Here is a 72089-nt window from a genome sequence, read left to right as displayed (position 1 = left end):
GAAGCCATGGGGTGGTGGTGGTGGGATGAGTTGGGAGATTGGGATTGACCTGTATACATGTATATGCATAAAATACATAACTAATAATAACCTGCTGTATAAAATAATAAATAAAATTAAATTTCAAAATTTTAAAAATAAAATTTTAAAATAAAACAGAAAAACGTTCTTCCCTTCACACAGATGTATTTATAGGAATGAATTATTTCCATGCTTATATCTATAAATACATAAAAGAGGAATCAAATCTAACTTGAACCATAAAAGAAAAAAAAACCTGAACCCACCAGTTATCCAGAGGGAAACCCTATCAGGGCACTTGCTCCAGCGGTAAACAATTCTGAAATTGCTCAGAGGTGGGGAATCACCTCCCATACAGCCAACAACCCACCCCCCATGCAAGGAGCGTCCTCATTGCAAAGCTGGGGGACCGTGCTGAGGCATCTGTGAGTAAACGTGAGCTGAGCCCCAGGCCAGCTGCTGCTGAACTGTTGCCACCCTTCCCAGGTAAAACACCTGAATATGTACAAGGGCTTGAAAGCCTAGAGGAAGGGCCGTGGAGCCACACCAGCGACAGCACGCAGGCCAACTTGGTGCCTGCAGGCCAGCCAGGATGGTCCTGGCCCCGGGCGCTCTTCTGGAAGCTTTCTATCGCCCTGCCTGAGATACCCCTCCTGTCCCGGCCCCCACTGCTTTTTTCCTTCCTCACCTCTGTCCGGAGAGAAATTCCATCGGAAGGTATGGGTGACACATCCTCTTCTTTACAGGTGGCAGCCTGGCAACTCCTGCAGAAAGGCCAGCAGAGCCCCACTCACACCGGGCAACCAACAAAGCCTTGGCCCCTCACTCCCTCCCACCAGCACAGCCCCGAGACTGCTGACGGGGCAGAGAATATGGAGTCAGGCACAACTTCAGGGGCTATTGCTGCCTGGAGCGCTGTTTATATTGACCTCAACCAGGCACACCTGGGGAGGGCCGGCCGGCAGGGTAAGGCTGCCCAGGTCAGCTAACCCACAACCCTCAGGGAATCACATTGTTGAAAATGGACCTCGCTAAGGCAGAATAGAAGCCAAGGAAAAAGAGGACACAATGCCATTTGCAGCCCCGTAGATGAGTCTAGAGGTAATCACGTGACTTGGAGTAAGTCAGAAAGTGAAAGACACATATCGTATCATATCACTTATAGGTGTTACCTAAAAAATGGATACCAGGGCAGATATTTCCACGGAGAAGGGCAATCACAGATTCATTAAACAAACTTATGGTTCACCAATGGAAAGGTGTGAGGATTGGTTTCATTACGATATCGGGGTTAACAGACATAATCAAACACAGGTGACATATATAATCACCAAAGACCTACGGAATACCAAGAGAAGACTACTCAACATTCTGTCCTAACGTACATGGGAAAAGGATCCCAGGAAGAACAGACATCTGTATATGTGTAAAAGAACCACATCTTCCACACCTACAACAAGCCAAACATTGTAATCAAACTTGCTGTAATAGAAAATAAAAAAAAAATTAAAAACACGAACAAGAAGTAGTGAGACAAACTTGAGGGGCTTTCTCCTGGCACATTCCATTCTAAATTCCAATCTAGAACACGACTTCCATTGAGGCTCTGTTGCTCTACTAACCAGATTTGGTAAGGGAGAACTGCTGCCACCTTGTGGCCGTTTCACGCAACAGCAGCTTTAATCCCAGCGCTAATGGTCAGTTGATATTCAAAATCATTGCAGGCCTGTAAATGACACCTGCCCTGAAAACAAATCCTGGGGTCACATATCGACCAAAAAATTCAAAGGACATCCATATTTCAAAAGGACCATTTCAAAAGGCATATTTTACACACATTAGTGTTCTGCTTCTTTTTCTTTCTTTCCTTTTTTGTTAAAAAAACGGGAATGGAAAAAGGCATCCCTCAGAATGGGCGAAAATCGTTGCAAATGAATCAATGGACAAAGGTTTAATCTCCAATATATATATAAACAGCTCATGCAGCTTAATATTAAAAAAACAAACAACCCAATACAAAAATGGGCAGAAGATCTAAAGAGACGTTTCTTCAAAGAAGACACAGAGATGGCCAAGACGCACATGAAAAGCTGCTCAACAGCACTAATTATTAGAGAAATGCAAATCAAAACTACAATGAGGTATCACCTCACACCTGTTAGAATCGGGATCATCAGAAACTCTACAAACAACAAGTTCTGGGGAGGGTGTGGACAAAAGGAGCCCTCTTCCACTATTGGTGGGGATGTAAATTGATACAGTCACTATGGAGAACAGTATGGAGTTTCCTTAAAAAAACTAGAAATAGAATTACCATCTGATCCAGCAATCCCACTTCTGGGCATATACTCAGAGAAAACCATAAATCAAAAAGGCACATTCACCACAATGTTCATTGCAGCACTATTTACAATAGCCAGGTAATGCAAGCAACCTAAATGCCCACAGACAGATGAATGGATAAAGATGTGGTACATATATAAAATGGAATATTACTCAGCCATAAAAAGGAATGAAACTGGGTCATTTGTAGAGACATCGATGGATCTAGAGACTGTCATACAGAATGAAGTAAGTCAGAAAGAGGAAAACAAATATTGTATATTAATGCATATATGTGGAACCTAAAAAATGGTACAGATGAACTGGTTTGCAGGGAAGAAATAGAGACACAGAGGTAGAGAACAAACGTATGGACACCAAGTGTGGGAAGCCATGGGGTGGTGGTGGTGGGATGAGTTGGGAGATTGGGATTGACCTGTATACATGTATATGCATAAAATACATAACTAATAATAACCTGCTGTATAAAATAATAAATAAAATTAAATTTCAAAATTTTAAAAAATAAAATTTTAAAATAAAACAGAAAAACGTTCTTCCCTTCACACAGATGTATTTATAGGAATGAATTATTTCCATGCTTATATCTATAAATACATAAAAGAGGAATCAAATCTAACTTGAACCATAAAAGAAAAAAAAACCTGAACCCACCAGTTATCCAGAGGGAAACCCTATCAGGGCACTTGCTCCAGCGGTAAACAATTCTGAAATTGCTCAGAGGTGGGGAATCACCTCCCATACAGCCAACAACCCACCCCCCATGCAAGGAGCGTCCTCATTGCAAAGCTGGGGGACCGTGCTGAGGCATCTGTGAGTAAACGTGAGCTGAGCCCCAGGCCAGCTGCTGCTGAACTGTTCCCACCCTTCCCAGGTAAAACACCTGAATATGTACAAGGGCTTGAAAGCCTAGAGGAAGGGCCGTGGAGCCACACCAGCGACAGCACGCAGGCCAACTTGGTGCCTGCAGGCCAGCCAGGATGGTCCTGGCCCCGGGCGCTCTTCTGGAAGCTTTCTATCGCCCTGCCTGAGATACCCCTCCTGTCCCGGCCCCCACTGCTTTTTTCCTTCCTCACCTCTGTCCGGAGAGAAATTCCATCGGAAGGTATGGGTGACACATCCTCTTCTTTACAGGTGGCAGCCTGGCAACTCCTGCAGAAAGGCCAGCAGAGCCCCACTCACACCGGGCAACCAACAAAGCCTTGGCCCCTCACTCCCTCCCACCAGCACAGCCCCGAGACTGCTGACGGGGCAGAGAATATGGAGTCAGGCACAACTTCAGGGGCTATTGCTGCCTGGAGCGCTGTTTATATTGACCTCAACCAGGCACACCTGGGGAGGGCCGGCCGGCAGGGTAAGGCTGCCCAGGTCAGCTAACCCACAACCCTCAGGGAATCACATTGTTGAAAATGGACCTCGCTAAGGCAGAATAGAAGCCAAGGAAAAAGAGGACACAATGCCATTTGCAGCCCCGTAGATGAGTCTAGAGGTAATCACGTGACTTGGAGTAAGTCAGAAAGTGAAAGACACATATCGTATCATATCACTTATAGGTGTTACCTAAAAAATGGATACAAGGGCAGATATTTCCACGGAGAAGGGCAATCACAGATTCATTAAACAAACTTATGGTTCACCAATGGAAAGGTGTGAGGATTGGTTTCATTACGATATCGGGGTTAACAGACATAATCAAACACAGGTGACATATATAATCACCAAAGACCTACGGAATACCAAGAGAAGACTACTCAACATTCTGTCCTAACGTACATGGGAAAAGGATCCCAGGAAGAACAGACATCTGTATATGTGTAAAAGAACCACATCTTCCACACCTACAACAAGCCAAACATTGTAATCAAACTTGCTGTAATAGAAAATTAAAAAAAATTAAAAACACGAACAAGAAGTAGTGAGACAAACTTGAGGGGCTTTCTCCTGGCACATTCCATTCTAAATTCCAATCTAGAACACGACTTCCATTGAGGCTCTGTTGCTTTAACCAGATTTGGTAAGGGAGAACTGCTGCCACCTTGTGGCCGTTTCACGCAACAGCAGCTTTAATCCCAGCGCTAATGGTCAGTTGATATTCAAAATCATTGCAGGCCTGTAAATGACACCTGCCCTGAAAACAAATCCTGGGGTCACATATCGACCAAAAAATTCAAAGGACGTCCATATTTCAAAAGGACCATTTCAAAAGGCATATTTTACGCACATTAGTGTTCTGCTTCTTTTTCTTTCTTTCCTTTTTTGTTAAAAAAAACGGGAATGGAAAAAGGCATCCCTCAGAATGGGCGAAAATCGTTGCAAATGAATCAATGGACAAAGGTTTAATCTCCAATATATATATAAACAGCTCATGCAGCTTAATATTAAAAAAACAAACAACCCAATACAAAAATGGGCAGAAGATCTAAAGAGACGTTTCTTCAAAGAAGACACAGAGATGGCCAAGACGCACATGAAAAGCTGCTCAACAGCACTAATTATTAGAGAAATGCAAATCAAAACTACAATGAGGTATCACCTCACACCTGTTAGAATCGGCATCATCAGAAACTCTACAAACAACAAATTCTGGGGAGGGTGTGGACAAAAGGAGCCCTCTTCCACTATTGGTGGGGATGTAAATTGATACAGTCACTATGGAGAACAGTATGGAGTTTCCTTAAAAAAGACTAGAAATAGAATTACCATCTGATCCAGCAATCCCACTTCTGGGCATATACCCAGAGCAAACCATAAATCAAAAAGGCACATTCACCACAATGTTCATTGCAGCACTATTAACAATAGCCAGGTAATGCAAGGAACCTAAATGCCCACAGACAGATGAATGGATAAAGATGTGGTACATATATAAAATGGAATTTTACTCAGCCATAAAAAGGAATGAAACTGGGTCATTTGTAGAGACATCGATGGATCTAGAGACTGTCATACAGAATGAAGTAAGTCAGAAAGAGGAAAACAAATATTGTATATTAATGCATATATGTGGAACCTAAAAAATGGTACAGATGAACTGGTTTGCAGGGAAGAAATAGAGACACAGATTTAGAGAACAAACGTATGGACACCAAGTGAGGGAAGCCATGGGGAGCTGGTGGTGGGATGAGTTGGGAGATTGGGATTGACCTGTATACATGGATATGCATAAAATACATAACTAATAATAACCTGCTGTATAAAAAAAATAAATACAATTAAATTTCAAAATTTTAAAAAATAAAATTTTAAAATAAAACAGAAAAACGTTCTTCCCTTCACACAGATGTATTTATAGGAATGAATTATTTCCATGCTTATATCTATAAATACATAAAAGAGGAATCAAATCTAACTTGAACCATAAAAGAAAAAAAAAACCTGAACCCACCAGTTATACAGAGGGAAACCCTATCAGGGCACTTGCTCCAGCGGTAAACAATTCTGAAATTGGTCAGAGGTGGGGAATCACCTCCCATACAGCCAGCAACCCACCCCCCATACAAGGAGCGTCCTCATTGCAAAGCTGGGGGACCGTGCTGAGGCATATGTGAGTAAACGTGAGCTGAGCCCCAGGCCAGCTGCTGCTGAACTGTTCCCACCCTTCCCAGGTAAAACACCTGAATATGTACAAGGGCTTGAAAGCCTAGAGGAAGGGCCGTGGAGCCACACCAGCGACAGCACGCAGGCCAACTTGGTGCCTGCAGGCCAGCCAGGATGGTCCTGGCCCCGGGCGCTCTTCTGGAAGCTTTCTATCGCCCTGCCTGAGATACCCATCCTGTCCCGGCCCCCACTGCTTTTTTCCTTCCTCACCTCTGTCCGGAGAGAAATTCCATCGGAAGGTATGGGTGACACATCCTCTTCTTTACAGGTGGCAGCTTGGCAACTCCTGCAGAAAGGCCAGCAGAGCCCCACTCACACCGGGCAACCAACAAAGCCTTGGCCCCTCACTCCCTCCCACCAGGACAGCCCCGAGACTGCTGACGGGGCAGAGAATATGGAGTCAGGCACAACTTCAGGGGCTATTGCTGCCTGGAGCGCTGTTTATATTGACCTCAACCAGGCACACCTGGGGAGGGCCGGCCGGCAGGGTAAGGCTGCCCAGGTCAGCTAATCCACAACCCTCAGGGAATCACATTGTTGAAAATGGACCTCGCTAAGGCAGAATGGAAGCCAAGGAAAAAAAGAACACAATGCCATTTGCAGCCCCGTAGATGAGTCTAGAGGTAATCACGTGACTTGGAGTAATTCAGAAAGTGAAAGACACATATCGTATCATATCACTTATAGGTGTTACCTAAAAATGGATACCAGGGCAGATATTTCCACGGAGAAGGGCAATCACAGATTCATTAAACAAACTTATGGTTCACCAATGGAAAGGTGTGAGGATTGGTTTCATTACGATATCGGGGTTAACAGACATAATCAAACACAGGTGACATATATAATCACCAAAGACCTACGGAATACCAAGAGAAGACTACTCAACCTTCTGTCCTAACGTACATGGGAAAAGGATCCCAGGAAGAACAGACATCTGTATATGTGTAAAAGAACCAAATCTACCACACCTACAACAAGCCAAACATTGTAATCAAACTTGCTGTAATAGAAAATTTAAAAAAAATTAAAAACACGAACAAGAAGTAGTGAGACAAACTTGAGGGGCTTTCTCCTGGCACATTCCATTCTAAATTCCAATCTAGAACACGACTTCCATTGAGGCTCTGTTGCTTTAACCAGATTTGGTAAGGGAGAACTGCTGCCACCTTGTGGCCGTTTCACGCAACAGCAGCTTTAATCCCAGCGCTAATGGTCAGTTGATATTCAAAATCATTGCAGGCCTGTAAATGACACCTGCCCTGAAAACAAATCCTGGGGTCACATATCGACCAAAAAATTCAAAGGACGTCCATATTTCAAAAGGATCATTTCAAAAGGCATATTTTACGCACATTAGTGTTCTGCTTCTTTTTCTTTCTTTCCTTTTTTGTTAAAAAAAAACGGGAATGGAAAAAGGCATCCCTCAGAATGGGCGAAAATCGTTGCAAATGAATCAATGGACAAAGGTTTAATCTCCAATATATATATAAACAGCTCATGCAGCTTAATATTAAAAAAACAAACAACCCAATACAAAAATGGGCAGAAGATCTAAAGAGACGTTTCTTCAAAGAAGACACAGAGATGGCCAAGACGCACATGAAAAGCTGCTCAACAGCACTAATTATTAGAGAAATGCAAATCAAAACTACAATGAGGTATCACCTCACACCTGTTAGAATCGGCATCATCAGAAACTCTACAAACAACAAATTCTGGGGAGGGTGTGGACAAAAGGAGCCCTCTTCCACTATTGGTGGGGATGTAAATTGATACAGTCACTATGGAGAACAGTATGGAGTTTCCTTAAAAAAAACTAGAAATAGAATTACCATCTGATCCAGCAATCCCACTTCTGGGCATATACCCAGAGAAAACCATAAATCAAAAAGGCACATTCACCACAATGTTCATTGCAGCACTATTTACAATAGCCAGGTAATGCAAGCAACCTAAATGCCCACAGACAGATGAATGGATAAAGATGTGGTACATATATAAAATGGAATATTACTCAGCCATAAAAAGGAATGAAACTGGGTCATTTGTAGAGACATCGATGGATCTAGAGACTGTCATACAGAATGAAGTAAGTCAGAAAGAGGAAAACAAATATTGTATATTAATGCATATATGTGGAACCTAAAAAATGGTACAGATGAACTGGTTTGCAGGGAAGAAATAGAGACACAGAGGTAGAGAACAAACGTATGGACACCAAGTGTGGGAAGCCATGGGGTGGTGGTGGTGGGATGAGTTGGGAGATTGGGATTGACCTGTATACATGGATATGCATAAAATACATAACTAATAATAACCTGCTGTATAAAATAATAAATAAAATTAAATGTCAAAATTTTAAAAACTAAAATTTTAAAATAAAACAGAAAAACGTTCTTCCCTTCACACAGATGTATTTATAGGAATGAATTATTTCCATGCTTATATCTATAAATACATAAAAGAGGAATCAAATCTAACTTGAACCATAAAAGAAAAAAAAAACCTGAACCCACCAGTTATACAGAGGGAAACCCTATCAGGGCACTTGCTCCAGCGGTAAACAATTCTGAAATTGGTCAGAGGTGGGGAATCACCTCCCATACAGCCAGCAAACCACCCCCCATGCAAGGAGCGTCCTCATTGCAAAGCTGGGGGACCGTGCTGAGGCATCTGTGAGTAAACGTGAGCTGAGCCCCAGGCCAGCTGCTGCTGAACTGTTGCCACCCTTCCCAGGTAAAACACCTGAATATGTACAAGGGCTTGAAAGCCTAGAGGAAGGGCCGTGGAGCCACACCAGCGACAGCACGCAGGCCAACTTGGTGCCTGCAGGCCAGCCAGGATGGTCCTGGCCCCGGGCGCTCTTCTGGAAGCTTTCTATCGCCCTGCCTGAGATACCCCTCCTGTCCCGGCCCCCACTGCTTTTTTCCTTCCTCACCTCTGTCCGGAGAGAAATTCCATCGGAAGGTATGGGTGACACATCCTCTTCTTTACAGGTGGCAGCTTGGCAACTCCTGCAGAAAGGCCAGCAGAGCCCCACTCACACCGGGCCACCAACAAAGCCTTGGCCCCTCCCTCCCTCCCACCAGCACAGCCCCGAGACTGCTGACGGGGCAGAGAATATGGAGTCAGGCACAACTTCAGGGGCTATTGCTGCCTGGAGCGCTGTTTATATTGACCTCAACCAGGCACACCTGGGGAGGGCCGGCCGGCAGGGTAAGGCTGCCCAGGTCAGCTAATCCACAACCCTCAGGGAATCACATTGTTGAAAATGGACCTCGCTAAGGCAGAATGGAAGCCAAGGAAAAAAAGAACACAATGCCATTTGCAGCCCCGTAGATGAGTCTAGAGGTAATCACGTGACTTGGAGTAAGTCAGAAAGTGAAAGACACATATCGTAACATATCACTTATAGGTGTTACCTAAAAAATGGATACCAGGGCAGATATTTCCACGGAGAAGGGCAATCACAGATTCATTAAACAAACTTATGGTTCACCAATGGAAATGTGTGAGGATTGGTTTCATTACGATATCGGGGTTAACAGACATAATCAAACACAGGTGACATATATAATCACCAAAGACCTACGGAATACCAAGAGAAGACTACTCAACATTCTGTCCTAACGTACATGGGAAAAGGATCCCAGGAAGAACAGACATCTGTATATGTGTAAAAGAACCACATCTTCCACACCTACAACAAGCCAAACATTGTAATCAAACTTGCTGTAATAGAAAATAAAAAAAAAATTAAAAACACGAACAAGAAGTAGTGAGACAAACTTGAGGGGCTTTCTCCTGGCACATTCCATTCTAAATTCCAATCTAGAACACGACTTCCATTGAGGCTCTGTTGCTCTACTAACCAGATTTGGTAAGGGAGAACTGCTGCCACCTTGTGGCCGTTTCACGCAACAGCAGCTTTAATCCCAGCGCTAATGGTCAGTTGATATTCAAAATCATTGCAGGCCTGTAAATGACACCTGCCCTGAAAACAAATCCTGGGCTCACATATCGACCAAAAAATTCAAAGGACGTCCATATTTCAAAACGACCATTTCAAAAGGCATATTTTACGCACATTAGTGTTCTGCTTCTTTTTCTTTCTTGCCTTTTTTGTTAAAAAAACGGGAATGGAAAAAGGCATCCCTCAGAATGGGCGAAAATCGTTGCAAATGAATCAATGGACAAAGGTTTAATCTCCAATATATATATAAACAGCTCATGCAGCTTAATATTAAAAAAACAAACAACCCAATACAAAAATGGGCAGAAGACCTAAAGAGACGTTTCTTCAAAGAAGACAGAGATGGCCAAGACGCACATGAAAAGCTGCTCAACAGCACTAATTATTAGAGAAATGCAAATCAAAACTACAATGAGGTATCACCTCACACCTGTTAGAAGCGGCATCATCAGAAACTCTACAAACAACAAATTCTGGGGAGGGTGTGGACAAAAGGAGCCCTCTTCCACTATTGGTGGGGATGTAAATTGATACAGTCACTATGGAGAACAGTATGGAGTTTCCTTAAAAAAACTAGAAATAGAATTACCATCTGATCCAGCAATCCCACTTCTGGGCATATACCCAGAGCAAACCATAAATCAAAAAGGCACATTCACCACAATGTTCATTGCAGCACTATTAACAATAGCCAGGTAATGCAAGGAACCTAAATGCCCACAGACAGATGAATGGATAAAGATGTGGTACATATATAAAATGGAATTTTACTCAGCCATAAAAAGGAATGAAACTGGGTCATTTGTAGAGACATCGATGGATCTAGAGACTGTCATACAGAATGAAGTAAGTCAGAAAGAGGAAAACAAATATTGTATATTAATGCATATATGTGGAACCTAAAAAATGGTACAGATGAACTGGTTTGCAGGGAAGAAATAGAGACACAGATGTAGAGAACAAACGTATGGACACCAAGTGAGGGAAGCCATGGGGAGTTGGTGGTGGGATGAGTTGGGAGATTGGGATTGACCTGTATACATGTATATGCATAAAATACATAACTAATAATAACCTGCTGTATAAAAAAATAAATACAATTAAATTTCAAAATTTTAAAAAATAAAATTTTAAAATAAAACAGAAAAACGTTCTTCCCTTCACACAGATGTATTTATAGGAATGAATTATTTCCATGCTTATATCTATAAATACATAAAAGAGGAATCAAATCTAACTTGAACCATAAAAGAAAAAAAAAACCTGAACCCACCAGTTATACAGAGGGAAACCCTATCAGGGCACTTGCTCCAGCGGTAAACAATTCTGAAATTGGTCAGAGGTGGGGAATCACCTCCCATACAGCCAGCAACCCACCCCCCATACAAGGAGCGTCCTCATTGCAAAGCTGGGGGACCGTGCTGAGGCATATGTGAGTAAACGTGAGCTGAGCCCCAGGCCAGCTGCTGCTGAACTGTTCCCACCCTTCCCAGGTAAAACACCTGAATATGTACAAGGGCTTGAAAGCCTAGAGGAAGGCCCGTGGAGCCACACCAGCGACAGCACGCAGGCCAACTTGGTGCCTGCAGGCCAGCCAGGATGGTCCTGGCCCCGGGCGCTCTTCTGGAAGCTTTCTATCGCCCTGCCTGAGATACCCATCCTGTCCCGGCCCCCACTGCTTTTTTCCTTCCTCACCTCTGTCCGGAGAGAAATTCCATCGGAAGGTATGGGTGACACATCCTCTTCTTTACAGGTGGCAGCTTGGCAACTCCTGCAGAAAGGCCAGCAGAGCCCCACTCACACCGGGCAACCAACAAAGCCTTGGCCCCTCACTCCCTCCCACCAGCACAGCCCCGAGACTGCTGACGGGGCAGAGAATATGGAGTCAGGCACAACTTCAGGGGCTATTGCTGCCTGCAGCGCTGTTTCTATGGACCTCAACCAGGCACACCTGGGGAGGGCCGGCCGGCAGGGTAAGGCTGCCCAGGTCAGCTAATCCACAACCCTCAGGGAATCACATTGTTGAAAATGGACCTCGCTAAGGCAGAATAGAAGCCAAGGAAAAAAAGGACACAATGCCATTTGCAGCCCCATAAATGAGTCTAGAGGTAATCACGTGACTTGGAGTAATTCAGAAAGTGAAAGACACATATCGTATCATATCACTTATAGGTGTTACCTAAAAATGGATACCAGGGCAGATATTTCCACGGAGAAGGGCAATCACAGATTCATTAAACAAACTTATGGTTCACCAATGGAAAGGTGTGAGGATTGGTTTCATTACGATATCGGGGTTAACAGACATAATCAAACACAGGTGACATATATAATCACCAAAGACCTACGGAATACCAAGAGAAGACTACTCAACCTTCTGTCCTAACGTACATGGGAAAAGGATCCCAGGAAGAACAGACATCTGTATATGTGTAAAAGAACCACATCTTCCACACCTACAACAAGCCAAACATTGTAATCAAACTTGCTGTAATAGAAAATTTAAAAAAAATTAAAAACACGAACAAGAAGTAGTGAGACAAACTTGAGGGGCTTTCTCCTGGCACATTCCATTCTAAATTCCAATCTAGAACACGACTTCCATTGAGGCTCTGTTGCTTTAACCAGATTTGGTAAGGGAGAACTGCTGCCACCTTGTGGCCGTTTCACGCAACAGCAGCTTTAATCCCAGCGCTAATGGTCAGTTGATATTCAAAATCATTGCAGGCCTGTAAATGACACCTGCCCTGAAAACAAATCCTGGGGTCACATATCGACCAAAAAATTCAAAGGACGTCCATATTTCAAAAGGACCATTTCAAAAGGCATATTTTACGCACATTAGTGTTCTGCTTCTTTTTCTTTCTTTCCTTTTTTGTTAAAAAAAACGGGAATGGAAAAAGGCATCCCTCAGAATGGGCGAAAATCGTTGCAAATGAATCAATGGACAAAGGTTTAATCTCCAATATATATATAAACAGCTCATGCAGCTTAATATTAAAAAAACAAACAACCCAATACAAAAATGGGCAGAAGATCTAAAGAGACGTTTCTTCAAAGAAGACACAGAGATGGCCAAGACGCACATGAAAAGCTGCTCAACAGCACTAATTATTAGAGAAATGCAAATCAAAACTACAATGAGGTATCACCTCACACCTGTTAGAATCGGCATCATCAGAAACTCTACAAACAACAAATTCTGGGGAGGGTGTGGACAAAAGGAGCCCTCTTCTACTATTGGTGGGGATGTAAATTGATACAGTCACTATGGAGAACAGTATGGAGTTTCCTTAAAAAAAACTAGAAATAGAATTACCATCTGATCCAGCAATCCCACTTCTGGGCATATACCCAGAGAAAACCATAAATCAAAAAGGCACATTCACCACAATGTTCATTGCAGCACTATTTACAATAGCCAGGTAATGCAAGCAACCTAAATGCCCACAGACAGATGAATGGATAAAGATGTGGTACATATATAAAATGGAATATTACTCAGCCATAAAAAGGAATGAAACTGGGTCATTTGTAGAGACATCGATGGATCTAGAGACTGTCATACAGAATGAAGTAAGTCAGAAAGAGGAAAACAAATATTGTATATTAATGCATATATGTGGAACCTAAAAAATGGTACAGATGAACTGGTTTGCAGGGAAGAAATAGAGACACAGAGGTAGAGAACAAACGTATGGACACCAAGTGTGGGAAGCCATGGGGTGGTGGTGGTGGGATGAGTTGGGAGATTGGGATTGACCTGTATACATGGATATGCATAAAATACATAACTAATAATAACCTGCTGTATAAAATAATAAATAAAATTAAATGTCAAAATTTTAAAAACTAAAATTTTAAAATAAAACAGAAAAACGTTCTTCCCTTCACACAGATGTATTTATAGGAATGAATTATTTCCATGCTTATATCTATAAATACATAAAAGAGGAATCAAATCTAACTTGAACCATAAAAGAAAAAAAAAAACCTGAACCCACCAGTTATACAGAGGGAAACCCTATCAGGGCACTTGCTCCAGCGGTAAACAATTCTGAAATTAGTCAGAGGTGGGGAATCACCTCCCATACAGCCAGCAAACCACCCCCCATGCAAGGAGCGTCCTCATTGCAAAGCTGGGGGACCGTGCTGAGGCATCTGTGAGTAAACGTGAGCTGAGCCCCAGGCCAGCTGCTGCTGAACTGTTGCCACCCTTCCCAGGTAAAACACCTGAATATGTACAAGGGCTTGAAAGCCTAGAGGAAGGGCCGTGGAGCCACACCAGCGACAGCACGCAGGCCAACTTGGTGCCTGCAGGCCAGCCAGGATGGTCCTGGCCCCGGGCGCTCTTCTGGAAGCTTTCTATCGCCCTGCCTGAGATACCCCTCCTGTCCCGGCCCCCACTGCTTTTTTCCTTCCTCACCTCTGTCCGGAGAGAAATTCCATCGGAAGGTATGGGTGACACATCCTCTTCTTTACAGGTGGCAGCCTGGCAACTCCTGCAGAAAGGCCAGCAGAGCCCCACTCACACCGGGCCACCAACAAAGCCTTGGCCCCTCCCTCCCTCCCACCAGCACAGCCCCGAGACTGCTGACGGGGCAGAGAATATGGAGTCAGGCACAACTTCAGGGGCTATTGCTGCCTGGAGCGCTGTTTATATTGACCTCAACCAGGCACACCTGGGGAGGGCCGGCCGGCAGGGTAAGGCTGCCCAGGTCAGCTAATCCACAACCCTCAGGGAATCACATTGTTGAAAATGGACCTCGCTAAGGCAGAATGGAAGCCAAGGAAAAAAAGAACACAATGCCATTTGCAGCCCCGTAGATGAGTCTAGAGGTAATCACGTGACTTGGAGTAAGTCAGAAAGTGAAAGACACATATCGTAACATATCACTTATAGGTGTTACCTAAAAAATGGATACCAGGGCAGATATTTCCACGGAGAAGGGCAATCACAGATTCATTAAACAAACTTATGGTTCACCAATGGAAATGTGTGAGGATTGGTTTCATTACGATATCGGGGTTAACAGACATAATCAAACACAGGTGACATATATAATCACCAAAGACCTACGGAATACCAAGAGAAGACTACTCAACCTTCTGTCCTAACGTACATGGGAAAAGGATCCCAGGAAGAACAGACATCTGTATATGTGTAAAAGAACCACATCTTCCACACCTACAACAAGCCAAACATTGTAATCAAACTTGCTGTAATAGAAAATTTAAAAAAAATTAAAAACACGAACAAGAAGTAGTGAGACAAACTTGAGGGGCTTTCTCCTGGCACATTCCATTCTAAATTCCAATCTAGAACACGACTTCCATTGAGGCTCTGTTGCTTTAACCAGATTTGGTAAGGGAGAACTGCTGCCACCTTGTGGCCGTTTCACGCAACAGCAGCTTTAATCCCAGCGCTAATGGTCAGTTGATATTCAAAATCATTGCAGGCCTGTAAATGACACCTGCCCTGAAAACAAATCCTGGGGTCACATATCGACCAAAAAATTCAAAGGACGTCCATATTTCAAAAGGACCATTTCAAAAGGCATATTTTACGCACATTAGTGTTCTGCTTCTTTTTCTTTCTTTCCTTTTTTGTTAAAAAAAACGGGAATGGAAAAAGGCATCCCTCAGAATGGGCGAAAATCGTTGCAAATGAATCAATGGACAAAGGTTTAATCTCCAATATATATATAAACAGCTCATGCAGCTTAATATTAAAAAAACAAACAACCCAATACAAAAATGGGCAGAAGATCTAAAGAGACGTTTCTTCAAAGAAGACACAGAGATGGCCAAGACGCACATGAAAAGCTGCTCAACAGCACTAATTATTAGAGAAATGCAAATCAAAACTACAATGAGGTATCACCTCACACCTGTTAGAATCGGCATCATCAGAAACTCTACAAACAACAAATTCTGGGGAGGGTGTGGACAAAAGGAGCCCTCTTCTACTATTGGTGGGGATGTAAATTGATACAGTCACTATGGAGAACAGTATGGAGTTTCCTTAAAAAAAACTAGAAATAGAATTACCATCTGATCCAGCAATCCCACTTCTGGGCATATACCCAGAGAAAACCATAAATCAAAAAGGCACATTCACCACAATGTTCATTGCAGCACTATTTACAATAGCCAGGTAATGCAAGCAACCTAAATGCCCACAGACAGATGAATGGATAAAGATGTGGTACATATATAAAATGGAATATTACTCAGCCATAAAAAGGAATGAAACTGGGTCATTTGTAGAGACATCGATGGATCTAGAGACTGTCATACAGAATGAAGTAAGTCAGAAAGAGGAAAACAAATATTGTATATTAATGCATATATGTGGAACCTAAAAAATGGTACAGATGAACTGGTTTGCAGGGAAGAAATAGAGACACAGAGGTAGAGAACAAACGTATGGACACCAAGTGTGGGAAGCCATGGGGTGGTGGTGGTGGGATGAGTTGGGAGATTGGGATTGACTTGTATACATGGATATGCATAAAATACATAACTAATAATAACCTGCTGTATAAAATAATAAATAAAATTAAATGTCAAAATTTTAAAAACTAAAATTTTAAAATAAAACAGAAAAACGTTCTTCCCTTCACACAGATGTATTTATAGGAATGAATTATTTCCATGCTTATATCTATAAATACATAAAAGAGGAATCAAATCTAACTTGAACCATAAAAGAAAAAAAAAAACCTGAACCCACCAGTTATACAGAGGGAAACCCTATCAGGGCACTTGCTCCAGCGGTAAACAATTCTGAAATTAGTCAGAGGTGGGGAATCACCTCCCATACAGCCAGCAAACCACCCCCCATGCAAGGAGCGTCCTCATTGCAAAGCTGGGGGACCGTGCTGAGGCATCTGTGAGTAAACGTGAGCTGAGCCCCAGGCCAGCTGCTGCTGAACTGTTGCCACCCTTCCCAGGTAAAACACCTGAATATGTACAAGGGCTTGAAAGCCTAGAGGAAGGGCCGTGGAGCCACACCAGCGACAGCACGCAGGCCAACTTGGTGCCTGCAGGCCAGCCAGGATGGTCCTGGCCCCGGGCGCTCTTCTGGAAGCTTTCTATCGCCCTGCCTGAGATACCCCTCCTGTCCCGGCCCCCACTGCTTTTTTCCTTCCTCACCTCTGTCCGGAGAGAAATTCCATCGGAAGGTATGGGTGACACATCCTCTTCTTTACAGGTGGCAGCCTGGCAACTCCTGCAGAAAGGCCAGCAGAGCCCCACTCACACCGGGCCACCAACAAAGCCTTGGCCCCTCCCTCCCTCCCACCAGCACAGCCCCGAGACTGCTGACGGGGCAGAGAATATGGAGTCAGGCACAACTTCAGGGGCTATTGCTGCCTGGAGCGCTGTTTATATTGACCTCAACCAGGCACACCTGGGGAGGGCCGGCCGGCAGGTTAAGGCTGCCCAGGTCAGCTAATCCACAACCCTCAGGGAATCACATTGTTGAAAATGGACCTCGCTAAGGCAGAATGGAAGCCAAGGAAAAAAAGAACACAATGCCATTTGCAGCCCCGTAGATGAGTCTAGAGGTAATCACGTGACTTGGAGTAAGTCAGAAAGTGAAAGACACATATCGTAACATATCACTTATAGGTGTTACCTAAAAAATGGATACCAGGGCAGATATTTCCACGGAGAAGGGCAATCACAGATTCATTAAACAAACTTATGGTTCACCAATGGAAATGTGTGAGGATTGGTTTCATTACGATATCGGGGTTAACAGACATAATCAAACACAGGTGACATATATAATCACCAAAGACCTACGGAATACCAAGAGAAGACTACTCAACATTCTGTCCTAACGTACATGGGAAAAGGATCCCAGGAAGAACAGACATCTGTATATGTGTAAAAGAACCACATCTTCCACACCTACAACAAGCCAAACATTGTAATCAAACTTGCTGTAATAGAAAATAAAAAAAAAATTAAAAACACGAACAAGAAGTAGTGAGACAAACTTGAGGGGCTTTCTCCTGGCACATTCCATTCTAAATTCCAATCTAGAACACGACTTCCATTGAGGCTCTGTTGCTCTACTAACCAGATTTGGTAAGGGAGAACTGCTGCCACCTTGTGGCCGTTTCACGCAACAGCAGCTTTAATCCCAGCGCTAATGGTCAGTTGATATTCAAAATCATTGCAGGCCTGTAAATGACACCTGCCCTGAAAACAAATCCTGGGGTCACATATCGACCAAAAAATTCAAAGGACGTCCATATTTCAAAACGACCATTTCAAAAGGCATATTTTACGCACATTAGTGTTCTGCTTCTTTTTCTTTCTTTCCTTTTTTGTTAAAAAAACGGGAATGGAAAAAGGCATCCCTCAGAATGGGCGAAAATCGTTGCAAATGAATCAATGGACAAAGGTTTAATCTCCAATATATATATAAACAGCTCATGCAGCTTAATATTAAAAAAACAAACAACCCAATACAAAAATGGGCCGAAGATCTAAAGAGACGTTTCTTCAAAGAAGACACAGAGATGGCCAAGACGCACATGCAAAGCTGCTCTACAGCACTAATTATTAGAGAAATGCAAATCAAAACTACAATGAGGTATCACCTCACACCTGTTAGAAGCGGCATCATCAGAAACTCTACAAACAACAAATTCTGGGGAGGGTGTGGACAAAAGGAGCCCTCTTCCACTATTGGTGGGGATGTAAATTGATACAGTCACTATGGAGAACAGTATGGAGTTTCCTTAAAAATACTAGAAATAGAATTACCATCTGATCCAGCAATCCCACTTCTGGGCATATACCCAGAGCAAACCATAAATCAAAAAGGCACATTCACCACAATGTTCATTGCAGCACTATTAACAATAGCCAGGTAATGCAAGGAACCTAAATGCCCACAGACAGATGAATGGATAAAGATGTGGTACATATATAAAATGGAATTTTACTCAGCCATAAAAAGGAATGAAACTGGGTCATTTGTAGAGACATCGATGGATCTAGAGACTGTCATACAGAATGAAGTAAGTCAGAAAGAGGAAAACAAATATTGTATATTAATGCATATATGTGGAACCTAAAAAATGGTACAGATGAACTGGTTTGCAGGGAAGAAATAGAGACACAGATGTAGAGAACAAACGTATGGACACCAAGTGAGGGAAGCCATGGGGAGCTGGTGGTGGGATGAGTTGGGAGATTGGGATTGACCTGTATACATGTATATGCATAAAATACATAACTAATAATAACCTGCTGTATAAAAAAAATAAATACAATTAAATTTCAAAATTTTAAAAAATAAAATTTTAAAATAAAACAGAAAAACGTTCTTCCCTTCACACAGATGTATTTATAGGAATGAATTATTTCCATGCTTATATCTATAAATACATAAAAGAGGAATCAAATCTAACTTGAACCATAAAAGAAAAAAAAAACCTGAACCCACCAGTTATACAGAGGGAAACCCTATCAGGGCACTTGCTCCAGCGGTAAACAATTCTGAAATTGGTCAGAGGTGGGGAATCACCTCCCATACAGCCAGCAACCCACCCCCCATACAAGGAGCGTCCTCATTGCAAAGCTGGGGGACCGTGCTGAGGCATATGTGAGTAAACGTGAGCTGAGCCCCAGGCCAGCTGCTGCTGAACTGTTCCCACCCTTCCCAGGTAAAACACCTGAATATGTACAAGGGCTTGAAAGCCTAGAGGAAGGCCCGTGGAGCCACACCAGCGACAGCACGCAGGCCAACTTGGTGCCTGCAGGCCAGCCAGGATGGTCCTGGCCCCGGGCGCTCTTCTGGAAGCTTTCTATCGCCCTGCCTGAGATACCCATCCTGTCCCGGCCCCCACTGCTTTTTTCCTTCCTCACCTCTGTCCGGAGAGAAATTCCATCGGAAGGTATGGGTGACACATCCTCTTCTTTACAGGTGGCAGCTTGGCAACTCCTGCAGAAAGGCCAGCAGAGCCCCACTCACACCGGGCCACCAACAAAGCCTTGGCCCCTCCCTCCCTCCCACCAGCACAGCCCCGAGACTGCTGACGGGGCAGAGAATATGGAGTCAGGCACAACTTCAGGGGCTATTGCTGCCTGCAGCGCTGTTTCTATTGACCTCAACCAGGCACACCTGGGGAGGGCCGGCCGGCAGGGTAAGGCTGCCCAGGTCAGCTAATCCACAACCCTCAGGGAATCACATTGTTGAAAATGGACCTCGCTAAGGCAGAATAGAAGCCAAGGAAAAAAAGGACACAATGCCATTTGCAGCCCCGTAGATGAGTCTAGAGGTAATCACGTGACTTGGAGTAATTCAGAAAGTGAAAGACACATATCGTATCATATCACTTATAGGTGTTACCTAAAAATGGATACCAGGGCAGATATTTCCACGGAGAAGGGCAATCACAGATTCATTAAACAAACTTATGGTTCACCAATGGAAAGGTGTGAGGATTGGTTTCATTACGATATCGGGGTTAACAGACATAATCAAACACAGGTGACATATATAATCACCAAAGACCTACGGAATACCAAGAGAAGACTACTCAACCTTCTGTCCTAACGTACATGGGAAAAGGATCCCAGGAAGAACAGACATCTGTATATGTGTAAAAGAACCAAATCTTCCACACCTACAACAAGCCAAACATTGTAATCAAACTTGCTGTAATAGAAAATTTAAAAAAAATTAAAAACACGAACAAGAAGTAGTGAGACAAACTTGAGGGGCTTTCTCCTGGCACATTCCATTCTAAATTCCAATCTAGAACACGACTTCCATTGAGGCTCTGTTGCTTTAACCAGATTTGGTAAGGGAGAACTGCTGCCACCTTGTGGCCGTTTCACGCAACAGCAGCTTTAATCCCAGCGCTAATGGTCAGTTGATATTCAAAATCATTGCAGGCCTGTAAATGACACCTGCCCTGAAAACAAATCCTGGGGTCACATATCGACCAAAAAATTCAAAGGACGTCCATATTTCAAAAGGACCATTTCAAAAGGCATATTTTACGCACATTAGTGTTCTGCTTCTTTTTCTTTCTTTCCTTTTTTGTTAAAAAAACGGGAATGGAAAAAGGCATCCCTCAGAATGGGCGAAAATCGTTGCAAATGAATCAATGGACAAAGGTTTAATCTCCAATATATATATAAACAGCTCATGCAGCTTAATATTAAAAAAACAAACAACCCAATACAAAAATGGGCAGAAGATCTAAAGAGACGTTTCTTCAAAGAAGACACAGAGATGGCCAAGACGCACATGAAAAGCTGCTCAACAGCACTAATTATTAGAGAAATGCAAATCAAAACTACAATGAGGTATCACCTCACACCTGTTAGAATCGGCATCATCAGAAACTCTACAAACAACAAATTCTGGGGAGGGTGTGGACAAAAGGAGCCCTCTTCTACTATTGGTGGGGATGTAAATTGATACAGTCACTATGGAGAACAGTATGGAGTTTCCTTAAAAAAAACTAGAAATAGAATTACCATCTGATCCAGCAATCCCACTTCTGGGCATATACCCAGAGAAAACCATAAATCAAAAAGGCACATTCACCACAATGTTCATTGCAGCACTATTTACAATAGCCAGGTAATGCAAGCAACCTAAATGCCCACAGACAGATGAATGGATAAAGATGTGGTACATATATAAAATGGAATATTACTCAGCCATAAAAAGGAATGAAACTGGGTCATTTGTAGAGACATCGATGGATCTAGAGACTGTCATACAGAATGAAGTAAGTCAGAAAGAGGAAAACAAATATTGTATATTAATGCATATATGTGGAACCTAAAAAATGGTACAGATGAACTGGTTTGCAGGGAAGAAATAGAGACACAGAGGTAGAGAACAAACGTATGGACACCAAGTGTGGGAAGCCATGGGGTGGTGGTGGTGGGATGAGTTGGGAGATTGGGATTGACCTGTATACATGGATATGCATAAAATACATAACTAATAATAACCTGCTGTATAAAATAATAAATAAAATTAAATGTCAAAATTTTAAAAACTAAAATTTTAAAATAAAACAGAAAAACGTTCTTCCCTTCACACAGATGTATTTATAGGAATGAATTATTTCCATGCTTATATCTATAAATACATAAAAGAGGAATCAAATCTAACTTGAACCATAAAAGAAAAAAAAAAACCTGAACCCACCAGTTATACAGAGGGAAACCCTATCAGGGCACTTGCTCCAGCGGTAAACAATTCTGAAATTGGTCAGAGGTGGGGAATCACCTCCCATACAGCCAGCAAACCACCCCCCATGCAAGGAGCGTCCTCATTGCAAAGCTGGGGGACCGTGCTGAGGCATCTGTGAGTAAACGTGAGCTGAGCCCCAGGCCAGCTGCTGCTGAACTGTTGCCACCCTTCCCAGGTAAAACACCTGAATATGTACAAGGGCTTGAAAGCCTAGAGGAAGGGCCGTGGAGCCACACCAGCGACAGCACGCAGGCCAACTTGGTGCCTGCAGGCCAGCCAGGATGGTCCTGGCCCCGGGCGCTCTTCTGGAAGCTTTCTATCGCCCTGCCTGAGATACCCCTCCTGTCCCGGCCCCCACTGCTTTTTTCCTTCCTCACCTCTGTCCGGAGAGAAATTCCATCGGAAGGTATGGGTGACACATCCTCTTCTTTACAGGTGGCAGCCTGGCAACTCCTGCAGAAAGGCCAGCAGAGCCCCACTCACACCGGGCCACCAACAAAGCCTTGGCCCCTCCCTCCCTCCCACCAGCACAGCCCCGAGACTGCTGACGGGGCAGAGAATATGGAGTCAGGCACAACTTCAGGGGCTATTGCTGCCTGGAGCGCTGTTTATATTGACCTCAACCAGGCACACCTGGGGAGGGCCGGCCGGCAGGGTAAGGCTGCCCAGGTCAGCTAATCCACAACCCTCAGGGAATCACATTGTTGAAAATGGACCTCGCTAAGGCAGAATGGAAGCCAAGGAAAAAAAGAACACAATGCCATTTGCAGCCCCGTAGATGAGTCTAGAGGTAATCACGTGACTTGGAGTAAGTCAGAAAGTGAAAGACACATATCGTAACATATCACTTATAGGTGTTACCTAAAAAATGGATACCAGGGCAGATATTTCCACGGAGAAGGGCAATCACAGATTCATTAAACAAACTTATGGTTCACCAATGGAAATGTGTGAGGATTGGTTTCATTACGATATCGGGGTTAACAGACATAATCAAACACAGGTGACATATATAATCACCAAAGACCTACGGAATACCAAGAGAAGACTACTCAACATTCTGTCCTAACGTACATGGGAAAAGGATCCCAGGAAGAACAGACATCTGTATATGTGTAAAAGAACCACATCTTCCACACCTACAACAAGCCAAACATTGTAATCAAACTTGCTGTAATAGAAAATAAAAAAAAAATTAAAAACACGAACAAGAAGTAGTGAGACAAACTTGAGGGGCTTTCTCCTGGCACATTCCATTCTAAATTCCAATCTAGAACACGACTTCCATTGAGGCTCTGTTGCTCTACTAACCAGATTTGGTAAGGGAGAACTGCTGCCACCTTGTGGCCGTTTCACGCAACAGCAGCTTTAATCCCAGCGCTAATGGTCAGTTGATATTCAAAATCATTGCAGGCCTGTAAATGACACCTGCCCTGAAAACAAATCCTGGGGTCACATATCGACCAAAAAATTCAAAGGACGTCCATATTTCAAAAGGACCATTTCAAAAGGCATATTTTACGCACATTAGTGTTCTGCTTCTTTTTCTTTCTTTCCTTTTTTGTTAAAAAAACGGGAATGGAAAAAGGCATCCCTCAGAATGGGCGAAAATCGTTGCAAATGAATCAATGGACAAAGGTTTAATCTCCAATATATATATAAACAGCTCATGCAGCTTAATATTAAAAAAACAAACAACCCAATACAAAAATGGGCCGAAGATCTAAAGAGACGTTTCTTCAAAGAAGACACAGAGATGGCCAAGACGCACATGCAAAGCTGCTCTACAGCACTAATTATTAGAGAAATGCAAATCAAAACTACAATGAGGTATCACCTCACACCTGTTAGAATCGGCATCATCAGAAACTCTACAAACAACAAATTCTGGGGAGGGTGTGGACAAAAGGAGCCCTCTTCCACTATTGGTGGGGATGTAAATTGATACAGTCACTATGGAGAACAGTATGGAGTTTCCTTAAAAAAAACTAGAAATAGAATTACCATCTGATCCAGCAATCCCACTTCTGGGCATATACCCAGAGCAAACCATAAATCAAAAAGGCACATTCACCACAATGTTCATTGCAGCACTATTTACAATAGCCAGGTAATGCAAGCAACCTAAATGCCCACAGACAGATGAATGGATAAAGATGTGGTACATATATAAAATGGAATTTTACTCAGCCATAAAAAGGAATGAAACTGGGTCATTTGTAGAGACATCGATGGATCTAGAGACTGTCATACAGAATGAAGTAAGTCAGAAAGAGGAAAACAAATATTGTATATTAATGCATATATGTGGAACCTAAAAAATGGTACAGATGAACTGGTTTGCAGGGAAGAAATAGAGACACAGAGGTAGAGAACAAACGTATGGACACCAAGTGTGGGAAGCCATGGGGTGGTGGTGGTGGGATGAGTTGGGAGATTGGGATTGACCTGTATACATGGATATGCATAAAATACATAACTAATAATAACCTGCTGTATAAAATAATAAATAAAATTAAATTTCAAAATTTAAAAAACTAAAATTTTAAAATAAAACAGAAAAACGTTCTTCCCTTCACACAGATGTATTTATAGGAATGAATTATTTCCATGCTTATATCTATAAATACATAAAAGAGGAATCAAATCTAACTTGAACCATAAAAGAAAAAAAAACCTGAACCCACCAGTTATCCAGAGGGAAACCCTATCAGGGCACTTGCTCCAGCGGTAAACAATTCTGAAATTGCTCAGAGGTGGGGAATCACCTCCCATACAGCCAGCAACCCACCCCCATGCAAGGAGCGTCCTCATTGCAAAGCTGGGGGACCGTGCTGAGGCATCTGTGAGTAAACGTGAGCTGAGCCCCAGGCCAGCTGCTGCTGAACTGTTCCCACCCTTCCCCGGTAAAACACCTGAATATGTACAAGGGCTTGAAAGCCTAGAGGAAGGCCCGTGGAGCCACACCAGCGACAGCACGCAGGCCAACTTGGTGCCTGCATGCCAGCCAGGATGCTCCTGGCCCCGGGCGCTCTTCTGGAAGCTTTCTATCGCCCTGCCTGAGATACCCCTCCTGTCCCAGCCCCCACTGCTTTTTTCCTTCCTCACCTCTGTCCGGAGAGAAATTCCATCGGAAGGTATGGGTGACACATCCTCTTCTTTACAGGTGGCAGCCTGGCAACTCCTGCAGAAAGGCCAGCAGAGCCCCACTCACACCGGGCAACCAACAAAGCCTTGGCCCCTCACTCCCTCCCACCAGCACAGCCCCGAGACTGCTGACGGGGCAGAGAATATGGAGTCAGGCACAACTTCAGGGGCTATTGCTGCCTGGAGCGCTGTTTATATTGACCTCAACCAGGCACACCTGGGGAGGGCCGGCCGGCAGGGTAAGGCTGCCCAGGTCAGCTAACCCACAACCCTCAGGGAATCACATTGTTGAAAATGGACCTCGCTAAGGCAGAATAGAAGCCAAGGAAAAAGAGGACACAATGCCATTTGCAGCCCCGTAGATGAGTCTAGAGGTAATCACGTGACTTGGAGTAAGTCAGAAAGTGAAAGACACATATCGTATCATATCACTTATAGGTGTTACCTAAAAAATGGATACCAGGGCAGATATTTCCACGGAGAAGGGCAATCACAGATTCATTAAACAAACTTATGGTTCACCAATGGAAAGGTGTGAGGATTGGTTTCATTACGATATCGGGGTTAACAGACATAATCAAACACAGGTGACATATATAATCACCAAAGACCTACGGAATACCAAGAGAAGACTACTCAACATTCTGTCCTAACGTACATGGGAAAAGGATCCCAGGAAGAACAGACATCTGTATATGTGTAAAAGAACCACATCTTCCACACCTACAACAAGCCAAACATTGTAATCAAACTTGCTGTAATAGAAAATAAAAAAAAAATTAAAAACACGAACAAGAAGTAGTGAGACAAACTTGAGGGGCTTTCTCCTGGCACATTCCATTCTAAATTCCAATCTAGAACACGACTTCCATTGAGGCTCTGTTGCTCTACTAACCAGATTTGGTAAGGGAGAACTGCTGCCACCTTGTGGCCGTTTCACGCAACAGCAGCTTTAATCCCAGCGCTAATGGTCAGTTGATATTCAAAATCATTGCAGGCCTGTAAATGACACCTGCCCTGAAAACAAATCCTGGGGTCACATATCGACCAAAAAATTCAAAGGACGTCCATATTTCAAAAGGACCATTTCAAAAGGCATATTTTACACACATTAGTGTTCTGCTTCTTTTTCTTTCTTTCCTTTTTTGTTAAAAAAACGGGAATGGAAAAAGGCATCCCTCAGAATGGGCGAAAATCGTTGCAAATGAATCAATGGACAAAGGTTTAATTTCCAATATATATATAAACAGCTCATGCAGCTTAATATTAAAAAAACAAACAACCCAATACAAAAATGGGCAGAAGATCTAAAGAGACGTTTCTTCAAAGAAGACACAGAGATGGCCAAGACGCACATGAAAAGCTGCTCAACAGCACTAATTATTAGAGAAATGCAAATCAAAACTACAATGAGGTATCACCTCACACCTGTTAGAATCGGGATCATCAGAAACTCTACAAACAACAAGTTCTGGGGAGGGTGTGGACAAAAGGAGCCCTCTTCCACTATTGGTGGGGATGTAAATTGATACAGTCACTATGGAGAACAGTATGGAGTTTCCTTAAAAAAACTAGAAATAGAATTACCATCTGATCCAGCAATCCCACTTCTGGGCATATACTCAGAGAAAACCATAAATCAAAAAGGCACATTCACCACAATGTTCATTGCAGCACTATTTACAATAGCCAGGTAATGCAAGCAACCTAAATGCCCACAGACAGATGAATGGATAAAGATGTGGTACATATATAAAATGGAATATTACTCAGCCATAAAAAGGAATGAAACTGGGTCATTTGTAGAGACATCGATGGATCTAGAGACTGTCATACAGAATGAAGTAAGTCAGAAAGAGGAAAACAAATATTGTATATTAATGCATATATGTGGAACCTAAAAAATGGTACAGATGAACTGGTTTGCAGGGAAGAAATAGAGACACAGAGGTAGAGAACAAACGTATGGACACCAAGTGTGGGAAGCCATGGGGTGGTGGTGGTGGGATGAGTTGGGAGATTGGGATTGACCTGTATACATGTATATGCATAAAATACATAACTAATAATAACCTGCTGTATAAAATAATAAATAAAATTAAATTTCAAAATTTTAAAAAATAAAATTTTAAAATAAAACAGAAAAACGTTCTTCCCTTCACACAGATGTATTTATAGGAATGAATTATTTCCATGCTTATATCTATAAATACATAAAAGAGGAATCAAATCTAACTTGAACCATAAAAGAAAAAAAAACCTGAACCCACCAGTTATCCAGAGGGAAACCCTATCAGGGCACTTGCTCCAGCGGTAAACAATTCTGAAATTGCTCAGAGGTGGGGAATCACCTCCCATACAGCCAACAACCCACCCCCCATGCAAGGAGCGTCCTCATTGCAAAGCTGGGGGACCGTGCTGAGGCATCTGTGAGTAAACGTGAGCTGAGCCCCAGGCCAGCTGCTGCTGAACTGTTGCCACCCTTCCCAGGTAAAACACCTGAATATGTACAAGGGCTTGAAAGCCTAGAGGAAGGGCCGTGGAGCCACACCAGCGACAGCACGCAGGCCAACTTGGTGCCTGCAGGCCAGCCAGGATGGTCCTGGCCCCGGGCGCTCTTCTGGAAGCTTTCTATCGCCCTGCCTGAGATACCCCTCCTGTCCCGGCCCCCACTGCTTTTTTCCTTCCTCACCTCTGTCCGGAGAGAAATTCCATCGGAAGGTATGGGTGACACATCCTCTTCTTTACAGGTGGCAGCCTGGCAACTCCTGCAGAAAGGCCAGCAGAGCCCCACTCACACCGGGCAACCAACAAAGCCTTGGCCCCTCACTCCCTCCCACCAGCACAGCCCCGAGACTGCTGACGGGGCAGAGAATATGGAGTCAGGCACAACTTCAGGGGCTATTGCTGCCTGGAGCGCTGTTTATATTGACCTCAACCAGGCACACCTGGGGAGGGCCGGCCGGCAGGGTAAGGCTGCCCAGGTCAGCTAACCCACAACCCTCAGGGAATCACATTGTTGAAAATGGACCTCGCTAAGGCAGAATAGAAGCCAAGGAAAAAGAGGACACAATGCCATTTGCAGCCCCGTAGATGAGTCTAGAGGTAATCACGTGACTTGGAGTAAGTCAGAAAGTGAAAGACACATATCGTATCATATCACTTATAGGTGTTACCTAAAAAATGGATACCAGGGCAGATATTTCCACGGAGAAGGGCAATCACAGATTCATTAAACAAACTTATGGTTCACCAATGGAAAGGTGTGAGGATTGGTTTCATTACGATATCGGGGTTAACAGACATAATCAAACACAGGTGACATATATAATCACCAAAGACCTACGGAATACCAAGAGAAGACTACTCAACATTCTGTCCTAACGTACATGGGAAAAGGATCCCAGGAAGAACAGACATCTGTATATGTGTAAAAGAACCACATCTTCCACACCTACAACAAGCCAAACATTGTAATCAAACTTGCTGTAATAGAAAATAAAAAAAAAATTAAAAACACGAACAAGAAGTAGTGAGACAAACTTGAGGGGCTTTCTCCTGGCACATTCCATTCTAAATTCCAATCTAGAACACGACTTCCATTGAGGCTCTGTTGCTCTACTAACCAGATTTGGTAAGGGAGAACTGCTGCCACCTTGTGGCCGTTTCACGCAACAGCAGCTTTAATCCCAGCGCTAATGGTCAGTTGATATTCAAAATCATTGCAGGCCTGTAAATGACACCTGCCCTGAAAACAAATCCTGGGGTCACATATCGACCAAAAAATTCAAAGGACGTCCATATTTCAAAAGGACCATTTCAAAAGGCATATTTTACACACATTAGTGTTCTGCTTCTTTTTCTTTCTTTCCTTTTTTGTTAAAAAAACGGGAATGGAAAAAGGCATCCCTCAGAATGGGCGAAAATCGTTGCAAATGAATCAATGGACAAAGGTTTAATCTCCAATATATATATAAACAGCTCATGCAGCTTAATATTAAAAAAACAAACAACCCAATACAAAAATGGGCAGAAGATCTAAAGAGACGTTTCTTCAAAGAAGACACAGAGATGGCCAAGACGCACATGAAAAGCTGCTCAACAGCACTAATTATTAGAGAAATGCAAATCAAAACTACAATGAGGTATCACCTCACACCTGTTAGAATCGGGATCATCAGAAACTCTACAAACAACAAGTTCTGGGGAGGGTGTGGACAAAAGGAGCCCTCTTCCACTATTGGTGGGGATGTAAATTGATACAGTCACTATGGAGAACAGTATGGAGTTTCCTTAAAAAAACTAGAAATAGAATTACCATCTGATCCAGCAATCCCACTTCTGGGCATATACTCAGAGAAAACCATAAATCAAAAAGGCACATTCACCACAATGTTCATTGCAGCACTATTTACAATAGCCAGGTAATGCAAGCAACCTAAATGCCCACAGACAGATGAATGGATAAAGATGTGGTACATATATAAAATGGAATATTACTCAGCCATAAAAAGGAATGAAACTGGGTCATTTGTAGAGACATCGATGGATCTAGAGACTGTCATACAGAATGAAGTAAGTCAGAAAGAGGAAAACAAATATTGTATATTAATGCATATATGTGGAACCTAAAAAATGGTACAGATGAACTGGTTTGCAGGGAAGAAATAGAGACACAGAGGTAGAGAACAAACGTATGGACACCAAGTGTGGGAAGCCATGGGGTGGTGGTGGTGGGATGAGTTGGGAGATTGGGATTGACCTGTATACATGTATATGCATAAAATACATAACTAATAATAACCTGCTGTATAAAATAATAAATAAAATTAAATTTCAAAATTTTAAAAAATAAAATTTTAAAATAAAACAGAAAAACGTTCTTCCCTTCACACAGATGTATTTATAGGAATGAATTATTTCCATGCTTATATCTATAAATACATAAAAGAGGAATCAAATCTAACTTGAACCATAAAAGAAAAAAAAACCTGAACCCACCAGTTATCCAGAGGGAAACCCTATCAGGGCACTTGCTCCAGCGGTAAACAATTCTGAAATTGCTCAGAGGTGGGGAATCACCTCCCATACAGCCAACAACCCACCCCCATGCAAGGAGCGTCCTCATTGCAAAGCTGGGGGACCGTGCTGAGGCATCTGTGAGTAAACGTGAGCTGAGCCCCAGGCCAGCTGCTGCTGAACTGTTGCCACCCTTCCCAGGTAAAACACCTGAATATGTACAAGGGCTTGAAAGCCTAGAGGAAGGGCCGTGGAGCCACACCAGCGACAGCACGCAGGCCAACTTGGTGCCTGCAGGCCAGCCAGGATGGTCCTGGCCCCGGGCGCTCTTCTGGAAGCTTTCTATCGCCCTGCCTGAGATACCCCTCCTGTCCCGGCCCCCACTGCTTTTTTCCTTCCTCACCTCTGTCCGGAGAGAAATTCCATCGGAAGGTATGGGTGACACATCCTCTTCTTTACAGGTGGCAGCCTGGCAACTCCTGCAGAAAGGCCAGCAGAGCCCCACTCACACCGGGCCACCAACAAAGCCTTGGCCCCTCCCTCCCTCCCACCAGCACAGCCCCGAGACTGCTGACGGGGCAGAGAATATGGAGTCAGGCACAACTTCAGGGGCTATTGCTGCCTGGAGCGCTGTTTATATTGACCTCAACCAGGCACACCTGGGGAGGGCCGGCCGGCAGGGTAAGGCTGCCCAGGTCAGCTAACCCACAACCCTCAGGGAATCACATTGTTGAAAATGGACCTCGCTAAGGCAGAATAGAAGCCAAGGAAAAAGAGGACACAATGCCATTTGCAGCCCCGTAGATGAGTCTAGAGGTAATCACGTGACTTGGAGTAAGTCAGAAAGTGAAAGACACATATCGTATCATATCACTTATAGGTGTTACCTAAAAAATGGATACCAGGGCAGATATTTCCACGGAGAAGGGCAATCACAGATTCATTAAACAAACTTATGGTTCACCAATGGAAAGGTGTGAGGATTGGTTTCATTACGATATCGGGGTTAACAGACATAATCAAACACAGGTGACATATATAATCACCAAAGACCTACGGAATACCAAGAGAAGACTACTCAACATTCTGTCCTAACGTACATGGGAAAAGGATCCCAGGAAGAACAGACATCTGTATATGTGTAAAAGAACCACATCTTCCACACCTACAACAAGCCAAACATTGTAATCAAACTTGCTGTAATAGAAAATAAAAAAAAATTAAAAACACGAACAAGAAGTAGTGAGACAAACTTGAGGGGCTTTCTCCTGGCACATTCCATTCTAAATTCCAATCTAGAACACGACTTCCATTGAGGCTCTGTTGCTTTAACCAGATTTGGTAAGGGAGAACTGCTGCCACCTTGTGGCCGTTTCACGCAACAGCAGCTTTAATCCCAGCGCTAATGGTCAGTTGATATTCAAAATCATTGCAGGCCTGTAAATGACACCTGCCCTGAAAACAAATCCTGGGGTCACATATCGACCAAAAAATTCAAAGGACGTCCATATTTCAAAAGGATCATTTCAAAAGGCATATTTTACGCACATTAGTGTTCTGCTTCTTTTTCTTTCTTTCCTTTTTTGTTAAAAAAAACGGGAATGGAAAAAGGCATCCCTCAGAATGGGCGAAAATCGTTGCAAATGAATCAATGGACAAAGGTTTAATCTCCAATATATATATAAACAGCTCATGCAGCTTAATATTAAAAAAACAAACAACCCAATACAAAAATGGGCAGAAGATCTAAAGAGACGTTTCTTCAAAGAAGACACAGAGATGGCCAAGACGCACATGAAAAGCTGCTCAACAGCACTAATTATTAGAGAAATGCAAATCAAAACTACAATGAGGTATCACCTCACACCTGTTAGAATCGGCATCATCAGAAACTCTACAAACAACAAATTCTGGGGAGGGTGTGGACAAAAGGAGCCCTCTTCCACTATTGGTGGGGATGTAAATTGATACAGTCACTATGGAGAACAGTATGGAGTTTCCTTAAAAAAGACTAGAAATAGAATTACCATCTGATCCAGCAATCCCACTTCTGGGCATATACCCAGAGCAAACCATAAATCAAAAAGGCACATTCACCACAATGTTCATTGCAGCACTATTAACAATAGCCAGGTAATGCAAGGAACCTAAATGCCCACAGACAGATGAATGGATAAAGATGTGGTACATATATAAAATGGAATTTTACTCAGCCATAAAAAGGAATGAAACTGGGTCATTTGTAGAGACATCGATGGATCTAGAGACTGTCATACAGAATGAAGTAAGTCAGAAAGAGGAAAACAAATATTGTATATTAATGCATATATGTGGAACCTAAAAAATGGTACAGATGAACTGGTTTGCAGGGAAGAAATAGAGACACAGATTTAGAGAACAAACGTATGGACACCAAGTGAGGGAAGCCATGGGGAGCTGGTGGTGGGATGAGTTGGGAGATTGGGATTGGCCTGTATACATGGATATGCATAAAATACATAACTAATAATAACCTGCTGTATAAAAAAAATAAATACAATTAAATTTCAAAATTTTAAAAAATAAAATTTTAAAATAAAACAGAAAAACGTTCTTCCCTTCACACAGATGTATTTATAGGAATGAATTATTTCCATGCTTATATCTATAAATACATAAAAGAGGAATCAAATCTAACTTGAACCATAAAAGAAAAAAAAAACCTGAACCCACCAGTTATACAGAGGGAAACCCTATCAGGGCACTTGCTCCAGCGGTAAACAATTCTGAAATTGGTCAGAGGTGGGGAATCACCTCCCATACAGCCAGCAACCCACCCCCCATACAAGGAGCGTCCTCATTGCAAAGCTGGGGGACCGTGCTGAGGCATATGTGAGTAAACGTGAGCTGAGCCCCAGGCCAGCTGCTGCTGAACTGTTCCCACCCTTCCCAGGTAAAACACCTGAATATGTACAAGGGCTTGAAAGCCTAGAGGAAGGGCCGTGGAGCCACACCAGCGACAGCACGCAGGCCAACTTGGTGCCTGCAGGCCAGCCAGGATGGTCCTGGCCCCGGGCGCTCTTCTGGAAGCTTTCTATCGCCCTGCCTGAGATACCCATCCTGTCCCGGCCCCCACTGCTTTTTTCCTTCCTCACCTCTGTCCGGAGAGAAATTCCATCGGAAGGTATGGGTGACACATCCTCTTCTTTACAGGTGGCAGCTTGGCAACTCCTGCAGAAAGGCCAGCAGAGCCCCACTCACACCGGGCAACCAACAAAGCCTTGGCCCCTCACTCCCTCCCACCAGCACAGCCCCGAGACTGCTGACGGGGCAGAGAATATGGAGTCAGGCACAACTTCAGGGGCTATTGCTGCCTGCAGCGCTGTTTCTATTGACCTCAACCAGGCACACCTGGGGAGGGCCGGCCGGCAGGGTAAGGCTGCCCAGGTCAGCTAATCCACAACCCTCAGGGAATCACATTGTTGAAAATGGACCTCGCTAAGGCAGAATAAAAGCCAAGGAAAAAAAGGACACAATGCCATTTGCAGCCCCATAAATGAGTCTAGAGGTAATCACGTGACTTGGAGTAATTCAGAAAGTGAAAGACACATATCGTATCATATCACTTATAGGTGTTACCTAAAAATGGATACCAGGGCAGATATTTCCACGGAGAAGGGCAATCACAGATTCATTAAACAAACTTATGGTTCACCAATGGAAAGGTGTGAGGATTGGTTTCATTACGATATCGGGGTTAACAGACATAATCAAACACAGGTGACATATATAATCACCAAAGACCTACGGAATACCAAGAGAAGACTACTCAACCTTCTGTCCTAACGTACATGGGAAAAGGATCCCAGGAAGAACAGACATCTGTATATGTGTAAAAGAACCAAATCTACCACACCTACAACAAGCCAAACATTGTAATCAAACTTGCTGTAATAGAAAATTTAAAAAAAATTAAAAACACGAACAAGAAGTAGTGAGACAAACTTGAGGGGCTTTCTCCTGGCACATTCCATTCTAAATTCCAATCTAGAACACGACTTCCATTGAGGCTCTGTTGCTTTAACCAGATTTGGTAAGGGAGAACTGCTGCCACCTTGTGGCCGTTTCACGCAACAGCAGCTTTAATCCCAGCGCTAATGGTCAGTTGATATTCAAAATCATTGCAGGCCTGTAAATGACACCTGCCCTGAAAACAAATCCTGGGGTCACATATCGACCAAAAAATTCAAAGGACGTCCATATTTCAAAAGGATCATTTCAAAAGGCATATTTTACGCACATTAGTGTTCTGCTTCTTTTTCTTTCTTTCCTTTTTTGTTAAAAAAAAACGGGAATGGAAAAAGGCATCCCTCAGAATGGGCGAAAATCGTTGCAAATGAATCAATGGACAAAGGTTTAATCTCCAATATATATATAAACAGCTCATGCAGCTTAATATTAAAAAAACAAACAACCCAATACAAAAATGGGCAGAAGATCTAAAGAGACGTTTCTTCAAAGAAGACACAGAGATGGCCAAGACGCACATGAAAAGCTGCTCAACAGCACTAATTATTAGAGAAATGCAAATCAAAACTACAATGAGGTATCACCTCACACCTGTTAGAATCGGCATCATCAGAAACTCTACAAACAACAAATTCTGGGGAGGGTGTGGACAAAAGGAGCCCTCTTCCACTATTGGTGGGGATGTAAATTGATACAGTCACTATGGAGAACAGTATGGAGTTTCCTTAAAAAAAACTAGAAATAGAATTACCATCTGATCCAGCAATCCCACTTCTGGGCATATACCCAGAGAAAACCATAAATCAAAAAGGCACATTCACCACAATGTTCATTGCAGCACTATTTACAATAGCCAGGTAATGCAAGCAACCTAAATGCCCACAGACAGATGAATGGATAAAGATGTGGTACATATATAAAATGGAATATTACTCAGCCATAAAAAGGAATGAAACTGGGTCATTTGTAGAGACATCGATGGATCTAGAGACTGTCATACAGAATGAAGTAAGTCAGAAAGAGGAAAACAAATATTGTATATTAATGCATATATGTGGAACCTAAAAAATGGTACAGATGAACTGGTTTGCAGGGAAGAAATAGAGACACAGAGGTAGAGAACAAACGTATGGACACCAAGTGTGGGAAGCCATGGGGTGGTGGTGGTGGGATGAGTTGGGAGATTGGGATTGACCTGTATACATGTATATGCATAAAATACATAACTAATAATAACCTGCTGTATAAAATAATAAATAAAATTAAATGTCAAAATTTTAAAAACTAAAATTTTAAAATAAAACAGAAAAACGTTCTTCCCTTCACACAGATGTATTTATAGGAATGAATTATTTCCATGCTTATATCTATAAATACATAAAAGAGGAATCAAATCTAACTTGAACCATAAAAGAAAAAAAAAACCTGAACCCACCAGTTATACAGAGGGAAACCCTATCAGGGCACTTGCTCCAGCGGTAAACAATTCTGAAATTGGTCAGAGGTGGGGAATCACCTCCCATACAGCCAGCAAACCACCCCCCATGCAAGGAGCGTCCTCATTGCAAAGCTGGGGGACCGTGCTGAGGCATCTGTGAGTAAACGTGAGCTGAGCCCCAGGCCAGCTGCTGCTGAACTGTTGCCACCCTTCCCAGGTAAAACACCTGAATATGTACAAGGGCTTGAAAGCCTAGAGGAAGGGCCGTGGAGCCACACCAGCGACAGCACACAGGCCAACTTGGTGCCTGCAGGCCAGCCAGGATGGTCCTGGCCCCGGGCGCTCTTCTGGAAGCTTTCTATCGCCCTGCCTGAGATACCCCTCCTGTCCCGGCCCCCACTGCTTTTTTCCTTCCTCACCTCTGTCCGGAGAGAAATTCCATCGGAAGGTATGGGTGACACATCCTCTTCTTTACAGGTGGCAGCCTGGCAACTCCTGCAGAAAGGCCAGCAGAGCCCCACTCACACCGGGCCACCAACAAAGCCTTGGCCCCTCCCTCCCTCCCACCAGCACAGCCCCGAGACTGCTGACGGGGCAGAGAATATGGAGTCAGGCACAACTTCAGGGGCTATTGCTGCCTGGAGCGCTGTTTATATTGACCTCAACCAGGCACACCTGGGGAGGGCCGGCCGGCAGGGTAAGGCTGCCCAGGTCAGCTAATCCACAACCCTCAGGGAATCACATTGTTGAAAATGGACCTCGCTAAGGCAGAATGGAAGCCAAGGAAAAAAAGAACACAATGCCATTTGCAGCCCCGTAGATGAGTCTAGAGGTAATCACGTGACTTGGAGTAAGTCAGAAAGTGAAAGACACATATCGTAACATATCACTTATAGGTGTTACCTAAAAAATGGATACCAGGGCAGATATTTCCACGGAGAAGGGCAATCACAGATTCATTAAACAAACTTATGGTTCACCAATGGAAAGGTGTGAGGATTGGTTTCATTACGATATCGGGGTTAACAGACATAATCAAACACAGGTGACATATATAATCACCAAAGACCTACGGAATACCAAGAGAAGACTACTCAACATTCTGTCCTAACGTACATGGGAAAAGGATCCCAGGAAGAACAGACATCTGTATATGTGTAAAAGAACCACATCTTCCACACCTACAACAAGCCAAACATTGTAATCAAACTTGCTGTAATAGAAAATAAAAAAAAAATTAAAAACACGAACAAGAAGTAGTGAGACAAACTTGAGGGGCTTTCTCCTGGCACATTCCATTCTAAATTCCAATCTAGAACACGACTTCCATTGAGGCTCTGTTGCTCTACTAACCAGATTTGGTAAGGGAGAACTGCTGCCACCTTGTGGCCGTTTCACGCAACAGCAGCTTTAATCCCAGCGCTAATGGTCAGTTGATATTCAAAATCATTGCAGGCCTGTAAATGACACCTGCCCTGAAAACAAATCCTGGGCTCACATATCGACCAAAAAATTCAAAGGACGTCCATATTTCAAAACGACCATTTCAAAAGGCATATTTTACGCACATTAGTGTTCTGCTTCTTTTTCTTTCTTGCCTTTTTTGTTAAAAAAACGGGAATGGAAAAAGGCATCCCTCAGAATGGGCGAAAATCGTTGCAAATGAATCAATGGACAAAGGTTTAATCTCCAATATATATATAAACAGCTCATGCAGCTTAATATTAAAAAAACAAACAACCCAATACAAAAATGGGCAGAAGACCTAAAGAGACGTTTCTTCAAAGAAGACAGAGATGGCCAAGACGCACATGAAAAGCTGCTCAACAGCACTAATTATTAGAGAAATGCAAATCAAAACTACAATGAGGTATCACCTCACACCTGTTAGAAGCGGCATCATCAGAAACTCTACAAACAACAAATTCTGGGGAGGGTGTGGACAAAAGGAGCCCTCTTCCACTATTGGTGGGGATGTAAATTGATACAGTCACTATGGAGAACAGTATGGAGTTTCCTTAAAAAAACTAGAAATAGAATTACCATCTGATCCAGCAATCCCACTTCTGGGCATATACCCAGAGCAAACCATAAATCAAAAAGGCACATTCACCACAATGTTCATTGCAGCACTATTAACAATAGCCAGGTAATGCAAGGAACCTAAATGCCCACAGACAGATGAATGGATAAAGATGTGGTACATATATAAAATGGAATTTTACTCAGCCATAAAAAGGAATGAAACTGGGTCATTTGTAGAGACATCGATGGATCTAGAGACTGTCATACAGAATGAAGTAAGTCAGAAAGAGGAAAACAAATATTGTATATTAATGCATATATGTGGAACCTAAAAAATGGTACAGATGAACTGGTTTGCAGGGAAGAAATAGAGACACAGATGTAGAGAACAAACGTATGGACACCAAGTGAGGGAAGCCATGGGGAGTTGGTGGTGGGATGAGTTGGGAGATTGGGATTGACCTGTATACATGTATATGCATAAAATACATAACTAATAATAACCTGCTGTATAAAAAAATAAATACAATTAAATTTCAAAATTTTAAAAAATAAAATTTTAAAATAAAACAGAAAAACGTTCTTCCCTTCACACAGATGTATTTATAGGAATGAATTATTTCCATGCTTATATCTATAAATACATAAAAGAGGAATCAAATCTAACTTGAACCATAAAAGAAAAAAAAAACCTGAACCCACCAGTTATACAGAGGGAAACCCTATCAGGGCACTTGCTCCAGCGGTAAACAATTCTGAAATTGGTCAGAGGTGGGGAATCACCTCCCATACAGCCAGCAACCCACCCCCCATACAAGGAGCGTCCTCATTGCAAAGCTGGGGGACCGTGCTGAGGCATATGTGAGTAAACGTGAGCTGAGCCCCAGGCCAGCTGCTGCTGAACTGTTCCCACCCTTCCCAGGTAAAACACCTGAATATGTACAAGGGCTTGAAAGCCTAGAGGAAGGGCCGTGGAGCCACACCAGCGACAGCACGCAGGCCAACTTGGTGCCTGCAGGCCAGCCAGGATGGTCCTGGCCCCGGGCGCTCTTCTGGAAGCTTTCTATCGCCCTGCCTGAGATACCCATCCTGTCCCGGCCCCCACTGCTTTTTTCCTTCCTCACCTCTGTCCGGAGAGAAATTCCATCGGAAGGTATGGGTGACACATCCTCTTCTTTACAGGTGGCAGCTTGGCAACTCCTGCAGAAAGGCCAGCAGAGCCCCACTCACACCGGGCAACCAACAAAGCCTTGGCCCCTCACTCCCTCCCACCAGCACAGCCCCGAGACTGCTGACGGGGCAGAGAATATGGAGTCAGGCACAACTTCAGGGGCTATTGCTGCCTGCAGCGCTGTTTCTATTGACCTCAACCAGGCACACCTGGGGAGGGCCGGCCGGCAGGGTAAGGCTGCCCAGGTCAGCTAACCCACAACCCTCAGGGAATCACATTGTTGAAAATGGACCTCGCTAAGGCAGAATAGAAGCCAAGGAAAAAAAGGACACAATGCCATTTGCAGCCCCATAAATGAGTCTAGAGGTAATCACGCGACTTGGAGTAATTCAGAAAGTGAAAGACACATATCGTATCATATCACTTATAGGTGTTACCTAAAAATGGATACCAGGGCAGATATTTCCACGGAGAAGGGCAATCACAGATTCATTAAACAAACTTATGGTTCACCAATGGAAAGGTGTGAGGATTGGTTTCATTACGATATCGGGGTTAACAGACATAATCAAACACAGGTGACATATATAATCACCAAAGACCTACGGAATACCAAGAGAAGACTACTCAACCTTCTGTCCTAACGTACATGGGAAAAGGATCCCAGGAAGAACAGACATCTGTATATGTGTAAAAGAACCAAATCTTCCACACCTACAACAAGCCAAACATTGTAATCAAACTTGCTGTAATAGAAAATTTAAAAAAAATTAAAAACACGAACAAGAAGTAGTGAGACAAACTTGAGGGGCTTTCTCCTGGCACATTCCATTCTAAATTCCAATCTAGAACACGACTTCCATTGAGGCTCTGTTGCTCTACTAACCAGATTTGGTAAGGGAGAACTGCTGCCACCTTGTGGCCGTTTCACGCAACAGCAGCTTTAATCCCAGCGCTAATGGTCAGTTGATATTCAAAATCATTGCAGGCCTGTAAATGACACCTGCCCTGAAAACAAATCCTGGGGTCACATATCGACCAAAAAATTCAAACGACGTCCATATTTCAAAACGACCATTTCAAAAGGCATATTTTACGCACATTAGTGTTCTGCTTCTTTTTCTTTCGTTCCTTTTTTGTTAAAAAAACGGGAATGGAAAAAGGGATCCCTCAGAATGGGCGAAAATCGTTGCAAATGAATCAATGGACAAAGGTTTAATCTCCAATATATATATAAACAGCTCATGCAGCTTAATATTAAAAAAACAAACAACCCAATACAAAAATGGGCAGAAGATCTAAAGAGACGTTTCTTCAAAGAAGACACAGAGATGGCCAAGACGCACATGAAAAGCTGCTCTACAGCACTAATTATTAGAGAAATGCAAATCAAAACTACAATGAGGTATTACCTCAAACCTGTTAGAATCGGCATCATCAGAATCTCTACAAACAACAAATTCTGGGGAGGGTGTGGACAAAAGGAGCCCTCTTCCACTATTGGTGGGGATGTAAATTGATACAGTCACTATGGAGAACAGTATGGAGTTTCCTTAAAAAAAACTAGAAATAGAATTACCATCTGATCCAGCAATCCCACTTCTGGGCATATACCCAGAGCAAACCATAAATCAAAAAGGCACATTCACCACAATGTTCATTGCAGCACTATTTACAATAGCCAGGTAATGCAAGCAACCTAAATGTCCACAGACAGATGAATGGATAAAGATGTGGTACATATATAAAATGGAATTTTACTCAGCCATAAAAAGGAATGAAACTGGGTCATTTGTAGAGACATCGATGGATCTAGAGACTGTCATACAGAATGAAGTAAGTCAGAAAGAGGAAAACAAATATTGTATATTAATGCATATATGTGGAACCTAAAAAATGGTACAGATGAACTGGTTTGCAGGGAAGAAATAGAGACACAGAGGTAGAGAACAAACGTATGGACACCAAGTGTGGGAAGCCATGGGGTGGTGGTGGTGGGATGAGTTGGGAGATTGGGATTGACCTGTATACATGTATATGCATAAAATACATAACTAATAATAACCTGCTGTATAAAATAATAAATAAAATTAAATTTCAAAATTTTAAAAACTAAAATTTTAAAATAAAACAGAAAAACGTTCTTCCCTTCACACAGATGTATTTATAGGAATGAATTATTTCCATGCTTATATCTATAAATACATAAAAGAGGAATCAAATCTAACTTGAACCATAAAAGAAAAAAAAACCTGAACCCACCAGTTATACAGAGGGAAACCCTATCAGGGCACTTGCTCCAGCGGTAAACAATTCTGAAATTGCTCAGAGGTGGGGAATCACCTCCCATACAGCCAACAACCCACCCCCCATGCAAGGAGCGTCCTCATTGCAAAGCTGGGGGACCGTGCTGAGGCATCTGTGAGTGAACGTGAGCTGAGCCCCAGGCCAGCTGCTGCTGAACTGTTGCCACCCTTCCCAGGTAAAACACCTGAATATGTACAAGGGCTTGAAAGCCTAGAGGAAGGGCCGTGGAGCCACACCAGCAACAGCACGCAGGCCAACTTGGTGCCTGCAGGCCAGCCAGGATGGTCCTGGCCCCGGGCGCTCTTCTGGAAGCTTTCTATCGCCCTGCCTGAGATACCCCTCCTGTCCCGGCCCCCACTGCTTTTTTCCTTCCTCACCTCTGTCCGGAGAGAAATTCCATCGGAAGGTATGGGTGACACATCCTCTTCTTTACAGGTGGCAGCCTGGCAACTCCTGCAGAAAGGCCAGCAGAGCCCCACTCACACCGGGCCACCAACAAAGCCTTGGCCCCTCACTCCCTCCCACCAGCACAGCCCCGAGACTGCTGACGGGGCAGAGAATATGGAGTCAGGCACAACTTCAGGGGCTATTGCTGCCTGGAGCGCTGTTTATATTGACCTCAACCAGGCACACCTGGGGAGGGCCGGCCGGCAGGGTAAGGCTGCCCAGGTCAGCTAACCCACAACCCTCAGGGAATCACATTGTTGAAAATGGACCTCGCTAAGGCAGAATAGAAGCCAAGGAAAAAGAGGACACAATGCCATTTGCAGCCCCGTAGATGAGTCTAGAGGTAATCACGTGACTTGGAGTAAGTCAGAAAGTGAAAGACACATATCGTATCATATCACTTATAGGTGTTACCTAAAAAATGGATACCAGGCAGATATTTCCACGGAGAAGGGCAATCACAGATTCATTAAACAAACTTATGGTTCACCAATGGAAAGGTGTGAGGATTGGTTTCATTACGATATCGGGGTTAACAGACATAATCAAACACAGGTGACATATATAATCACCAAAGACCTACGGAATACCAAGAGAAGACTACTCAACATTCTGTCCTAACGTACATGGGAAAAGGATCCCAGGAAGAACAGACATCTGTATATGTGTAAAAGAACCACATCTTCCACACCTACAACAAGCCAAACATTGTAATCAAACTTGCTGTAATAGAAAATAAAAAAAAAATTAAAAACACGAACAAGAAGTAGTGAGACAAACTTGAGGGGCTTTCTCCTGGCACATTCCATTCTAAATTCCAATCTAGAACACGACTTCCATTGAGGCTCTGTTGCTCTACTAACCAGATTTGGTAAGGGAGAACTGCTGCCACCTTGTGGCCGTTTCACGCAACAGCAGCTTTAATCCCAGCGCTAATGGTCAGTTGATATTCAAAATCATTGCAGGCCTGTAAATGACACCTGCCCTGAAAACAAATCCTGGGGTCACATATCGACCAAAAAATTCAAAGGACGTCCATATTTCAAAAGGACCATTTCAAAAGGCATATTTTACACACATTAGTGTTCTGCTTCTTTTTCTTTCTTTCCTTTTTTGTTAAAAAAACGGGAATGGAAAAAGGCATCCCTCAGAATGGGCGAAAATCGTTGCAAATGAATCAATGGACAAAGGTTTAATCTCCAATATATATATAAACAGCTCATGCAGCTTAATATTAAAAAAACAAACAACCCAATACAAAAATGGGCAGAAGATCTAAAGAGACGTTTCTTCAAAGAAGACACAGAGATGGCCAAGACGCACATGAAAAGCTGCTCAACAGCACTAATTATTAGAGAAATGCAAATCAAAACTACAATGAGGTATCACCTCACACCTGTTAGAATCGGGATCATCAGAAACTCTACAAACAACAAGTTCTGGGGAGGGTGTGGACAAAAGGAGCCCTCTTCCACTATTGGTGGGGATGTAAATTGATACAGTCACTATGGAGAACAGTATGGAGTTTCCTTAAAAAAACTAGAAATAGAATTACCATCTGATCCAGCAATCCCACTTCTGGGCATATACTCAGAGAAAACCATAAATCAAAAAGACACATTCACCACAATGTTCATTGCAGCACTATTTACAATAGCCAGGTAATGCAAGCAACCTAAATGCCCACAGACAGATGAATGGATAAAGATGTGGTACATATATAAAATGGAATATTACTCAGCCATAAAAAGGAATGAAACTGGGTCATTTGTAGAGACATCGATGGATCTAGAGACTGTCATACAGAATGAAGTAAGTCAGAAAGAGGAAAACAAATATTGTATATTAATGCATATATGTGGAACCTAAAAAATGGTACAGATGAACTGGTTTGCAGGGAAGAAATAGAGACACAGAGGTAGAGAACAAACGTATGGACACCAAGTGTGGGAAGCCATGGGGTGGTGGTGGTGGGATGAGTTGGGAGATTGGGATTGACCTGTATACATGTATATGCATAAAATACATAACTAATAATAACCTGCTGTATAAAATAATAAATAAAATTAAATTTCAAAATTTTAAAAAATAAAATTTTAAAATAAAACAGAAAAACGTTCTTCCCTTCACACAGATGTATTTATAGGAATGAATTATTTCCATGCTTATATCTATAAATACATAAAAGAGGAATCAAATCTAACTTGAACCATAAAAGAAAAAAAAACCTGAACCCACCAGTTATCCAGAGGGAAACCCTATCAGGGCACTTGCTCCAGCGGTAAACAATTCTGAAATTGCTCAGAGGTGGGGAATCACCTCCCATACAGCCAACAACCCACCCCCCATGCAAGGAGCGTCCTCATTGCAAAGCTGGGGGACCGTGCTGAGGCATCTGTGAGTAAACGTGAGCTGAGCCCCAGGCCAGCTGCTGCTGAACTGTTCCCACCCTTCCCAGGTAAAACACCTGAATATGTACAAGGGCTTGAAAGCCTAGAGGAAGGGCCGTGGAGCCACACCAGCGACAGCACGCAGGCCAACTTGGTGCCTGCAGGCCAGCCAGGATGGTCCTGGCCCCGGGCGCTCTTCTGGAAGCTTTCTATCGCCCTGCCTGAGATACCCCTCCTGTCCCGGCCCCCACTGCTTTTTTCCTTCCTCACCTCTGTCCGGAGAGAAATTCCATCGGAAGGTATGGGTGACACATCCTCTTCTTTACAGGTGGCAGCCTGGCAACTCCTGCAGAAAGGCCAGCAGAGCCCCACTCACACCGGGCAACCAACAAAGCCTTGGCCCCTCACTCCCTCCCACCAGCACAGCCCCGAGACTGCTGACGGGGCAGAGAATATGGAGTCAGGCACAACTTCAGGGGCTATTGCTGCCTGGAGCGCTGTTTATATTGACCTCAACCAGGCACACCTGGGGAGGGCCGGCCGGCAGGGTAAGGCTGCCCAGGTCAGCTAACCCACAACCCTCAGGGAATCACATTGTTGAAAATGGACCTCGCTAAGGCAGAATAGAAGCCAAGGAAAAAGAGGACACAATGCCATTTGCAGCCCCGTAGATGAGTCTAGAGGTAATCACGTGACTTGGAGTAAGTCAGAAAGTGAAAGACACATATCGTATCATATCACTTATAGGTGTTACCTAAAAAATGGATACCAGGGCAGATATTTCCACGGAGAAGGGCAATCACAGATTCATTAAACAAACTTATGGTTCACCAATGGAAAGGTGTGAGGATTGGTTTCATTACGATATCGGGGTTAACAGACATAATCAAACACAGGTGACATATATAATCACCAAAGACCTACGGAATACCAAGAGAAGACTACTCAACATTCTGTCCTAACGTACATGGGAAAAGGATCCCAGGAAGAACAGACATCTGTATATGTGTAAAAGAACCACATCTTCCACACCTACAACAAGCCAAACATTGTAATCAAACTTGCTGTAATAGAAAATAAAAAAAAATTAAAAACACGAACAAGAAGTAGTGAGACAAACTTGAGGGGCTTTCTCCTGGCACATTCCATTCTAAATTCCAATCTAGAACACGACTTCCATTGAGGCTCTGTTGCTTTAACCAGATTTGGTAAGGGAGAACTGCTGCCACCTTGTGGCCGTTTCACGCAACAGCAGCTTTAATCCCAGCGCTAATGGTCAGTTGATATTCAAAATCATTGCAGGCCTGTAAATGACACCTGCCCTGAAAACAAATCCTGGGGTCACATATCGACCAAAAAATTCAAAGGACGTCCATATTTCAAAAGGACCATTTCAAAAGGCATATTTTACGCACATTAGTGTTCTGCTTCTTTTTCTTTCTTTCCTTTTTTGTTAAAAAAAACGGGAATGGAAAAAGGCATCCCTCAGAATGGGCGAAAATCGTTGCAAATGAATCAATGGACAAAGGTTTAATCTCCAATATATATATAAACAGCTCATGCAGCTTAATATTAAAAAAACAAACAACCCAATACAAAAATGGGCAGAAGATCTAAAGAGACGTTTCTTCAAAGAAGACACAGAGATGGCCAAGACGCACATGAAAAGCTGCTCAACAGCACTAATTATTAGAGAAATGCAAATCAAAACTACAATGAGGTATCACCTCACACCTGTTAGAATCGGCATCATCAGAAACTCTACAAACAACAAATTCTGGGGAGGGTGTGGACAAAAGGAGCCCTCTTCCACTATTGGTGGGGATGTAAATTGATACAGTCACTATGGAGAACAGTATGGAGTTTCCTTAAAAAAGACTAGAAATAGAATTACCATCTGATCCAGCAATCCCACTTCTGGGCATATACCCAGAGCAAACCATAAATCAAAAAGGCACATTCACCACAATGTTCATTGCAGCACTATTAACAATAGCCAGGTAATGCAAGGAACCTAAATGCCCACAGACAGATGAATGGATAAAGATGTGGTACATATATAAAATGGAATTTTACTCAGCCATAAAAAGGAATGAAACTGGGTCATTTGTAGAGACATCGATGGATCTAGAGACTGTCATACAGAATGAAGTAAGTCAGAAAGAGGAAAACAAATATTGTATATTAATGCATATATGTGGAACCTAAAAAATGGTACAGATGAACTGGTTTGCAGGGAAGAAATAGAGACACAGAGGTAGAGAACAAACGTATGGACACCAAGTGTGGGAAGCCATGGGGTGGTGGTGGTGGGATGAGTTGGGAGATTGGGATTGACCTGTATACATGTATATGCATAAAATACATAACTAATAATAACCTGCTGTATAAAATAATAAATAAAATTAAATTTCAAAATTTTAAAAAATAAAATTTTAAAATAAAACAGAAAAACGTTCTTCCCTTCACACAGATGTATTTATAGGAATGAATTATTTCCATGCTTATATCTATAAATACATAAAAGAGGAATCAAATCTAACTTGAACCATAAAAGAAAAAAAAACCTGAACCCACCAGTTATCCAGAGGGAAACCCTATCAGGGCACTTGCTCCAGCGGTAAACAATTCTGAAATTGCTCAGAGGTGGGGAATCACCTCCCATACAGCCAACAACCCACCCCCCATGCAAGGAGCGTCCTCATTGCAAAGCTGGGGGACCGTGCTGAGGCATCTGTGAGTAAACGTGAGCTGAGCCCCAGGCCAGCTGCTGCTGAACTGTTCCCACCCTTCCCAGGTAAAACACCTGAATATGTACAAGGGCTTGAAAGCCTAGAGGAAGGGCCGTGGAGCCACACCAGCGACAGCACGCAGGCCAACTTGGTGCCTGCAGGCCAGCCAGGATGGTCCTGGCCCCGGGCGCTCTTCTGGAAGCTTTCTATCGCCCTGCCTGAGATACCCCTCCTGTCCCGGCCCCCACTGCTTTTTTCCTTCCTCACCTCTGTCCGGAGAGAAATTCCATCGGAAGGTATGGGTGACACATCCTCTTCTTTACAGGTGGCAGCCTGGCAACTCCTGCAGAAAGGCCAGCAGAGCCCCACTCACACCGGGCAACCAACAAAGCCTTGGCCCCTCACTCCCTCCCACCAGCACAGCCCCGAGACTGCTGACGGGGCAGAGAATATGGAGTCAGGCACAACTTCAGGGGCTATTGCTGCCTGGAGCGCTGTTTATATTGACCTCAACCAGGCACACCTGGGGAGGGCCGGCCGGCAGGGTAAGGCTGCCCAGGTCAGCTAACCCACAACCCTCAGGGAATCACATTGTTGAAAATGGACCTCGCTAAGGCAGAATAGAAGCCAAGGAAAAAGAGGACACAATGCCATTTGCAGCCCCGTAGATGAGTCTAGAGGTAATCACGTGACTTGGAGTAAGTCAGAAAGTGAAAGACACATATCGTATCATATCACTTATAGGTGTTACCTAAAAAATGGATACCAGGGCAGATATTTCCACGGAGAAGGGCAATCACAGATTCATTAAACAAACTTATGGTTCACCAATGGAAAGGTGTGAGGATTGGTTTCATTACGATATCGGGGTTAACAGACATAATCAAACACAGGTGACATATATAATCACCAAAGACCTACGGAATACCAAGAGAAGACTACTCAACATTCTGTCCTAACGTACATGGGAAAAGGATCCCAGGAAGAACAGACATCTGTATATGTGTAAAAGAACCACATCTTCCACACCTACAACAAGCCAAACATTGTAATCAAACTTGCTGTAATAGAAAATAAAAAAAAATTAAAAACACGAACAAGAAGTAGTGAGACAAACTTGAGGGGCTTTCTCCTGGCACATTCCATTCTAAATTCCAATCTAGAACACGACTTCCATTGAGGCTCTGTTGCTTTAACCAGATTTGGTAAGGGAGAACTGCTGCCACCTTGTGGCCGTTTCACGCAACAGCAGCTTTAATCCCAGCGCTAATGGTCAGTTGATATTCAAAATCATTGCAGGCCTGTAAATGACACCTGCCCTGAAAACAAATCCTGGGGTCACATATCGACCAAAAAATTCAAAGGACGTCCATATTTCAAAAGGACCATTTCAAAAGGCATATTTTACGCACATTAGTGTTCTGCTTCTTTTTCTTTCTTTCCTTTTTTGTTAAAAAAAACGGGAATGGAAAAAGGCATCCCTCAGAATGGGCGAAAATCGTTGCAAATGAATCAATGGACAAAGGTTTAATCTCCAATATATATATAAACAGCTCATGCAGCTTAATATTAAAAAAACAAACAACCCAATACAAAAATGGGCAGAAGATCTAAAGAGACGTTTCTTCAAAGAAGACACAGAGATGGCCAAGACGCACATGAAAAGCTGCTCAACAGCACTAATTATTAGAGAAATGCAAATCAAAACTACAATGAGGTATCACCTCACACCTGTTAGAATCGGCATCATCAGAAACTCTACAAACAACAAATTCTGGGGAGGGTGTGGACAAAAGGAGCCCTCTTCCACTATTGGTGGGGATGTAAATTGATACAGTCACTATGGAGAACAGTATGGAGTTTCCTTAAAAAAGACTAGAAATAGAATTACCATCTGATCCAGCAATCCCACTTCTGGGCATATACCCAGAGCAAACCATAAATCAAAAAGGCACATTCACCACAATGTTCATTGCAGCACTATTAACAATAGCCAGGTAATGCAAGGAACCTAAATGCCCACAGACAGATGAATGGATAAAGATGTGGTACATATATAAAATGGAATTTTACTCAGCCATAAAAAGGAATGAAACTGGGTCATTTGTAGAGACATCGATGGATCTAGAGACTGTCATACAGAATGAAGTAAGTCAGAAAGAGGAAAACAAATATTGTATATTAATGCATATATGTGGAACCTAAAAAATGGTACAGATGAACTGGTTTGCAGGGAAGAAATAGAGACACAGAGGTAGAGAACAATCGTATGGACACCAAGTGTGGGAAGCCATGGGGTGCTGGTGGTGGGATGAGTTGGGAGATTGGGATTGACCTCTATACATGTATATGCATAAAATACATAACTAATAATAACCTGCTGTATAAAAAAAATAAATTAAATTAAATTTCAAAATTTTAAAAAATAAAATTTTAAAATAAAACAGAAAAACGTTCTTCCCTTCACACAGATGTATTTATAGGAATGAATTATTTCCATGCTTATATCTATAAATACATAAAAGAGGAATCAAATCTAACTTGAACCATAAAAGAAAAAAAAACCTGAACCCACCAGTTATCCAGAGGGAAACCCTATCAGGGCACTTGCTCCAGCGGTAAACAATTCTGAAATTGCTCAGAGGTGGGGAATCACCTCCCATACAGCCAACAACCCACCCCCCATGCAAGGAGCGTCCTCATTGCAAAGCTGGTGGACCGTGCTGAGGCATCTGTGAGTAAACGTGAGCTGAGCCCCAGGCCAGCTGCTGCTGAACTGTTGCCACCCTTCCCAGGTAAAACACCTGAATATGTACAAGGGCTTGAAAGCCTAGAGGAAGGGCCGTGGAGCCACACCAGCGACAGCACGCAGGCCAACTTGGTGCCTGCAGGCCAGCCAGGATGGTCCTGGCCCCGGGCGCTCTTCTGGAAGCTTTCTATCGCCCTGCCTGAGATACCCCTCCTGTCCCGGCCCCCACTGCTTTTTTCCTTCCTCACCTCTGTCCGGAGAGAAATTCCATCGGAAGGTATGGGTGACACATCCTCTTCTTTACAGGTGGCAGCCTGGCAACTCCTGCAGAAAGGCCAGCAGAGCCCCACTCACACCGGGCAACCAACAAAGCCTTGGCCCCTCACTCCCTCCCACCAGCACAGCCCCGAGACTGCTGACGGGGCAGAGAATATGGAGTCAGGCACAACTTCAGGGGCTATTGCTGCCTGGAGCGCTGTTTATATTGACCTCAACCAGGCACACCTGGGGAGGGCCGGCCGGCAGGGTAAGGCTGCCCAGGTCAGCTAACCCACAACCCTCAGGGAATCACATTGTTGAAAATGGACCTCGCTAAGGCAGAATGGAAGCCAAGGAAAAAAAGGACACAATGCCATTTGCAGCCCCGTAGATGAGTCTAGAGGTAATCACGTGACTTGGAGTAAGTCAGAAAGTGAAAGACACATATCGTATCATATCACTGATAGGTGTTACCTAAAAAATGGATACCAGGGCAGATATTTCCACGGAGAAGGGCAATCACAGATTCATTAAACAAACTTATGGTTCACCAATGGAAAGGTGTGAGGATTGGTTTCATTACGATATCGGGGTTAACAGACATAATCAAACACAGGTGACATATATAATCACCAAAGACCTACGGAATACCAAGAGAAGACTACTCAACATTCTGTCCTAACGTACATGGGAAAAGGATCCCAGGAAGAACAGACATCTGTATATGTGTAAAAGAACCACATCTTCCACACCTACAACAAGCCAAACATTGTAATCAAACTTGCTGTAATAGAAAATAAAAAAAAATTAAAAACACGAACAAGAAGTAGTGAGACAAACTTGAGGGGCTTTCTCCTGGCACATTCCATTCTAAATTCCAATCTAGAACACGACTTCCATTGAGGCTCTGTTGCTTTAACCAGATTTGGTAAGGGAGAACTGCTGCCACCTTGTGGCCGTTTCACGCAACAGCAGCTTTAATCCCAGCGCTAATGGTCAGTTGATATTCAAAATCATTGCAGGCCTGTAAATGACACCTGCCCTGAAAACAAATCCTGGGGTCACATATCGACCAAAAAATTCAAAGGACGTCCATATTTCAAAAGGACCATTTCAAAAGGCATATTTTACGCACATTAGTGTTCTGCTTCTTTTTCTTTCTTTCCTTTTTTGTTAAAAAAAACGGGAATGGAAAAAGGCATCCCTCAGAATGGGCGAAAATCGTTGCAAATGAATCAATGGACAAAGGTTTAATCTCCAATATATATATAAACAGCTCATGCAGCTTAATATTAAAAAAACAAACAACCCAATACAAAAATGGGCAGAAGATCTAAAGAGACGTTTCTTCAAAGAAGACACAGAGATGGCCAAGACGCACATGAAAAGCTGCTCAACAGCACTAATTATTAGAGAAATGCAAATCAAAACTACAATGAGGTATCACCTCACACCTGTTAGAATCGGCATCATCAGAAACTCTACAAACAACAAATTCTGGGGAGGGTGTGGACAAAAGGAGCCCTCTTCCACTATTGGTGGGGATGTAAATTGATACAGTCACTATGGAGAACAGTATGGAGTTTCCTTAAAAAAGACTAGAAATAGAATTACCATCTGATCCAGCAATCCCACTTCTGGGCATATACCCAGAGCAAACCATAAATCAAAAAGGCACATTCACCACAATGTTCATTGCAGCACTATTAACAATAGCCAGGTAATGCAAGGAACCTAAATGCCCACAGACAGATGAATGGATAAAGATGTGGTACATATATAAAATGGAATTTTACTCAGCCATAAAAAGGAATGAAACTGGGTCATTTGTAGAGACATCGATGGATCTAGAGACTGTCATACAGAATGAAGTAAGTCAGAAAGAGGAAAACAAATATTGTATATTAATGCATATATGTGGAACCTAAAAAATGGTACAGATGAACTGGTTTGCAGGGAAGAAATAGAGACACAGAGGTAGAGAACAAACGTATGGACACCAAGTGTGGGAAGCCATGGGGTGGTGGTGGTGGGATGAGTTGGGAGATTGGGATTGACCTGTATACATGGATATGCATAAAATACATAACTAATAATAACCTGCTGTATAAAATAATAAATAAAATTAAATTTCAAAATTTTAAAAAATAAAATTTTAAAATAAAACAGAAAAACGTTCTTCCCTTCACACAGATGTATTTATAGGAATGAATTATTTCCATGCTTATATCTATAAATACATAAAAGAGGAATCAAATCTAACTTGAACCATAAAAGAAAAAAAAACCTGAACCCACCAGTTATCCAGAGGGAAACCCTATCAGGGCACTTGCTCCAGCGGTAAACAATTCTGAAATTGCTCAGAGGTGGGGAATCACCTCCCATACAGCCAACAACCCACCCCCCATGCAAGGAGCGTCCTCATTGCAAAGCTGGGGGACCGTGCTGAGGCATCTGTGAGTAAACGTGAGCTGAGCCCCAGGCCAGCTGCTGCTGAACTGTTCCCACCCTTCCCAGGTAAAACACCTGAATATGTACAAGGGCTTGAAAGCCTAGAGGAAGGGCCGTGGAGCCACACCAGCGACAGCACGCAGGCCAACTTGGTGCCTGCAGGCCAGCCAGGATGGTCCTGGCCCCGGGCGCTCTTCTGGAAGCTTTCTATCGCCCTGCCTGAGATACCCCTCCTGTCCCGGCCCCCACTGCTTTTTTCCTTCCTCACCTCTGTCCGGAGAGAAATTCCATCGGAAGGTATGGGTGACACATCCTCTTCTTTACAGGTGGCAGCCTGGCAACTCCTGCAGAAAGGCCAGCAGAGCCCCACTCACACCGGGCAACCAACAAAGCCTTGGCCCCTCACTCCCTCCCACCAGCACAGCCCCGAGACTGCTGACGGGGCAGAGAATATGGAGTCAGGCACAACTTCAGGGGCTATTGCTGCCTGGAGCGCTGTTTATATTGACCTCAACCAGGCACACCTGGGGAGGGCCGGCCGGCAGGGTAAGGCTGCCCAGGTCAGCTAACCCACAACCCTCAGGGAATCACATTGTTGAAAATGGACCTCGCTAAGGCAGAATAGAAGCCAAGGAAAAAGAGGACACAATGCCATTTGCAGCCCCGTAGATGAGTCTAGAGGTAATCACGTGACTTGGAGTAAGTCAGAAAGTGAAAGACACATATCGTATCATATCACTTATAGGTGTTACCTAAAAAATGGATACCAGGGCAGATATTTCCACGGAGAAGGGCAATCACAGATTCATTAAACAAACTTATGGTTCACCAATGGAAAGGTGTGAGGATTGGTTTCATTACGATATCGGGGTTAACAGACATAATCAAACACAGGTGACATATATAATCACCAAAGACCTACGGAATACCAAGAGAAGACTACTCAACATTCTGTCCTAACGTACATGGGAAAAGGATCCCAGGAAGAACAGACATCTGTATATGTGTAAAAGAACCACATCTTCCACACCTACAACAAGCCAAACATTGTAATCAAACTTGCTGTAATAGAAAATAAAAAAAAATTAAAAACACGAACAAGAAGTAGTGAGACAAACTTGAGGGGCTTTCTCCTGGCACATTCCATTCTAAATTCCAATCTAGAACACGACTTCCATTGAGGCTCTGTTGCTTTAACCAGATTTGGTAAGGGAGAACTGCTGCCACCTTGTGGCCGTTTCACGCAACAGCAGCTTTAATCCCAGCGCTAATGGTCAGTTGATATTCAAAATCATTGCAGGCCTGTAAATGACACCTGCCCTGAAAACAAATCCTGGGGTCACATATCGACCAAAAAATTCAAAGGACGTCCATATTTCAAAAGGACCATTTCAAAAGGCATATTTTACGCACATTAGTGTTCTGCTTCTTTTTCTTTCTTTCCTTTTTTGTTAAAAAAAACGGGAATGGAAAAAGGCATCCCTCAGAATGGGCGAAAATCGTTGCAAATGAATCAATGGACAAAGGTTTAATCTCCAATATATATATAAACAGCTCATGCAGCTTAATATTAAAAAAACAAACAACCCAATACAAAAATGGGCAGAAGATCTAAAGAGACGTTTCTTCAAAGAAGACACAGAGATGGCCAAGACGCACATGAAAAGCTGCTCAACAGCACTAATTATTAGAGAAATGCAAATCAAAACTACAATGAGGTATCACCTCACACCTGTTAGAATCGGCATCATCAGAAACTCTACAAACAACAAATTCTGGGGAGGGTGTGGACAAAAGGAGCCCTCTTCCACTATTGGTGGGGATGTAAATTGATACAGTCACTATGGAGAACAGTATGGAGTTTCCTTAAAAAAGACTAGAAATAGAATTACCATCTGATCCAGCAATCCCACTTCTGGGCATATACCCAGAGCAAACCATAAATCAAAAAGGCACATTCACCACAATGTTCATTGCAGCACTATTAACAATAGCCAGGTAATGCAAGGAACCTAAATGCCCACAGACAGATGAATGGATAAAGATGTGGTACATATATAAAATGGAATTTTACTCAGCCATAAAAAGGAATGAAACTGGGTCATTTGTAGAGACATCGATGGATCTAGAGACTGTCATACAGAATGAAGTAAGTCAGAAAGAGGAAAACAAATATTGTATATTAATGCATATATGTGGAACCTAAAAAATGGTACAGATGAACTGGTTTGCAGGGAAGAAATAGAGACACAGAGGTAGAGAACAAACGTATGGACACCAAGTGTGGGAAGCCATGGGGTGGTGGTGGTGGGATGAGTTGGGAGATTGGGATTGACCTGTATACATGTATATGCATAAAATACATAACTAATAATAACCTGCTGTATAAAATAATAAATAAAATTAAATTTCAAAATTTTAAAAAATAAAATTTTAAAATAAAACAGAAAAACGTTCTTCCCTTCACACAGATGTATTTATAGGAATGAATTATTTCCATGCTTATATCTATAAATACATAAAAGAGGAATCAAATCTAACTTGAACCATAAAAGAAAAAAAAACCTGAACCCACCAGTTATCCAGAGGGAAACCCTATCAGGGCACTTGCTCCAGCGGTAAACAATTCTGAAATTGCTCAGAGGTGGGGAATCACCTCCCATACAGCCAACAACCCACCCCCCATGCAAGGAGCGTCCTCATTGCAAAGCTGGGGGACCGTGCTGAGGCATCTGTGAGTAAACGTGAGCTGAGCCCCAGGCCAGCTGCTGCTGAACTGTTCCCACCCTTCCCAGGTAAAACACCTGAATATGTACAAGGGCTTGAAAGCCTAGAGGAAGGGCCGTGGAGCCACACCAGCGACAGCACGCAGGCCAACTTGGTGCCTGCAGGCCAGCCAGGATGGTCCTGGCCCCGGGCGCTCTTCTGGAAGCTTTCTATCGCCCTGCCTGAGATACCCCTCCTGTCCCGGCCCCCACTGCTTTTTTCCTTCCTCACCTCTGTCCGGAGAGAAATTCCATCGGAAGGTATGGGTGACACATCCTCTTCTTTACAGGTGGCAGCCTGGCAACTCCTGCAGAAAGGCCAGCAGAGCCCCACTCACACCGGGCAACCAACAAAGCCTTGGCCCCTCACTCCCTCCCACCAGCACAGCCCCGAGACTGCTGACGGGGCAGAGAATATGGAGTCAGGCACAACTTCAGGGGCTATTGCTGCCTGGAGCGCTGTTTATATTGACCTCAACCAGGCACACCTGGGGAGGGCCGGCCGGCAGGGTAAGGCTGCCCAGGTCAGCTAACCCACAACCCTCAGGGAATCACATTGTTGAAAATGGACCTCGCTAAGGCAGAATAGAAGCCAAGGAAAAAGAGGACACAATGCCATTTGCAGCCCCGTAGATGAGTCTAGAGGTAATCACGTGACTTGGAGTAAGTCAGAAAGTGAAAGACACATATCGTATCATATCACTTATAGGTGTTACCTAAAAAATGGATACCAGGGCAGATATTTCCACGGAGAAGGGCAATCACAGATTCATTAAACAAACTTATGGTTCACCAATGGAAAGGTGTGAGGATTGGTTTCATTACGATATCGGGGTTAACAGACATAATCAAACACAGGTGACATATATAATCACCAAAGACCTACGGAATACCAAGAGAAGACTACTCAACATTCTGTCCTAACGTACATGGGAAAAGGATCCCAGGAAGAACAGACATCTGTATATGTGTAAAAGAACCACATCTTCCACACCTACAACAAGCCAAACATTGTAATCAAACTTGCTGTAATAGAAAATAAAAAAAAATTAAAAACACGAACAAGAAGTAGTGAGACAAACTTGAGGGGCTTTCTCCTGGCACATTCCATTCTAAATTCCAATCTAGAACACGACTTCCATTGAGGCTCTGTTGCTTTAACCAGATTTGGTAAGGGAGAACTGCTGCCACCTTGTGGCCGTTTCACGCAACAGCAGCTTTAATCCCAGCGCTAATGGTCAGTTGATATTCAAAATCATTGCAGGCCTGTAAATGACACCTGCCCTGAAAACAAATCCTGGGGTCACATATCGACCAAAAAATTCAAAGGACGTCCATATTTCAAAAGGACCATTTCAAAAGGCATATTTTACGCACATTAGTGTTCTGCTTCTTTTTCTTTCTTTCCTTTTTTGTTAAAAAAAACGGGAATGGAAAAAGGCATCCCTCAGAATGGGCGAAAATCGTTGCAAATGAATCAATGGACAAAGGTTTAATCTCCAATATATATATAAACAGCTCATGCAGCTTAATATTAAAAAAACAAACAACCCAATACAAAAATGGGCAGAAGATCTAAAGAGACGTTTCTTCAAAGAAGACACAGAGATGGCCAAGACGCACATGAAAAGCTGCTCAACAGCACTAATTATTAGAGAAATGCAAATCAAAACTACAATGAGGTATCACCTCACACCTGTTAGAATCGGCATCATCAGAAACTCTACAAACAACAAATTCTGGGGAGGGTGTGGACAAAAGGAGCCCTCTTCCACTATTGGTGGGGATGTAAATTGATACAGTCACTATGGAGAACAGTATGGAGTTTCCTTAAAAAAGACTAGAAATAGAATTACCATCTGATCCAGCAATCCCACTTCTGGGCATATACCCAGAGCAAACCATAAATCAAAAAGGCACATTCACCACAATGTTCATTGCAGCACTATTAACAATAGCCAGGTAATGCAAGGAACCTAAATGCCCACAGACAGATGAATGGATAAAGATGTGGTACATATATAAAATGGAATTTTACTCAGCCATAAAAAGGAATGAAACTGGGTCATTTGTAGAGACATCGATGGATCTAGAGACTGTCATACAGAATGAAGTAAGTCAGAAAGAGGAAAACAAATATTGTATATTAATGCATATATGTGGAACCTAAAAAATGGTACAGATGAACTGGTTTGCAGGGAAGAAATAGAGACACAGAGGTAGAGAACAATCGTATGGACACCAAGTGTGGGAAGCCATGGGGTGCTGGTGGTGGGATGAGTTGGGAGATTGGGATTGACCTCTATACATGTATATGCATAAAATACATAACTAATAATAACCTGCTGTATAAAAAAAATAAATTAAATTAAATTTCAAAATTTTAAAAAATAAAATTTTAAAATAAAACAGAAAAACGTTCTTCCCTTCACACAGATGTATTTATAGGAATGAATTATTTCCATGCTTATATCTATAAATACATAAAAGAGGAATCAAATCTAACTTGAACCATAAAAGAAAAAAAAACCTGAACCCACCAGTTATCCAGAGGGAAACCCTATCAGGGCACTTGCTCCAGCGGTAAACAATTCTGAAATTGCTCAGAGGTGGGGAATCACCTCCCATACAGCCAACAACCCACCCCCCATGCAAGGAGCGTCCTCATTGCAAAGCTGGGGGACCGTGCTGAGGCATCTGTGAGTAAACGTGAGCTGAGCCCCAGGCCAGCTGCTGCTGAACTGTTGCCACCCTTCCCAGGTAAAACACCTGAATATGTACAAGGGCTTGAAAGCCTAGAGGAAGGGCCGTGGAGCCACACCAGCGACAGCACGCAGGCCAACTTGGTGCCTGCAGGCCAGCCAGGATGGTCCTGGCCCCGGGCGCTCTTCTGGAAGCTTTCTATCGCCCTGCCTGAGATACCCCTCCTGTCCCGGCCCCCACTGCTTTTTTCCTTCCTCACCTCTGTCCGGAGAGAAATTCCATCGGAAGGTATGGGTGACACATCCTCTTCTTTACAGGTGGCAGCCTGGCAACTCCTGCAGAAAGGCCAGCAGAGCCCCACTCACACCGGGCAACCAACAAAGCCTTGGCCCCTCACTCCCTCCCACCAGCACAGCCCCGAGACTGCTGACGGGGCAGAGAATATGGAGTCAGGCACAACTTCAGGGGCTATTGCTGCCTGGAGCGCTGTTTATATTGACCTCAACCAGGCACACCTGGGGAGGGCCGGCCGGCAGGGTAAGGCTGCCCAGGTCAGCTAACCCACAACCCTCAGGGAATCACATTGTTGAAAATGGACCTCGCTAAGGCAGAATGGAAGCCAAGGAAAAAAAGGACACAATGCCATTTGCAGCCCCGTAGATGAGTCTAGAGGTAATCACGTGACTTGGAGTAAGTCAGAAAGTGAAAGACACATATCGTATCATATCACTTATAGGTGTTACCTAAAAAATGGATACCAGGGCAGATATTTCCACGGAGAAGGGCAATCACAGATTCATTAAACAAACTTATGGTTCACCAATGGAAAGGTGTGAGGATTGGTTTCATTACGATATCGGGGTTAACAGACATAATCAAACACAGGTGACATATATAATCACCAAAGACCTACGGAATACCAAGAGAAGACTACTCAACATTCTGTCCTAACGTACATGGGAAAAGGATCCCAGGAAGAACAGACATCTGTATATGTGTAAAAGAACCACATCTTCCACACCTACAACAAGCCAAACATTGTAATCAAACTTGCTGTAATAGAAAATAAAAAAAAATTAAAAACACGAACAAGAAGTAGTGAGACAAACTTGAGGGGCTTTCTCCTGGCACATTCCATTCTAAATTCCAATCTAGAACACGACTTCCATTGAGGCTCTGTTGCTTTAACCAGATTTGGTAAGGGAGAACTGCTGCCACCTTGTGGCCGTTTCACGCAACAGCAGCTTTAATCCCAGCGCTAATGGTCAGTTGATATTCAAAATCATTGCAGGCCTGTAAATGACACCTGCCCTGAAAACAAATCCTGGGGTCACATATCGACCAAAAAATTCAAAGGACGTCCATATTTCAAAAGGACCATTTCAAAAGGCATATTTTACGCACATTAGTGTTCTGCTTCTTTTTCTTTCTTTCCTTTTTTGTTAAAAAAAACGGGAATGGAAAAAGGCATCCCTCAGAATGGGCGAAAATCGTTGCAAATGAATCAATGGACAAAGGTTTAATCTCCAATATATATATAAACAGCTCATGCAGCTTAATATTAAAAAAACAAACAACCCAATACAAAAATGGGCAGAAGATCTAAAGAGACGTTTCTTCAAAGAAGACACAGAGATGGCCAAGACGCACATGAAAAGCTGCTCAACAGCACTAATTATTAGAGAAATGCAAATCAAAACTACAATGAGGTATCACCTCACACCTGTTAGAATCGGCATCATCAGAAACTCTACAAACAACAAATTCTGGGGAGGGTGTGGACAAAAGGAGCCCTCTTCCACTATTGGTGGGGATGTAAATTGATACAGTCACTATGGAGAACAGTATGGAGTTTCCTTAAAAAAGACTAGAAATAGAATTACCATCTGATCCAGCAATCCCACTTCTGGGCATATACCCAGAGCAAACCATAAATCAAAAAGGCACATTCACCACAATGTTCATTGCAGCACTATTAACAATAGCCAGGTAATGCAAGGAACCTAAATGCCCACAGACAGATGAATGGATAAAGATGTGGTACATATATAAAATGGAATTTTACTCAGCCATAAAAAGGAATGAAACTGGGTCATTTGTAGAGACATCGATGGATCTAGAGACTGTCATACAGAATGAAGTAAGTCAGAAAGAGGAAAACAAATATTGTATATTAATGCATATATGTGGAACCTAAAAAATGGTACAGATGAACTGGTTTGCAGGGAAGAAATAGAGACACAGAGGTAGAGAACAAACGTATGGACACCAAGTGTGGGAAGCCATGGGGTGGTGGTGGTGGGATGAGTTGGGAGATTGGGATTGACCTGTATACATGTATATGCATAAAATACATAACTAATAATAACCTGCTGTATAAAATAATAAATAAAATTAAATTTCAAAATTTTAAAAAATAAAATTTTAAAATAAAACAGAAAAACGTTCTTCCCTTCACACAGATGTATTTATAGGAATGAATTATTTCCATGCTTATATCTATAAATACATAAAAGAGGAATCAAATCTCACTTGAACCATAAAAGAAAAAAAAAACCTGAACCCACCAGTTATCCAGAGGGAAACCCTATCAGGGCACTTGCTCCAGCGGTAAACAATTCTGAAATTGCTCAGAGGTGGGGAATCACCTCCCATACAGCCAACAACCCACCCCCCATGCAAGGAGCGTCCTCATTGCAAAGCTGGGGGACCGTGCTGAGGCATCTGTGAGTAAACGTGAGCTGAGCCCCAGGCCAGCTGCTGCTGAACTGTTGCCACCCTTCCCAGGTAAAACACCTGAATATGTACAAGGGCTTGAAAGCCTAGAGGAAGGGCCGTGGAGCCACACCAGCGACAGCACGCAGGCCAACTTGGTGCCTGCAGGCCAGCCAGGATGGTCCTGGCCCCGGGCGCTCTTCTGGAAGCTTTCTATCGCCCTGCCTGAGATACCCCTCCTGTCCCGGCCCCCACTGCTTTTTTCCTTCCTCACCTCTGTCCGGAGAGAAATTCCATCGGAAGGTATGGGTGACACATCCTCTTCTTTACAGGTGGCAGCCTGGCAACTCCTGCAGAAAGGCCAGCAGAGCCCCACTCACACCGGGCAACCAACAAAGCCTTGGCCCCTCACTCCCTCCCACCAGCACAGCCCCGAGACTGCTGACGGGGCAGAGAATATGGAGTCAGGCACAACTTCAGGGGCTATTGCTGCCTGGAGCGCTGTTTATATTGACCTCAACCAGGCACACCTGGGGAGGGCCGGCCGGCAGGGTAAGGCTGCCCAGGTCAGCTAACCCACAACCCTCAGGGAATCACATTGTTGAAAATGGACCTCGCTAAGGCAGAATGGAAGCCAAGGAAAAAAAGGACACAATGCCATTTGCAGCCCCGTAGATGAGTCTAGAGGTAATCACGTGACTTGGAGTAAGTCAGAAAGTGAAAGACACATATCGTATCATATCACTTATAGGTGTTACCTAAAAAATGGATACCAGGGCAGATATTTCCACGGAGAAGGGCAATCACAGATTCATTAAACAAACTTATGGTTCACCAATGGAAAGGTGTGAGGATTGGTTTCATTACGATATCGGGGTTAACAGACATAATCAAACACAGGTGACATATATAATCACCAAAGACCTACGGAATACCAAGAGAAGACTACTCAACATTCTGTCCTAACGTACATGGGAAAAGGATCCCAGGAAGAACAGACATCTGTATATGTGTAAAAGAACCACATCTTCCACACCTACAACAAGCCAAACATTGTAATCAAACTTGCTGTAATAGAAAATAAAAAAAAAATTAAAAACACGAACAAGAAGTAGTGAGACAAACTTGAGGGGCTTTCTCCTGGCACATTCCATTCTAAATTCCAATCTAGAACACGACTTCCATTGAGGCTCTGTTGCTCTACTAACCAGATTTGGTAAGGGAGAACTGCTGCCACCTTGTGGCTGTTTCACGCAACAGCAGCTTTAATCCCAGCGCTAATGGTCAGTTGATATTCAAAATCATTGCAGGCCTGTAAATGACACCTGCCCTGAAAACAAATCCTGGGGTCACATATCGACCAAAAAATTCAAAGGACGTCCATATTTCAAAAGGACCATTTCAAAAGGCATATTTTACACACATTAGTGTTCTGCTTCTTTTTCTTTCTTTCCTTTTTTGTTAAAAAAACGGGAATGGAAAAAGGCATCCCTCAGAATGGGCGAAAATCGTTGCAAATGAATCAATGGACAAAGGTTTAATCTCCAATATATATATAAACAGCTCATGCAGCTTAATATTAAAAAAACAAACAACCCAATACAAAAATGGGCAGAAGATCTAAAGAGACGTTTCTTCAAAGAAGACACAGAGATGGCCAAGACGCACATGAAAAGCTGCTCAACAGCACTAATTATTAGAGAAATGCAAATCAAAACTACAATGAGGTATCACCTCACACCTGTTAGAATCGGGATCATCAGAAACTCTACAAACAACAAGTTCTGGGGAGGGTGTGGACAAAAGGAGCCCTCTTCCACTATTGGTGGGGATGTAAATTGATACAGTCACTATGGAGAACAGTATGGAGTTTCCTTAAAAAAACTAGAAATAGAATTACCATCTGATCCAGCAATCCCACTTCTGGGCATATACTCAGAGAAAACCATAAATCAAAAAGGCACATTCACCACAATGTTCATTGCAGCACTATTTACAATAGCCAGGTAATGCAAGCAACCTAAATGCCCACAGACAGATGAATGGATAAAGATGTGGTACATATATAAAATGGAATATTACTCAGCCATAAAAAGGAATGAAACTGGGTCATTTGTAGAGACATCGATGGATCTAGAGACTGTCATACAGAATGAAGTAAGTCAGAAAGAGGAAAACAAATATTGTATATTAATGCATATATGTGGAACCTAAAAAATGGTACAGATGAACTGGTTTGCAGGGAAGAAATAGAGACACAGAGGTAGAGAACAAACGTATGGACACCAAGTGTGGGAAGCCATGGGGTGGTGGTGGTGGGATGAGTTGGGAGATTGGGATTGACCTGTATACATGTATATGCATAAAATACATAACTAATAATAACCTGCTGTATAAAATAATAAATAAAATTAAATTTCAAAATTTTAAAAAATAAAATTTTAAAATAAAACAGAAAAACGTTCTTCCCTTCACACAGATGTATTTATAGGAATGAATTATTTCCATGCTTATATCTATAAATACATAAAAGAGGAATCAAATCTAACTTGAACCATAAAAGAAAAAAAAACCTGAACCCACCAGTTATCCAGAGGGAAACCCTATCAGGGCACTTGCTCCAGCGGTAAACAATTCTGAAATTGCTCAGAGGTGGGGAATCACCTCCCATACAGCCAACAACCCACCCCCCATGCAAGGAGCGTCCTCATTGCAAAGCTGGGGGACCGTGCTGAGGCATCTGTGAGTAAACGTGAGCTGAGCCCCAGGCCAGCTGCTGCTGAACTGTTGCCACCCTTCCCAGGTAAAACACCTGAATATGTACAAGGGCTTGAAAGCCTAGAGGAAGGGCCGTGGAGCCACACCAGCGACAGCACGCAGGCCAACTTGGTGCCTGCAGGCCAGCCAGGATGGTCCTGGCCCCGGGCGCTCTTCTGGAAGCTTTCTATCGCCCTGCCTGAGATACCCCTCCTGTCCCGGCCCCCACTGCTTTTTTCCTTCCTCACCTCTGTCCGGAGAGAAATTCCATCGGAAGGTATGGGTGACACATCCTCTTCTTTACAGGTGGCAGCCTGGCAACTCCTGCAGAAAGGCCAGCAGAGCCCCACTCACACCGGGCAACCAACAAAGCCTTGGCCCCTCACTCCCTCCCACCAGCACAGCCCCGAGACTGCTGACGGGGCAGAGAATATGGAGTCAGGCACAACTTCAGGGGCTATTGCTGCCTGGAGCGCTGTTTATATTGACCTCAACCAGGCACACCTGGGGAGGGCCGGCCGGCAGGGTAAGGCTGCCCATGTCAGCTAACCCACAACCCTCAGGGAATCACATTGTTGAAAATGGACCTCGCTAAGGCAGAATAGAAGCCAAGGAAAAAGAGGACACAATGCCATTTGCAGCCCCGTAGATGAGTCTAGAGGTAATCACGTGACTTGGAGTAAGTCAGAAAGTGAAAGACACATATCGTATCATATCACTTATAGGTGTTACCTAAAAAATGGATACCAGGGCAGATATTTCCACGGAGAAGGGCAATCACAGATTCATTAAACAAACTTATGGTTCACCAATGGAAAGGTGTGAGGATTGGTTTCATTACGATATCGGGGTTAACAGACATAATCAAACACAGGTGACATATATAATCACCAAAGACCTACGGAATACCAAGAGAAGACTACTCAACATTCTGTCCTAACGTACATGGGAAAAGGATCCCAGGAAGAACAGACATCTGTATATGTGTAAAAGAACCACATCTTCCACACCTACAACAAGCCAAACATTGTAATCAAACTTGCTGTAATAGAAAATAAAAAAAAATTAAAAACACGAACAAGAAGTAGTGAGACAAACTTGAGGGGCTTTCTCCTGGCACATTCCATTCTAAATTCCAATCTAGAACACGACTTCCATTGAGGCTCTGTTGCTTTAACCAGATTTGGTAAGGGAGAACTGCTGCCACCTTGTGGCCGTTTCACGCAACAGCAGCTTTAATCCCAGCGCTAATGGTCAGTTGATATTCAAAATCATTGCAGGCCTGTAAATGACACCTGCCCTGAAAACAAATCCTGGGGTCACATATCGACCAAAAAATTCAAAGGACGTCCATATTTCAAAAGGACCATTTCAAAAGGCATATTTTACGCACATTAGTGTTCTGCTTCTTTTTCTTTCTTTCCTTTTTTGTTAAAAAAAACGGGAATGGAAAAAGGCATCCCTCAGAATGGGCGAAAATCATTGCAAATGAATCAATGGACAAAGGTTTAATCTCCAATATATATATAAACAGCTCATGCAGCTTAATATTAAAAAAACAAACAACCCAATACAAAAATGGGCAGAAGATCTAAAGAGACGTTTCTTCAAAGAAGACACAGAGATGGCCAAGACGCACATGAAAAGCTGCTCAACAGCACTAATTATTAGAGAAATGCAAATCAAAACTACAATGAGGTATCACCTCACACCTGTTAGAATCGGCATCATCAGAAACTCTACAAACAACAAATTCTGGGGAGGGTGTGGACAAAAGGAGCCCTCTTCCACTATTGGTGGGGATGTAAATTGATACAGTCACTATGGAGAACAGTATGGAGTTTCCTTAAAAAAAACTAGAAATAGAATTACCATCTGATCCAGCAATCCCACTTCTGGGCATATACCCAGAGCAAACCATAAATCAAAAAGGCACATTCACCACAATGTTCATTGCAGCACTATTTACAATAGCCAGGTAATGCAAGCAACCTAAATGCCCACAGACAGATGAATGGATAAAGATGTGGTACATATATAAAATGGAATTTTACTCAGCCATAAAAAGGAATGAAACTGGGTCATTTGTAGAGACATCGATGGATCTAGAGACTGTCATACAGAATGAAGTAAGTCAGAAAGAGGAAAACAAATATTGTATATTAATGCATATATGTGGAACCTAAAAAATGGTACAGATGAACTGGTTTGCAGGGAAGAAATAGAGACACAGAGGTAGAGAACAAACGTATGGACACCAAGTGTGGGAAGCCATGGGGTGGTGGTGGTGGGATGAGTTGGGAGATTGGGATTGACCTGTATACATGTATATGCATAAAATACATAACTAATAATAACCTGCTGTATAAAATAATAAATAAAATTAAATTTCATAATTTTAAAAAATAAAATTTTAAAATAAAACAGAAAAACGTTCTTCCCTTCACACAGATGTATTTATAGGAATGAATTATTTCCATGCTTATATCTATAAATACATAAAAGAGGAATCAAATCTAACTTGAACCATAAAAGAAAAAAAAACCTGAACCCACCAGTTATCCAGAGGGAAACCCTATCAGGGCACTTGCTCCAGCGGTAAACAATTCTGAAATTGCTCAGAGGTGGGGAATCACCTCCCATACAGCCAACAACCCACCCCCCATGCAAGGAGCGTCCTCATTGCAAAGCTGGGGGACCGTGCTGAGGCATCTGTGAGTAAACGTGAGCTGAGCCCCAGGCCAGCTGCTGCTGAACTGTTCCCACCCTTCCCAGGTAAAACACCTGAATATGTACAAGGGCTTGAAAGCCTAGAGGAAGGGCCGTGGAGCCACACCAGCGACAGCACGCAGGCCAACTTGGTGCCTGCATGCCAGCCAGGATGCTCCTGGCCCCGGGCGCTCTTCTGGAAGCTTTCTATCGCCCTGCCTGAGATACCCCTCCTGTCCCGGCCCCCACTGCTTTTTTCCTTCCTCACCTCTGTCCGGAGAGAAATTCCATCGGAAGGTATGGGTGACACATCCTCTTCTTTACAGGTGGCAGCCTGGCAACTCCTGCAGAAAGGCCAGCAGAGCCCCACTCACACCGGGCCACCAACAAAGCCTTGGCCCCTCACTCCCTCCCACCAGCACAGCCCCGAGACTGCTGACGGGGCAGAGAATATGGAGTCAGGCACAACTTCAGGGGCTATTGCTGCCTGGAGCGCTGTTTATATTGACCTCAACCAGGCACACCTGGGGAGGGCCGGCCGGCAGGGTAAGGCTGCCCAGGTCAGCTAACCCACAACCCTCAGGGAATCACATTGTTGAAAATGGACCTCGCTAAGGCAGAATAGAAGCCAAGGGAAAAAAGGACACAATGCCATTTGCAGCCCCGTAGATGAGTCTAGAGGTAATCACGTGACTTGGAGTAAGTCAGAAAGTGAAAGACACATATCGTATCATATCACTTATAGGTGTTACCTAAAAAATGGATACCAGGGCAGATATTTCCACGGAGAAGGGCAATCACAGATTCATTAAACAAACTTATGGTTCACCAATGGAAAGGTGTGAGGATTGGTTTCATTACGATATCGGGGTTAACAGACATAATCAAACACAGGTGACATATATAATCACCAAAGACCTACGGAATACCAAGAGAAGACTACTCAACATTCTGTCCTAACGTATATGGGAAAAGGATCCCAGGAAGAACAGAGATCTGTATATGTGTAAAAGAACCACATCTTCCACACCTACAACAAGCCAAACATTGTAATCAAACTTGCTGTAATAGAAAATAAAAAAAAAAATTAAAAACACGAACAAGACGTAGTGAGACAAACTTGAGGGGCTTTCTCCTGGCACATTCCATTCTAAATTCCAATCTAGAACACGACTTCCATTGAGGCTCTGTTGCTCTACTAACCAGATTTGGTAAGGGAGAACTGCTGCCACCTTGTGGCCGTTTCACGCAACAGCAGCTTTAATCCCAGCGCTAATGGTCAGTTGATATTCAAAATCATTGCAGGCCTGTAAATGACACCTGCCCTGAAAACAAATCCTGGGGTCACATATCGACCAAAAAATTCAAAGGACGTCCATATTTCAAAAGGACCATTTCAAAAGGCATATTTTGCGCACATTAGTGTTCTGCTTTTTTTTCTTTCTTTCCTTTTTTGTTAAAAAAACGGGAATGGAAAAAGGCATCCCTCAGAATGGGCGAAAATCGTTGCAAATGAATCAATGGACAAAGGTTTAATCTCCAATATATATATAAACAGCTCATGCAGCTTAATATTAAAAAAACAAACAACCCAATACAAAAATGGGCAGAAGATCTAAAGAGACCTTTCTTCAAAGAAGACACAGAGATGGCCAAGACGCACATGAAAAGCTGCTCAACAGCACTAATTATTAGAGAAATGCAAATCAAAATTACAATGAGGTATCACCTCACACCTGTTAGAATCGGGATCATCAGAAACTCTACAAACAACAAGTTCTGGGGAGGGTGTGGACAAAAGGAGCCCTCTTCCACTATTGGTGGGGATGTAAATTGATACAGTCACTATGGAGAACAGTATGGAGTTTCCTTAAAAAAACTAGAAATAGAATTACCATCTGATCCAGCAATCCCACTTCTGGGCATATACTCAGAGAAAACCATAAATCAAAAAGGCACATTCACCACAATGTTCATTGCAGCACTATTAACAATAGCCAGGTAATGCAAGGAACCTAAATGCCCACAGACAGATGAATGGATAAAGATGTGGTACATATATAAAATGGAATTTTACTCAGCCATAAAAAGGAATGAAACTGGGTCATTTGTAGAGACATCGATGGATCTAGAGACTGTCATACAGAATGAAGTAAGTCAGAAAGAGGAAAACAAATATTGTATATTAATGCATATATGTGGAACCTAAAAAATGGTACAGATGAACTGGTTTGCAGGGAAGAAATAGAGACACAGAGGTAGAGAACAATCGTATGGACACCAAGTGTGGGAAGCCATGGGGTGCTGGTGGTGGGATGAGTTGGGAGATTGGGATTGACCTCTATACATGTATATGCATAAAATACATAACTAATAATAACCTGCTGTATAAAAAAAATAAATTAAATTAAATTTCAAAATTTTAAAAAATAAAATTTTAAAATAAAACAGAAAAACGTTCTTCCCTTCACACAGATGTATTTATAGGAATGAATTATTTCCATGCTTATATCTATAAATACATAAAAGAGGAATCAAATCTAACTTGAACCATAAAAGAAAAAAAAACCTGAACCCACCAGTTATCCAGAGGGAAACCCTATCAGGGCACTTGCTCCAGCGGTAAACAATTCTGAAATTGCTCAGAGGTGGGGAATCACCTCCCATACAGCCAACAACCCACCCCCCATGCAAGGAGCGTCCTCATTGCAAAGCTGGTGGACCGTGCTGAGGCATCTGTGAGTAAACGTGAGCTGAGCCCCAGGCCAGCTGCTGCTGAACTGTTGCCACCCTTCCCAGGTAAAACACCTGAATATGTACAAGGGCTTGAAAGCCTAGAGGAAGGGCCGTGGAGCCACACCAGCGACAGCACGCAGGCCAACTTGGTGCCTGCAGGCCAGCCAGGATGGTCCTGGCCCCGGGCGCTCTTCTGGAAGCTTTCTATCGCCCTGCCTGAGATACCCCTCCTGTCCCGGCCCCCACTGCTTTTTTCCTTCCTCACCTCTGTCCGGAGAGAAATTCCATCGGAAGGTATGGGTGACACATCCTCTTCTTTACAGGTGGCAGCCTGGCAACTCCTGCAGAAAGGCCAGCAGAGCCCCACTCACACCGGGCAACCAACAAAGCCTTGGCCCCTCACTCCCTCCCACCAGCACAGCCCCGAGACTGCTGACGGGGCAGAGAATATGGAGTCAGGCACAACTTCAGGGGCTATTGCTGCCTGGAGCGCTGTTTATATTGACCTCAACCAGGCACACCTGGGGAGGGCCGGCCGGCAGGGTAAGGCTGCCCAGGTCAGCTAACCCACAACCCTCAGGGAATCACATTGTTGAAAATGGACCTCGCTAAGGCAGAATGGAAGCCAAGGAAAAAAAGGACACAATGCCATTTGCAGCCCCGTAGATGAGTCTAGAGGTAATCACGTGACTTGGAGTAAGTCAGAAAGTGAAAGACACATATCGTATCATATCACTTATAGGTGTTACCTAAAAAATGGATACCAGGGCAGATATTTCCACGGAGAAGGGCAATCACAGATTCATTAAACAAACTTATGGTTCACCAATGGAAAGGTGTGAGGATTGGTTTCATTACGATATCGGGGTTAACAGACATAATCAAACACAGGTGACATATATAATCACCAAAGACCTACGGAATACCAAGAGAAGACTACTCAACATTCTGTCCTAACGTACATGGGAAAAGGATCCCAGGAAGAACAGACATCTGTATATGTGTAAAAGAACCACATCTTCCACACCTACAACAAGCCAAACATTGTAATCAAACTTGCTGTAATAGAAAATAAAAAAAAATTAAAAACACGAACAAGAAGTAGTGAGACAAACTTGAGGGGCTTTCTCCTGGCACATTCCATTCTAAATTCCAATCTAGAACACGACTTCCATTGAGGCTCTGTTGCTTTAACCAGATTTGGTAAGGGAGAACTGCTGCCACCTTGTGGCCGTTTCACGCAACAGCAGCTTTAATCCCAGCGCTAATGGTCAGTTGATATTCAAAATCATTGCAGGCCTGTAAATGACACCTGCCCTGAAAACAAATCCTGGGGTCACATATCGACCAAAAAATTCAAAGGACGTCCATATTTCAAAAGGACCATTTCAAAAGGCATATTTTACGCACATTAGTGTTCTGCTTCTTTTTCTTTCTTTCCTTTTTTGTTAAAAAAAACGGGAATGGAAAAAGGCATCCCTCAGAATGGGCGAAAATCGTTGCAAATGAATCAATGGACAAAGGTTTAATCTCCAATATATATATAAACAGCTCATGCAGCTTAATATTAAAAAAACAAACAACCCAATACAAAAATGGGCAGAAGATCTAAAGAGACGTTTCTTCAAAGAAGACACAGAGATGGCCAAGACGCACATGAAAAGCTGCTCAACAGCACTAATTATTAGAGAAATGCAAATCAAAACTACAATGAGGTATCACCTCACACCTGTTAGAATCGGCATCATCAGAAACTCTACAAACAACAAATTCTGGGGAGGGTGTGGACAAAAGGAGCCCTCTTCCACTATTGGTGGGGATGTAAATTGATACAGTCACTATGGAGAACAGTATGGAGTTTCCTTAAAAAAGACTAGAAATAGAATTACCATCTGATCCAGCAATCCCACTTCTGGGCATATACCCAGAGCAAACCATAAATCAAAAAGGCACATTCACCACAATGTTCATTGCAGCACTATTAACAATAGCCAGGTAATGCAAGGAACCTAAATGCCCACAGACAGATGAATGGATAAAGATGTGGTACATATATAAAATGGAATTTTACTCAGCCATAAAAAGGAATGAAACTGGGTCATTTGTAGAGACATCGATGGATCTAGAGACTGTCATACAGAATGAAGTAAGTCAGAAAGAGGAAAACAAATATTGTATATTAATGCATATATGTGGAACCTAAAAAATGGTACAGATGAACTGGTTTGCAGGGAAGAAATAGAGACACAGAGGTAGAGAACAAACGTATGGACACCAAGTGTGGGAAGCCATGGGGTGGTGGTGGTGGGATGAGTTGGGAGATTAGGATTGACCTGTATACATGGATATGCATAAAATACATAACTAATAATAACCTGCTGTATAAAATAATAAATAAAATTAAATTTCAAAATTTTAAAAAATAAAATTTTAAAATAAAACAGAAAAACGTTCTTCCCTTCACACAGATGTATTTATAGGAATGAATTATTTCCATGCTTATATCTATAAATACATAAAAGAGGAATCAAATCTAACTTGAACCATAAAAGAAAAAAAAACCTGAACCCACCAGTTATCCAGAGGGAAACCCTATCAGGGCACTTGCTCCAGCGGTAAACAATTCTGAAATTGCTCAGAGGTGGGGAATCACCTCCCATACAGCCAACAACCCACCCCCCATGCAAGGAGCGTCCTCATTGCAAAGCTGGGGGACCGTGCTGAGGCATCTGTGAGTAAACGTGAGCTGAGCCCCAGGCCAGCTGCTGCTGAACTGTTCCCACCCTTCCCAGGTAAAACACCTGAATATGTACAAGGGCTTGAAAGCCTAGAGGAAGGGCCGTGGAGCCACACCAGCGACAGCACGCAGGCCAACTTGGTGCCTGCAGGCCAGCCAGGATGGTCCTGGCCCCGGGCGCTCTTCTGGAAGCTTTCTATCGCCCTGCCTGAGATACCCCTCCTGTCCCGGCCCCCACTGCTTTTTTCCTTCCTCACCTCTGTCCGGAGAGAAATTCCATCGGAAGGTATGGGTGACACATCCTCTTCTTTACAGGTGGCAGCCTGGCAACTCCTGCAGAAAGGCCAGCAGAGCCCCACTCACACCGGGCAACCAACAAAGCCTTGGCCCCTCACTCCCTCCCACCAGCACAGCCCCGAGACTGCTGACGGGGCAGAGAATATGGAGTCAGGCACAACTTCAGGGGCTATTGCTGCCTGGAGCGCTGTTTATATTGACCTCAACCAGGCACACCTGGGGAGGGCCGGCCGGCAGGGTAAGGCTGCCCAGGTCAGCTAACCCACAACCCTCAGGGAATCACATTGTTGAAAATGGACCTCGCTAAGGCAGAATTGAAGCCAAGGAAAAAGAGGACACAATGCCAT

This window comes from Mesoplodon densirostris, chromosome 18, assembly GCF_025265405.1.
Source record: "Mesoplodon densirostris isolate mMesDen1 chromosome 18, mMesDen1 primary haplotype, whole genome shotgun sequence".
NCBI classification, from domain to species: domain Eukaryota; kingdom Metazoa; phylum Chordata; class Mammalia; order Artiodactyla; family Ziphiidae; genus Mesoplodon; species Mesoplodon densirostris.
Note: the sequence above shows the minus strand (reverse complement) of the source record.